General features: G+C 39.5%; 4 protein-coding genes across 4 annotated transcripts; 1 reads left to right on the forward strand and 3 right to left on the reverse strand.

Moving 5' to 3' along the window:
* The first annotated feature begins 835 nt into the window (after positions 1-835).
* LOC132955443 (histone H1.0-B) lies at positions 836-2158 on the forward strand. Its single transcript, XM_061028296.1, has one exon. The coding sequence runs from the start codon at positions 1092-1094 to the stop codon at positions 1683-1685; it is 594 nt and encodes a 197-aa protein (XP_060884279.1). The 5' UTR covers positions 836-1091; the 3' UTR covers positions 1686-2158.
* A 1378-nt stretch (positions 2159-3536) lies between these two features.
* Positions 3537-17141, reverse strand: rhot2 (ras homolog family member T2). The gene is made up of 19 exons (XM_061028279.1): positions 16960-17141; positions 15279-15337; positions 14391-14472; positions 14186-14229; positions 13753-13806; positions 13590-13642; positions 12468-12576; positions 12235-12336; positions 12002-12100; positions 11465-11573; positions 11232-11352; positions 10318-10402; positions 10033-10178; positions 9826-9926; positions 8022-8152; positions 7821-7901; positions 7609-7731; positions 6486-6688; positions 3537-4788 (listed from the first exon to the last, which is right to left on the reverse strand). The coding sequence occupies exons 1-19, from the start codon at positions 16994-16996 to the stop codon at positions 4671-4673; spliced, it is 1857 nt and encodes a 618-aa protein (XP_060884262.1). The 5' UTR covers positions 16997-17141; the 3' UTR covers positions 3537-4670.
* Positions 17142-17872: 731 nt separating this feature from the next.
* On the reverse strand, positions 17873-41885 carry wdr90 (WD repeat domain 90). The gene is made up of 43 exons (XM_061028269.1): positions 41599-41885; positions 41363-41454; positions 40959-41135; positions 40397-40535; positions 40131-40301; positions 37020-37146; positions 36774-36841; positions 36318-36430; positions 35945-36181; positions 35726-35788; positions 35122-35190; positions 34891-35001; positions 34632-34777; positions 34466-34523; positions 33790-33908; positions 33161-33313; positions 32944-33074; positions 32703-32819; positions 31923-32158; positions 31059-31195; positions 30603-30733; positions 30240-30370; positions 29372-29533; positions 29117-29245; positions 28339-28472; positions 28216-28256; positions 28012-28137; positions 27248-27412; positions 27043-27125; positions 26857-26959; positions 26334-26455; positions 24989-25145; positions 24689-24879; positions 24364-24532; positions 23693-23816; positions 22439-22610; positions 21354-21476; positions 21059-21227; positions 20693-20823; positions 19510-19653; positions 19173-19289; positions 18638-18722; positions 17873-18521 (listed from the first exon to the last, which is right to left on the reverse strand). The coding sequence occupies exons 1-43, from the start codon at positions 41609-41611 to the stop codon at positions 18343-18345; spliced, it is 5565 nt and encodes a 1854-aa protein (XP_060884252.1). The 5' UTR covers positions 41612-41885; the 3' UTR covers positions 17873-18342.
* Positions 41886-42120: 235 nt separating this feature from the next.
* Positions 42121-54834, reverse strand: LOC132955429 (glucagon-like peptide 1 receptor). Its single transcript, XM_061028281.1, has 14 exons — positions 54353-54834; positions 51019-51097; positions 50792-50894; positions 50485-50595; positions 49782-49903; positions 45566-45672; positions 44631-44787; positions 44359-44518; positions 43972-44032; positions 43807-43876; positions 43630-43721; positions 43308-43446; positions 43125-43166; positions 42121-42716 (listed from the first exon to the last, which is right to left on the reverse strand). The coding sequence occupies exons 1-14, from the start codon at positions 54523-54525 to the stop codon at positions 42645-42647; spliced, it is 1488 nt and encodes a 495-aa protein (XP_060884264.1). The 5' UTR covers positions 54526-54834; the 3' UTR covers positions 42121-42644.
* Positions 54835-58017: the final 3183 nt, after the last annotated feature.

Genomic DNA, 58017 nt, shown 5'->3' on the forward strand with positions numbered 1-58017 from the left:
ACACACACACACACACACACACACAGACACACACACACACACACACACACCCCATGCAGCTGGACTCACACCTGGACCCACATCAAACACCTAAATCCCTATCCGACCCAAGATTATCACTATTTTGACCCATAATCAGAGTCCCTGATCTTTGGAGGTGTTGGCAACTTTCCTGACAATGGAGCGCAAGTGGCGACTGCCATAGTGACACTTAGAAGCAATCCGCTCCAAAAAGAAGTAAACACAGCAAACCTAACCACCGAATTAAACATCTATAAATCCATACTGTCGTCCCGAGTGTCACCTGTGACTTATATATCTTGACATTTAATTTAAACGTGGTTTAACACTAAATAATCTCTTCCACGTCACTCAAAGTCAATGGCCGGACTGTGTTAGTTGAGAAAATGTATCGATGTATTAAAAGCAAAAACGGATATCTACATCCGCGGAACAGCTTCCATCCGTTTGAGCATAGATGAGATTTCGTTACACATGGGGTGATTTGGCCACAGGGTCCGTCTGTTTGGGTCAATTTAGTGCGAAATGTGCAAAATTGTTCACAGTATGCGCTACTTCCAGTAGGTTTTCCGGGAATAAAAGTTGTTCGGCTGCGCGGATGGAGACAAACAAGTGCGTCTCCGTGAAGAACGATGTCTCCACTATCAGCCCGGGAGGTTCTGTTCATCTGTTCTGCTTCGTAGTGTTTATATTTGTCAGAAGTTGGAGGATGAAGAAACACAAACGGGACGGCGCCAGTTCCATGGAGTCCGTTAGATCAGCTGCTGGCAGTTGGTATCCTCAATCACGTCCGCAGATAGGCTTCATAGCTTCACGAGGCGCCTGTGGAATAAGACACTTAAGAGATCCGGCAAAACTGACACGCTTTCTGTCCGGACAATTACAGCAACATTTTGTTCTACCCCAAAAGCAGAAATTGTGGTGTTGTCTTTGAGTGGAAAGCTTTATTTGCGCTTGTGCCATCTTTATATTTCTCTTTCCTGACACTCCTCTGCACCAGCTGAGTCGGGTGGCGTTACACCTCCTAGACTTTTTTTTCTCCCTGCACAACTTGTTGTTAAAAGGTGACCATGGCAGAGACATCGGCAGCTCCTGCCAAAGCTAAAAAGGCAGCCAAGCCGAAGAAACCTGCTTCACATCCCAAGTACTCGGAGATGATTGTAGCAGCGATCGTTCACGACGGGGGCCGGAGTGGAGCGTCCCGTCAGTCCATTCAGAAGTACGTGAGGAAGAACTACAAGGTGGGCGACAACGTCGACGTGCAGATCAAACTATCCCTGAAGAGGATGGTGGCAAGCGGTGTGCTTCGCCACACCAAAGGCATCGGTGCGTCCGGATCATTCAGGCTGGCCAAACCAGAGGACTCCAAGAAACCAGCAAAGGTGACAGCAGCAGCAGCAGCCAAACCAAAGAAGGCTACGAAGCCCTCCAAAGCCAAGAAGGTGGCTAAGCCTAAGAAGGTGACAAAGACGCCCGAAAAAGCCAAGAAGGTAGCTCAAAAGAAAGTAAAAAAGGTCGCAAAGAAGCCGGTACCAGCAAAAAAAACACCGAAGAAAACAAAGGCAGCCAAGCCAAAGGCAAAGCCAAAGCCAAAACAAGCAAAGGCAGCCAAGCCCAAGGCAAAGCCGACCAAGAAGGCAGCGAAACCAGCAAAAAAGAAGTAAAAGGACAATATCAGAAAGTCACTGTAAATACTTATGGAAATGTTTTCGTATATGTATTATTTTTGTAAGGTCTAATGCAAACTTGCTGATTTTACCAAGTTGTTTCTTCATTGCACTATTGCCTATAGATGCTGTAGAGATTCTTGTGGGCGTTGTATTTCGCGTTAATAATGCTATTCATTTCATTCTGATCCTTGGATACATGTTGGCTGAAAAGGAGAAAAAATATATACTGTACAACTTCTGAATAGTAATTGTTAATGCACGGGGTCATACTGAAACTACAAAGTGTGTCCTTGTGGAGCCCGTGGACTGTGGACGTCAGCAAGACTTTCTCAAAGGCTCTGTCAATCAAGCTCTATTCTGTATATTTTCTCATGTTCATACAACTCATAATATGGAGAAAAAACACCATTGTGTTTGTTCACTTTAAAAGACTGTTTATACTGATATTAATAAACCATTGTCTTCTTCTTACTGTTGCCGTGAACTTATTACGCGCATTTTACGCGTGCGTGAAATTCTTTAAGTGGACGGAATTATTTTGTCCACATCAATAAAAAAAACAAGCCTGAAGTTATCAATTATAAAGGCAATTTACCCTGTTCTCTGCAGTGTTTAATATCAGGCATGTGAATCTGTTTAGGATGCTTAAAACTGAAGCGCATGTGCACAAAGATGTTGAAACCCTCATGTAGAAGCTCTGATGAGGAGATGTTATTGTAGAGATGCTGGACATGAAGCATGGACATGCAGCATGCTCTAGGATGACTGCAAATTCATTTACCGGGAATCAGACCATTAAATGGGCACTACAAACAAAAACAAAATAAATCAGGTTGTTTGTAAGACGGCTATTATTATAATAATAAAATCCGTAGGGCTCATTGTATGAATTGTCTCATTAATTTCTTTATGGCAGACAATGAAGGCATGTAGGACTCTTCGTGTTAACGGAAAAAAAACTGAAATTGTTTTGAGATATATGGGACACAATAAAGGCAACTGCACTTGTGAGAAGAGATATTTAGAAATTTCAGAATGCAACAAAAAAAATGTCAAATCTTATCAACTGAAGGACATTTTCAGCAATGACTTCAACTCTTCGTTTTCAGTAGATATGGAACATGAAATTAAACTCCCAACACCCACTTTTCTCAGAGTGTCTTCAGCACAGCTTCGCGGACACACCCAGTGGTCATTGTCCTGGCTCTCACCTGATATACGACACTGCCATCTAGTGGTGGTTAGAAGGAACTCCTCATCCCTTACACGTGTAGAAATATGAGATGGCATCAGTCTGGAGACAAACTGGGAAAAAAAGTCAAGATTACACACAAGTTCTCCTCTACGCACTACTACTAGTTATCTTTAAAGAAAAGGGTGGAATCATTTCACTCACTGTGTTAAACAGCTTCGAGCTTGATGATAAAAGCGAAGCTCCCAGACTCGCCATCACAGGCAGTTCTTACATTTTATGATGCTGGGTACAAAAGGGTAATAAAAGTGGTGTTGCTTTAACTCAATCAAACATGAGTTTTGACAGCAGAGTTAAATGTTAACTTTGCAACCTATTACTTATGGTATCAGGTGCATAATTTATCCAACAGTAAGTGTTGCTGACGTCATTTAGAGGCATACACAACGTGCCACAAAGATTCAAACAAAATGTGAGGTCAGGTCTCTGCACTCAAAATAAGACTAGTCAGAATAAAACCATTATAACACATTATGAAACTACAAGCAAACTACATAAAAAGGACCTACAACTTGACACATACCCTTACAGCACAACATTCAAGACACACATTTCATCACAACATCCATAACATCTTTTGAGAAAAGTCCCCAAACAGTCTGGTCTGTCTTTATTTAGTAAGAAAGCCACCATGTTTTAAAAGTCACTGAAATGTATTCTGCAGAAGAAAAACAGCAGGTCCCCAGCTGAATAGAGCAAAGAAACAGACATCAACATGACAGAGTCGTGTTGGAAAACAAGAAATGGCAGATTATGTAACAAAGTCAAAGTGTGTGCACAGTGTCAGGTGTGTGTAGATAGAAAAGAAGAAAAGATTAACTGCTGATTTCAGCCTCAATCAAAATTAATTTCATTCAATTTGATAGCAGACGAACTGAACGCCATTCGGCCAGATTTCTTATTTTCTTATTTCTTAGCTTCCTTTTTAAAGTCGAGTTCTTGCAGTTTCGTCAACAAGCATATTCATGCACATTTGCTCCCCGCTGTTGCCAACACGTGCAGGCCTCCCTCCTAAACCCCTTAAAATGTTTCATTTGTAGGCGAGCATGCAACAAGAACCCCTTGCTGCTAGAGCTATTTGGCAAATCGGATATGAACTTTTTGTTTTTGTTGAGATCAAAAGGAAGAATTGTTCGGAGCTCCAGCAAGAGATTCACTGGAAGCCAGTCAGGATTTTTTGCTTTTTTATTATTTCTTTGCTTCTTTTCTTTGGTTCTTCAGTTTACTCAATTTGGCATGTCAGTAATGTTAAGCTTGGGAAATAAAACATTCATATAAAAGCTCTCCAATCTGAGCATTAACACTTGACAGATAATGGAGGGGGATAGTAATGATATCAGTATTTCCTCCCCTCTGTTAAAGCACCTGTTTGGACATGAGCAAACTCGGCTTCATGTATCTATGCACCGAGTGCAGACAGGCTACCTCCTAACAAGCCTGGTTGGACATAAGGCAGATAAAGCTGGGCACAGCAGCATGGGGATTAATATGAGCAGTAGCTTCCATTTGCCCTTGGACTATTGCGATCAACTGACTCAGAGGGTTGGACCAAGTGAAGAAGTCAGACACTGAGTAGGGAAGAGATGACAAGAGTTTCCTGGGTAAAAAAAATAAAAGGATGCAGACTAGGTTCAGTTCTGACAGCGGTGGTTCTGGGACTGGTCTTGGAGGTTTGGTCTTGATGGATGGAGCGTCAGGTTGAACAGCAGGTGGTTGCTTGTTGATGTTCATTTCACTCTGACAACAGCTCTGTAGAAAGCAAAGCCCAGAACTGCTACCACAGCTGAGCCCAATGCCACTCTCAGCCAGAATGATGTGCTACTCATGTCTGAACCCTTCAGGTGTCTGGAGATCAGAGGAGAAAAGTGGTTAAGGTTCTAATATAAAAGCAACATACACCACCACAAGTTCCTTACATCTCTATCTTTCAATCTCTCACTGTTTTAACAATACTCCCCTGTGACTAATCCTCATATTTCCTTGCAATATACCAAATCAGAGTGCATCAGCTCTTTGCTCTCCAGTTTATTTTCTGTTTTTTTATGATTCTTTGTCGAGCAGACTAAAGAGTAAAATGAGTTTAACTGAATCAATATTGGATCATGGTACAGTTTAGCCATAACAAGCAGGGCTCTATAGGGACAGAAGAAACAGCCCTGACATTTTTTGCCCCTCACCCTAAATCTTTTGATCTACCAGTACACCATCTTTGCAGCCCCTTTAAATACTGCACTATTCCCCCAAACCACCACAAGTCGTAGGCAACATGGACGAGAGCATCAGTGGTAACTCACTCTCTGGACTGACCTCCAGGTGATCAGAGGCTTCCAAACTCAAGTAGAAGCTTTTATCATTTGTATTATCTAATAACTTGGAGGTTTACTTGAAGTATTCATTCTTTAATTCACAAGCGAAGTACTCCAGCTATGTGCTGACCAACCTGCTGGGGTCTTGACACAGATCTTCAACATCTCCCTGTCGCAAACTATCATACAACACTGCTTCATGTCAGCCATCACTATCCCTTTTCCTAAAAGTCTGCCTTTAAGGACTGGGAATTTAACTACAGACCAGGGATAATGATGTGGTTCGAGAGAATACCTTCCTCATCATCCACATCAGTTTGCCTACAGAGCTAAACGGTCCACTGAGGATTAATTGACTTTGAACACCAGGAGAGCTAAGTGAGACTGAAATCTCAGGCATTTTGGTCATCAAGATTCTTAACCAAAGCATCTCCTTTGCCATCTGCACATGTATCAAATCACCCACAGTGTTAAACTTGGCCCTCACATCTCCTCCTTTATCATCTTAAAGGCTTTATATGTGATTTTCTGATCCAGCAGATGTCGCCCTTGAGCACCAGCATGAAACCAAAACAACTTGCGCTGCATTGTTGTGTTAGCATGCTAATGCTAGCTATCTTTATTATGCTCGTATCTTCACACTGCATGTAAATTTACCTGAAATGAGCGTGATCTAGAAACACAGTTAAGCAGTGAGTACAGTATGTTATTCTTCTTTTCTCTAGTCCCTCAATTAAACAACTTTTATACATGAGGGGAGGAGTCAGCCGGCTGTCCGGGCGATGTCAACAAACTGAAGATAGGACTCTGAAAACTCTGAAAACATCACAGACAGTGGGACTCGGGTGTTACACCCATTGTAGACAGTCATGACTCACAGAGTTATTTTCAGAGGATATACTTGATTTATATTAAATTTAAGTGTGAAAAAATCACATATGAAGCCTTTAAGCACTGGTGCACTGCAAGGCTGTGTGCCGAGTCCACTTCTCTACACCCTATAGATCTATGACTGCATCCCGACCGACTAGTCCAACCCAATTATTTAATCTGCAGATGCACTGAACAGCAATCATATGCAATGTTGATTTTTGATTTTAGGATGTATTTTCACTAAATGGAGTCAGACTCCAAATTCTGTTGTGTGCAGTTTATAACGACAATAAAAACATTCTGATCCTGATTCTGACTCTCTGTTTTTACTTTAGAGCAGCAGTTTGTCTGTGTGGAACGTACGGGTACATAGCTGTCCAGGCGAGCCTGTTGTAGATGGTTTTGCTGGTGGAGTCGAGGAACAAGCTGGAGAAGGGCAGCGGAGGAGGCAGTCGGTGTTTATAACAGAACTCAGCAGGAGTCATCCCGTGGAACTGCTTGGCTTCAGGAAGGTCCACTTTGGAGGCGACCAGCACACATGGGATGTTGCTCTCCATGTAGTGTTGCTGAGTAAGAGATGAGACATGGAGGGAAGTTTTTAAGCTGAAATCTCCCTGATTTGAAACGGGGTCCAAAATATCTTCTATTTTCATCAACTAAAATGATGTGCAATTTTAGTCAGTGACTAATTGACTAAATTAAATCAATAACAAATGACTAATATCTGACTAAATATAAAGGACATTTTCATCAGGAGACTATGACTAAATTAGAAAATGCCTCACCCAAGCTCTGCTTCCCCCACCTTCTTTTTAAGATCTCCACACTTCTCTCTGTCTTTCTATTTTGTCTTGACCATTAATTTTTATGTGTAACGTTTGCGCCAGGAATAGTTGCATTTTTTTGTGTGGGGGCCTCTAGGGGCAAGTTGGTAGAGTATACTATGTACTATCAAACGTTGTCACTACTCTGCATTGAGTCTGGGTCTATTGGAGGTGACAATGCTTTGTGGGCTGGGACGACCTTATGGCAGGGTAGGTAAGATATAGAATTTCTACGTGTGGCTCTGGTGTGTGCCGAGAGCTACCATGGAGGGGTGTGACTAATCGAACAAAACACCAGTGAAGGTAGGTTAACCACTTCACAACCTGGAATCCTTTTTGTGCCCAAGCTAACATGTTAATTGGATTCATCTCTAAGGATTTCTGGAATTGAAGGAAATAAACTGTTTCAGTTCAGACCCTGAACTGAGCACCATAAAATGACAGGCAATCAGAAAGAGAATAAAAAGTCTGCCCTTTTTGTGAGAAATAATTATAAAAGCAGTAGTTTGCAATTCACAATGCAAACTAGTTGTGAACTATAAACATTGTAAAGTAGATTGACAACACACAGTCTGTTACTGGCAAACCTGAAAAAGACTTAATGAACCCTTAATTATCATTTATTTTTACAATATGCTTCATGAACTTTACATGTGACTGACCTTGTAAATGCTGGCACAATAGTCAAAGGAATGAGGGTCACTGGCATCGTACATGAGACAGGCAACATCACAGGAAGCGTCAGATGCCTTCAGGAACTCCACCTCCACATCTACCTCATTGAGCTGCATGGGGAGAGGAGGAGTGTCGATCAGGACTTAGTCAGGGTCAGAGGACAAGGGTCAGTATTTAAATCAAGATGAGGGCTACTTACAATAAGGTACTTCTCCTGGTTGCTGACCTTAACAGTGTTTATGGCATAGGGAGAAAAGGCACTGCTGGAATTTTCCTTATTCTGCAGAAGACAAGAGAGAGAGAAAAAACAGTCCTCCCCTGAGCATCAACGCTCTTGATAAAATCTTATCACTGTTTAATAATGCAACATTCAGCTCCAGACGAGCAGATGGTGGCTCACCACAATGTTGCGGCCGACAAAGGCCTGGAGAAAGGCTGTCTTGCCTGTCCCCCGCGGTCCAATCACCTTGCACAGAAACACAGACCGCTGTGTCTGGCATTTCTCCAGGTCCGCCTCTTTCTCCCGTGTTACTGCACACACAGATAAGCAGAAAGACAAACTATCAAAACAATGCACAAACACACACATGGCTGCCATTCAGCTGTACCACATCAAATTGTAATCTTTAATTTTCTGTTTGAGATTTTTACATTTTTATATTGCTAGGTGAAGTTAGAAACAATCAATGAATGAGTGGACATTACATGCGAGTGTGTCATTTTACTACAGTATGAGATGTGAGGCTGACAGCAGTAAAATCCCAGAATCAACCTGTCAAACGAGCCATTGTGCCAGTTTATCTACATGTTATCAAACCAGCCTGTGCTCACCTGGTCCGTCATGCGCAGCATGCAGGCTAAAGATCCTTTCTTAGGAAACATCATTTGTACTGACATGTTTACACAGATTTGAGGCTTCTACATGATCAGGCATATAAATAAGTCGGACTAAACTATAAGATGATGGAAAATAATTGGAAAATAAGACCCTAGTTTTTTAAAACAACTAGGGACTTATAGAAATGTTACATGGAGGTTAAGGAAATAGATTTCATGTATTTCACAATACAAAAGTCAGATTTTGTACTGAGTAACTTAAGCCTGAGATGACAAAGTGACCTCTAGTGGCAGTTTAGAGAATTACAACCAAGTTTTGTAAATAATGCTAATGCACAATCACATTACAAATATAATTGCATGGAGGACATGGTCATCCAGTTTGTATCGGTCACCACTACACAACAGTTTTTAACCCAGAGAAAAAGAGTACAGCACAAAATAATACATAACAACTTTGATAAGGAAGAAACAATAAATGTGAATAAATGTGAATGTAAAAAAGATGAAGAAAAAAAAAAGGGATCCCAACTACTGACGAGAGAAAAGCTTTTGATTAGTCTTCGCGTTCTGACAATGAAAATACATTTTCACCAAATCAAGAGGTTTATTTAAGATACCAGCTTCGGGGCACAAATCTATACTGTTAGACTAATAATGGTTTTCTATGGAAATATGGTTGCAATTTTCTTGGTAAAGAATAAATGAACAACGTCAATATGAAAGGTTGATTCTGCTCCATAAATCAGTGAACATAGAAACCTAGAAAGAAGTCCCATTGTGAAACAATCTGTTGCTTTCTGCTCTCAGACATCTACAGCACAGTCAACTAAAAATTGCTCACCTCTGGCACAGAGACAGAATGTGTGATTAGCAGCAGTGAGACATATTACATCACACAATCTTTTCAAAGCTCACACTCACTAACTGTCCTCAGTCTGCCATGAGTTCACAAACAGTTCATCAGCACAGAGCAAATTCTAACATATACACAGATGTAGCAGGTCCGTTATCATAACAGAGTAATCATTATCATTCTAGTCAAAAGAGAAAAATGATGATTATGTTTGAAGAGTGAACTATATATCAAAGCGTGCATGCTTAAATGTGTTGACAGACATGCAGTCCACAGATTCACAATTCAAGTTGAACTTTCCCTTCACATCTCAAGGACAAATGCTCATGTATGTAAATCTCTAGAACAGGATTAAGACGAGTAATCCTCCTACGCTGCTCAACTATGAGACTGCTAATTAAGTTTTCAAAGAGAATGTTTATTATGCTCCTCGGGGAGATAATGTCAACCTTTCTAATTCATATGCTAGTTGTTGGGATTGCCTACAATGAAGCATTAATTAGGCTCACACCTGTGATGGCTGCAGTCTGTGACTCCTGCTCAGTGAGGATTGGGTAGCCTAGGTATCCTAGGTGCTCCAGGCAACGGTGAATGTCAAGGTATGCAGAAAGCCTGCATGCAAAGGGATTGACAAACATGTGATCTTGTGCACACAAAAGGAAAGGTAGTGTGTGTTAACAAAACCATGAAATGGTTATGAATCAAGAGAGACACTTACGTCCACTGACAAAGGAAGCCGTGATTAGAGATGTAGCCCTCGTCTGTGGTGGGGACGGTCATGTAGACCTCTGCACCCCATGGCATATAAGGACACACACAGAACAGGTTCTTTAGCTCTGTCGGTGACAGGGCACAGTCTTTGTCCTAGGACAGAAAACAGGTCACTTTTAAAAACACATAGAAACCCCTCAATTATGATGCATTACATTTAGAAAGCTGACAGATAATCAGTGCGTTCTCCTTGTATGAACAGATGATCAAATTGTTGAGGAATGGTACTTACCTCATCGTACTTGTCAAACAGTCTCTGGAGGAACTGGTGACCAAACTGATTGAGCTCTGTGGTGCAGTTGACAGGGACTCGTAGTCTGAAGAAGAATTCAACAAAGAGACATTCCTGACTAGTGTTTACAAACACAACACAGACAAAAGCCCTGTTTGAGTGGGACTAGTGTTACTTGATTAAGAGGAAAACAAACAAAGCATGCCTTTCATTCAGAACAATCTCATAGGATAAGCCATGTTTGTGCTTAACTCTGATTCCACCCAGACAGGACTAGATTATGTGGAACATTTGCCTCAAACTTAACTAAAAGTAGTCTACATGGACTAACTGTTGAACCTGGTCAGAGGAAAATAAATTTTCCTTTATAGCATGCAGCGATCTCCCATGTTATCAATGTGAGATTTCACTTTTCTGATTGATTTGAGCTCTCTTTTTGGAAATCTGTCTCTATGCTATGAAGCAAGTGGAGCCCTCCTGAGCCTGCACTCACTACACTGTAAAAAAGAAAAAGTTTTCTTGTAATGCAAGCCCACATTCCACTATTCTCAAACAGGAAAGAAGCAGAAACAAAAGAACAACAAAAGTAATATGACACCAATCACATATGGCAGGTTACATAACGTTTTTTTACATTTTGAGGATTGATGTGGCAGATATCCACAGCATTAGGATTACAGATGACCTAAGCAACGGTTCTACAGCACTAGAGGTACACCGGTAAAACAAGAACCTTGCAATGGGGCCATAAATCCAAACAGAAACACACAAGATAAAGTCCCAGTAATAAGACCATAGGGAATACAGAAATGATGTTTACTACACAAACCTTTTAAAATTCAGCCAGTTGTAATACTTTAATATTTTACACCTGGTTTGATGGATAGAGTAAAAAAAATAGTTAGACGACATACTCAGGGTAAAGGAAGTCATCAGTCAGCTCAAGGTTGTCGTCATAACCAAACTTCCTGAGGATTGTCCACGTGGTTTCATGTCTCCCCCTCTGGATAAATAATGTATTAAGAAACAAGAAACCTGCAAAAGAACACACAATGCATGTCCATTAGTCGAGAGGGTCGCCTTGCAACAACAACAACACGGTGTAAAGTTGCATGATGATGTCACTCATGACTGATTTGTCTTTTACCATTCAGGGTCAGGCCGTTATCCTGCACGCCATCACTGGTGTTCTTCCAAACTACCGTCTTCACGTCGTCTAAGGCTTGAGGTGCCAGAGGATTCCCAAAGCAAGATTTCTAAACATAAAGACAGGTGCATTTTATAGCAAACTAAATTGTTTGGCTAAAAAATAACAGAAAACATGAAGTGAAGTTGGGGCGGCAGTAGCTCAGTCTGTAGGGACTTGGGTTGGGAATCGGAGGGTCACCGATTCAAGTCCCGGCATAGACCAAGTCTGGAAGTTTGTCTGGTAGCTGGAGAGGTGCCAGTCCACTTCCTGAGCACTGCCGAGGTGCCCTTGAGCAAGGCACCTAACCCCAAAACCGCCCTGGAGCGCCCACTGTGGGCAGCCCCCTCACTCTGAGAACTCTCCATTAGTGCATGTTCACAGGATCCTGTTTGTGCATGTTTGTGTAGCATGTTCACTAGACAGCGTGTAAAAAACTGAATTTCCCCTCGCAGGATTCATAAAGGATAAATTATTATTATTATTATTAAGTGGTACCTGAAAGCAGTTGAGTTCAGCGTCACTGAGAATACGGTCATTGTCCTGGTCAGACACGTAGAATATTCTGCTGAGGGCTCGGACGCACAATGGTTTGAGCTAGTGAGGAAATAATGAAGGACAAAAATAGCATCATTAAACCAATCATTAGTAAGCATATATATTAATAAGTGTACTGGGACAGACGACAGGCTGACTCCACAGCTAGCAGCTGGTTTCCAAAAATGGCTGACCTGTTTGTCCTCAGGGTCGTAGAGAGGTGCAGTGGGGTGAAGAACTGCCTTCTGTGCATAGTAAAAGAGCTCCGAGATATTTTTCAGGTTCTTTGCAGAGCACTTAAAAAGCAAAAAGTAGAGTCAGATTAAGTGTCCATGCATAAATACTGCTGTGAAGTTTAACTGTTTATAAGCATGTGTTCACAGGCTGTAGCGATTAGCACACAGGAGAAGTCTGTGATGAAGTTCACCTCAACACACGTCTCAATCTCAGAGAACTGGTTCATGATGGGAAGAATGGTTTCCATTGAGCTCCCACAGCGCAGATCAGACTTGTTTCCCACAAGGATGATGGGAACTCTGTTGTGAAAAATGAAGACTGTCAGTCTCCAAACATCGCTAACATGATTTCTGTGTATAAACACAATAATACAAAACTGTTACAGAAGATATGAAGCAACTCAGCTGATTCAAAGAGTCTGTCCTGGAAATGTAACTGGGATATCATTTAGGGCAGCTTACTGAGAACAGGCTTGAATCAGAGGTGTGGACTCGAGTCAACAAAATCATAAGGATACAATTCGACTTGGACTTTAACATCAATGACTCGTGACTTCACTTGGACACGAGCCTTATGACTCGAAAATACTTGAGATTTCAATGAGTGTATGTTATTTTAGGGCCGCATCTCTGTGGCGCGGAAAACACGAGCGGAATCACAGAATTTGATAATGAAAATGAAATTAACTGTAAACACTCAATAGCATGGCATTTGTCCTAAATGTGTGTTTTTGTTTTTTTCAATCTGGGTTTTTTCCTACCAACCTAAGTGTTTTTATAAGGGCAGCCGGTGGTGGCCTGGGCACTACTACCTTTAAAAATGTAAAGCTGAACAAATGTATAGATTTTTTTGGCATTTCTCAATTTCCTGATCTGATTAAATGATCCGTGACTTAAATCTGTGATCTGATCCAACGGAACAAATTCTAAAACATTGAATTCAGAAAACTTGAATCTGGAAAAAAATAAAACCGAGTCAGTCACATTGTTCCTTTTTTATTTTAAGAAGTAGTCTAAACAAAATCATTACAAAAGCAATCATGATGTGTGTTAGTTTAAAAGATTATGACTCTGTTAAGATGGCACTTCATTTGGTAAAAAGTGCTAATGACTTGTTTAGGACTTGAAATTCCAAGTTTAATACTTTAACTTGAGTCCGGACTTGCCTGTCTTTACTTGGGACTTGAGACCAAAGACTTAAGAGTGACTTGCAAAACAATGACTTAGTCCCACCTCTGGCTCAACTTCCTATTTAGTCAACATTTCCCATGCAGACGGTGGGATCAGGAGGAATGTTCACAGCTGATACATACTTGTTGCCTTTCTCTGCTTCTCCGTTAACTAGAGGGATCCATTTAGTTTTGATCTGAAAACAAAATGCACAGTGTAGCATAAGTTTCATCGTTTCTTTAATGCACTGAATGCTAGATGCATGTCCAGTACAAGACAGAAAAACATCATGAAACAGGTTATTACCTTGTCTATCGTGTCCTCATTGGTGACGTCATACACTACACAGACCACATTTGCCTGTGTGGGTGGGGAGAAAGATGAGGAGAAACACACAGCACTTCATTGTTTAATACAAAACCCCTCATAGTGATTAAAGAAAAACACAAAAAGATGAACGAATCAACTGTTAAAGAAGAGATCTAGGAAAATCATTTGTAGAGAGGAAAGCAGTGAAAGATTATGGCTAGGATGTTTAGTGTGGGCTACACTGCTTTAATGCTGGGCCTCATACATATATGATTTTATCTAAACAAACTTGTTACAAACCAAAGAAAGTTACGTTGTGTTAATGCTCAATCCTTGAATTTTAAACAGGAGTGGCTTGCAAAAAGGGTCACTTATCTTTCAGAAAGGTGGATTTATTAGGCTGTTTATTGGTTGAGTGTGGTTCACTGACCTTGACAATTTCATTTCGGAGGACTTCATCACTCTGCTCTTTTTCTGTTAGGGTTAAAGACAAACATGAACAAATCTTCAAAATTAACACACAAACACACTGTCACATGTCTGACAGCTGGTGTCTTCATGTAAAACAAGTTTTCAGATCAGTTAAACGACTAAAATGATGGCGTTGCTACATGTTAGCCTTCAGGTCATGTTACCTGTGTAGTCCACTATGTGTGTGGGCACCTTCTCTGGAGTCACGTCGGCAGGGATGGTGATCTCCTCAGCTCTGGAGGGAACCTGTCAGAGATTAGAGAGAACAGACAAACTCCCAACAGTCACTTCATCAGGCCACAGCTTGCACATTTCTGAGATGAAAAGAAGCAAGGACACATTTTTTTAAACTAAGAAATTCAAATAAAGCTATACGTTTTATGTATTAGCCATTTAAAGTTTAAACATATAAATAGAACTCTTGTCCATGTAATTTCCTGTAGCATCATACAAATGTCAGTTTTTTAGGTTTAAGGCATGAGTGTGCCTCAAAACTAAAATATGTTGCAATCAGAAAAGGGGTCATATTACATACACAAAGTACAAGCAAAGATATGGATGGCAGAGCAGGTAAATTTCAACATGATGAACAAAACCCAAAAAAAAAAAAAACTAAACTTCAACAATTCTAGAGATTTCTAAACTCGAGTGATCACTTGTTGTAATCTTAACCAGATTATTATGTCTCAAAAAATCAGTTGCTAAACCTAACCCCAACAACAGAAGTAAAGAAACAACTTAAAAGTCAAATTAAAAGACACGTTAACTAATGGTAACAACTGAGGCCTTTACATCTTAAAACAATGGCTTTATCTTGTCCTGCATGAAAATGTTGGCAGTAGTAGAAGTGAAGAGTTTATCATAATGCAAAGTAAGCTGCAGAAGTGAAATGTAAATTTCAATATTCTTGCACACAGTGACTAGCACCAGCAGAGAAATGACAACAGTAGAATAACCAAAGCCATCATAAGCTTAAAGATGTTTTCATGAGTTGAGCATCCCTCAGTGAAAAATGGTGCTGAAGTAAAACCACAGAGTTTTAGAGTTGTTACCTCCTCTGGAAACTCCTCTCCAACCAAAGACATGATCAGGGATGTCTTCCCCACCTTGGCTGTAGGAGGAAAAAAAACGATGAAAGCAGATGGCAAAGACGGGCTACAATTCTGCTTTTTGTGATAAAATGATGGCACTAGATGTTAAATCTACTATTAAGCGACTACTTTATAGAAAGAAATGAAATGGTCTTCAGCAAAATGTTTCTTCACCCCTAAATTAAGGAGACATAAATTGTGATATGAAGATAGATAGATAGATAGATAGATAGATAGATAGATAGAATCTTTATTATCATTGTATACAAGGACACAATGAAACTTCGTTAGCAGCAATCCTAAACAGCAGCGTTTACAAAAACAACAACAACAAAAATATATTTGTGGTGATATGAAAGAGAAGTATGCAAAAAGTGTCCAGAGCAATTGCTGTTCAGTGAATGAATGATAATAATAATAAATAAATAGACAGTTGTGGTGACTGAAAGAGTATATACAGTTATTATTTTGCAGTGACTGATTAATTAAACAAATATAACTATAGAGATATAGTGCAGATAAGTGAAGTTATAGTGCAGTGACAGAGTATATACAGTTATTATTGTGCAGTGACTGGATGAGTAAATAAACAGTTTTAGTGCAATGAATAAATAAAGAAACAGTTAAAGTTAAAGTGCAGTGCCTGAGTAAATAGATAGACAATTGTAAAGCAGTGAATTGATATCGATATATGACAGCATGTACGGTTACTGTCATAAACCTGAACCTTAACTTTCTATAAAAATGTTAAAGTTTCGCGTTATGTTAGACGTGTTGATATGTTAAACATTACTTTCCTTTTACTCAGTCACTGCACTTTAACTGTCTATTTATTTATTTATTCATTGCACTAAAACTGTTTATTTACTCATCCAGTCACTGCACAATAATAACTGTATATACTCTTTCACTTCTCTATAACTTCACTTATTTGCACTATATCTCTATATGTATATTTGTTTGCCTAATCAGTCACTGCAGAACAATAACTGTATATATTTCAGTCACCACAACTGTCTATTTATTTATTTATTATTATTATCATTCATTCACTGAACAGCAGTTGCTCTGGCCACTTTTTACATATTTCTCTTTCATATCACCACAAATATATTTTTGTTGTTGTTTTTGTAAACGCTGCTGTTTAGGATTGCTGCTAACGAAGTTTCATTGTGTCCTTGTATACAATGATAATAAAGATTATTTTCTATTCTATAAGGTGTCAAAAGTTATCTGATGGTAAAGTTAGGTTCAGATTGTTAACTGAAGCTGGAAAACATGAACATTTAGCTAACTAAAATGACAGTTTGTACATAACGGCCTCCAGCTTGTAAAATGTTTAGTTTCCTTTAATGTCATGTTAAAGTTTTCTCAGTTATATCGTTCATAGCTTAAAAGTTACTATGGTAAGCTAAGTTAGCATAGCGGAAATCTAAAAATCTTAAAGCTGTCAATTAAAAACACAATTTTATCAAATGGAAAATAGCGATTTGATAAATGTACATTTGTTCCACGTTTCTGCACCTTGCCACCAGGAGTAACCAAAGTGAACTACAAGTTAGTAGCTAGCTAAGTTAGCTACAACAGCTAATGTTTGCTAGTTTTCTTAGCTTGTGTTGTGATGTCGGTGCGGATGACTTACGCTCCCCCAGTAACAGTATTCTGACGTCCTGTTTCATGTTTCCTCGCTGTTTGAAGAACAGTCAGACCCGCTGCTATGCTACAGGGACATTTATCTTTCATTTGACAGGCAAATTTCTAGCTAAAATAAAATGTGTACCTCAGCACAGCGTCCTGCACCCCAAGGTGAAACCATGCTTTTCCGGTTCACAGAGGAGACGGTGAAATGACGCCCTCTGCTGGCAGAGAAACACACTTCCGTCTCACTGACAATTCTCACATACCCGTGTGTTGTTTGTTAAAACCATACAAAAGCCGTAAAATAAGGTAAACAAAAAGAAGACAAAAAGGGTAATTAAATACCAACCATTTTATATACACATATTGAAAATGATCCAAATCGAACAGAATAAAATTACAGTCAAAGTACAGAATCAAGCAGGTGGATACAAAAATGTACAAAAGGCTATAGCAGCTATATGAACTCTGAAGGTGGTGGACAGGCTCCAGAAAGGTTTGAGCAGGGCAAAAACCAGAGTTATTGTATTATGTGTAGACACAGAATTCGCTAACAGTATTGTCATTAGGAGAACTCGCTGTGTCTTACATGAACAGTATGTATGCCTCTTAAGCCAACAGGTGGGTATTATGTGAACAAACAGTAACACATACACATTGTAACACTGTTATGTTACATATGTTGCCTAAGAGGATTTTGTGACCTGATCCAAAGGCTGAAAGCACCATTTGTGAAAGTACTGTATGGAATTATAAGGGCTAACAACTGATCTGAACCTTTCCTCTCCCTAACCTCAACCTGAAAAAGACTGATTTTAAAATTAGGGCTATGTTGTTTTCTCCATTGCACAGGGAAGATTCTTGAAGCTATGTGTAATATAGAACAATCACAAAGCACAAACAAGAGAAAAAAATGAGGATAATTTCCCTCCCTGAAAAATATGAATATTATGCACTTACCATAACTCCTAGGTCATGGTATGTGCATTTTACTGTGTAGGACCATTTCATGTTCTGATGGAAAGCATGTGAAAATACAAATGTCTTTGGCCACAGCAGTTTCTTATTTTGTATGTTAGCATTGTTGGTGTCATCTTACTTTATGGATGTGATTTTACATGCTGCTTTTTTATCTAAAGCCCGATCTCAGAGCAGCCCACAAACTGGTTCTATCCACCATTAAAAACAGGAGCTGTGTTCATTTATACAAGTACAAACTCACAGTAAGAAAAGCCAAATAAATACTCAAACATCAGGAGTACCATTCAATTAAATAATCCCTACATCTTTGACGGAAATTTGAGTCAGATACATTTCTTCTCTAAAAAAGATTTGATTAATAAAAAATTGAAATATAGAACAATACATTTACAGAGATTTTTGAAATCTAAAGATATGAAGTTTGCAGTCTGAGGCCCTTCACCTCCCACAGCAGGATCTCATTATAAGCTACAGTGAAGAGAAGAGACCCAGAGGGAGAGAAGTGACACGACTGCAGTGAGTCGCTGTGCTGCACAAAGTCCTGGAACCTGCCGCCGGTCGACTCGATCAACTTCAGCACTCTCTCTGAAATGATTTGAAACAGAGAGATGAAATAATTAAAACATTCTTAGTATAACACAACAAAAAAAACAATGTTTTTTTTCAATTAATCATCAAAGAAAAAGAAGATGACAGTTTACCTTTTGATCCAACAGCTATGAGTTGACTCTTACAGGAAAGGCTAAAGCATGTGGCCCAGTGAGGCAGGGCAATCTTTTTTATTATCTGTGAAAACAAACACAATGAATAAGAATACACAAACATGTTTACCAGGGACATCCACCCCATGTATATAAGACTGGTTTATGAAGCCCAAAGACAACAGTCACCATATTGGAATGGAAATGCCATCTGCATCTAACTTTTGATCAAGCTAGTAACGGGTAAATTCGGGTGTTTAGCCTCCTTGCAAACAGCTACAGAACCCACCTGTCATCAAAACAGTAGCGTTATAACCCCCCCCCCCCTCCACCTGTACAGTTGTTATGGGCTCTAATTGGGATTCCTCAGCTTTTGCAGCTAGCCTCAAGTAGACAACCAAGCCACTGCAGTTATTTGCACTTCTACATTGGGTTCATTTTTTAACACCAGAGCTTGATCCAGGTACAGAAAAAAAACACACCTCATAGTCCTAGAGTTGTGGAAAGGAGGGGTGAGGTGGGGAGGTGGTTATACCTGTTTTTTAGCCAGGCTGTAAAAGGACAGCTCTTTCTCCACTCCATAGCCCGTGTAGACCACCAGGCTGGGGTCTGTGGGGCAGAAGGCAGCCAGACTCGGAGGTGGGCTGTCATCCTATTATTAAAAAAACCCATACATTTTATAAATATCAGGTGCAATATGGTAAAGCATGGACTGAGCTTGACAGTTTTTGTCCAGACAATAAAGCTAAATCTGAAAATATTAAACGATTGCAACTAGTATATCTGCAAATCTTTAAAGAACAAGAACATTTGGAGTGAAATTCATAGTATTTACAAAGCATGACTACTTAAAAAAAACAAAAAACCATTACCCCGATGTAGGACGGAGCAGGAAATGTCAGCCAGTCCAGCAAATCACACTTGTCCTTCATCCAATCGGCAGCCCACACACTGACACGTCTGTCATCACTTGCAGCCAACCACATCTCAATTCCCTCCAGTCCAAAATCCTTACACTGAGAATTACAAGTTAACAGCTTCATGTCATTAAATGTCAAAGAAAGAACATTATTTTTCCTGCGTGTAAATAGGACCACATGAGATTTGTAACCGTGTGTGCTGCAGCACTGGAGAGCTGGTAAAAAAGAACATTTCAGACAATTCTCAAAATCGTAGGTGTTGGCAGAAAAATTGTCAAGAGTGCTTTTTACACGAGGGTGCCACTTCATTTCATTTCATAATGTGGGGACGAGATGAATGTTGCCTATTAGGGTTAAGTGAAACCTCCTTCACCGGTTTATCGTACAGCCTCTTTAAAGGGATACTTCACCAATTTGCATTAAGCTTTGTGTCATTAGAAACCTGGTAGTATTTTTGAATGGTCGTGCATCCCGCCCTCATTTCCCCTTGAGATGGGAAATCTTTGTATTTCTGAGTCTGAAAAGGAGCTTCCAGTGACGCAAAATGACGATTTCTGCGTCACTGGAAGCTGTTGTGGTTAGCGGGGTGAAACTACAACACTAGTTCCTCATATTTTACTACTGAACTACAGACCAATCACAGATCAGTGGGTGGGAACTCACTCCCAGAATCAAAACTTAACGTCCGCCATATTGCTTGGAAGCTATGCTAACAGGCTCTATGGAGAAAGCTGATAATGGCGCAAAAATATAAATATAGCGGCGAGATGGCTGCTGCCAACAGGCTGGTCTTGTGTCTTGGCTGCTGCTGGCTATATTTCTACTGCTATACTGTATATTATGGAGAAACTGTAACGATTGAATTTCCCTCTGGGATTAATAAAGAATTTCTGATTCTGAACTAGAGGACCTTAGTGGGAGTGGCTTGCGGTGCTGTGCATTCTGGGATTTGGTGTCTTTCATCCACATGAGCCAAAAAGACACTTTCTGCCTTTCAGAAGGCACCAACTTCAAAATGTATTTCACATTTCTACATATATGACCCAATGTCAATACAGATTCATGTTTCAATGGGTGAAGTATCCCTTTAAGCACTCTTTAAGCTTCTCTCCTTGATCTGATTCAGTGAGCTGACCTGTTCATTCACACACTGGATGGAGGTTATCGTTGCTCCTTTGTGGTCCCTGATGACACGAATTGTCGCTCCATTCACAGGACTGCTGACAACTACAAGACCATTCTTCCCAGCTGAAAGGATCACATGACCTATAGGGGTCAGAAGAAGATATAACATTTATTTAGCACACATAGAAGAATACATCAAATAGGATTACAAAATATAAAAGGTGTGTCAGGAGAGGTCATATAGAACATGTAACTTTGTGACAGCAAATTGGATCACTGGTCTTTGAATGTGATGGAAAGTTCTCCTTCTCACTACTTGACACTGCGCTGACCTTTGCAATAATACTCCAGATGCAGACAAACACAGATGACATACCGTTGGCAGAGTACTGGACAGCAGTTACAGCCACATTATGAGGCTGCAGCTTCATCTCCATCTCAGAGGAGGCGAGTCTGAAGATCCTCAGGGTGCCATCGCTGTACCCTGCAGCCACACACATGCTGTCCTTATTGCAAGAAGGGCTCCAGCATATACATCCACAGGCCTGACGCACACAGAAAAACATAAAGATATATATTTTTAAAGGGTGCATTTACAAAATCAATGGTTCCCTCAGTTTATAGTGAATCTACCACTGCTCATTAAGAATACTCTCTTAGTGTGTCCTCACCTGGTTGAGCACCTGGAACTGCACCACCAGCTCGTTGCTGAGAGCTGACCAAACCCTCACACTGCCGTCCTCGCTGCAGGTGGCAAAATGTCTCTCGTCAGAGCTGAACACCACGTCGTTCACCTGGAAAGCAGAGAGGAGAAGAGGCAGAGGATGAAGCCTGCTGAGACAACACTGAATGAACACAAACAGTAAGCCATCAACCCTGGATCCCCGGGTTTAATGTGAGCAGCGTGACCCTCATGTCTGGGAATATGAGCATGCTCTGAACGATGGTTAGGGGGATACAAAAAATGATATAGCAGCTATTAATCAGTGTCTCTACAAAACATTTTATACAAGGGTGAAAAAGACAACAACATACAATTAAGTAGGATAAAAAATGTAATGAAGACATAAAAAGACAAATGTATTAAATCACCAAAAATTATGAAGAAAGTGATTCATAAAAAGCATGAAGTTCTTCATTTACAAGTTGGAAATACAAAGTAATAATAAGCAAGTCTTTATTCTTTACACAGAGCTTTGTGAGTCATGCAGCCTTGATGACATAAACTGAATTATGTGATCTCAGACAGTATATATATATATTTATATATATATTATTGCTTTTTGTGCCTTTATTGTAGAGAAATTATAATGGATAGAGTCGGAAATCAGGGAAAGAAGTCATTTCGGGAAACCTTTCTGATAGAACAGGACAGCTGTCATTACTCATGTAATGGATGTGTAACCCATGAACAACAAGATTCCTTCAAGTGTTTGTGTCGGCGTCTGTCTACGAACCTCAACAGTCTGCTGCCATTTTATCATCTGAAGAATAATTTCAAAATAAGATAGCTGACACGCAGATGCAAACAGACCTGGATCGGTTTCCCAAATCTAACGATAGAAATTTTATATTTTCTTACTACATGGAAACCAGTACATGTGGACATGGATACAGTCAAACCATGCCATCAACACATGAAGACTTTTTCTGGTATATTTTAACTGTTTTCAGACTTCTAATAAAAACTGCTGTTCAATGTCTTCTAATGAACAAGGTACTAATTTGTGTATTTTTGCAGAGCCCACACTGGTACCTTGTTCTTGTGCCCGCTGACCAGCCGGGTGTTAGTGTTGTCACACCAGTTGATGTACCAGAGGGTTCCTGCTGTGGTGCCGACTACGCCCATGTCCATTGTGTTATCGAATGCTGCACTGACCACAGTCCCATCTAGCATGATCTCCTGCTTCAACACCACCATGGTCCCGCTGCAGATCAGACACAGGCAACAAAAGAAGATACCATTATCAAATGTGAACGTGACGACATGAGGCTGAGCGAGTTATAAATCCTCATTCTTAACTGTGTCACATACAAATACTATTTGTGTTCCTTGATACATGGCTGAGACTCATGTCTTGCAGAACTGAATTTTTCTAAATTATATTAATGTTTTTAATTACGCTTCGTCCTCACTCATTGCTAAAATACTTGAAAGACATTGAAACTTTTTTTGCCGATATCCCAATATGGGGTTGTTTAGACATGGTGTCATTACATAGTTTGTCCAGCAGAGCAAAATCTAACTGTAGTTTATAATTCTGTCAGCAGCACAAGAATTGGTTGAAAATGTATAAAATGTCAAACATTGTTTAATAAAAGGTTATTATTTTTATATACTTAAATAGTACTGCGTGTGCTCTATCCACATAGAAAAGGTACTTCCAGGTTAGAAATACATCATAAAGGCATGTAATAAATCTGAGATCCTTTTCCAAGTCGAGCTCAAAAATACTGGTTATTTTGCATTGTACAAATGTAAGACAATAGCTGCAGTGGATAAAAATATGGACATTTAAAAAAAAAAAAAAAAAAAAGATTAATTGTGGAGAAAAAAAGCTCAACTCCCTAACAGTGAATAACAACTGGAATCAAGAATAAATGTCTAAAACAAAAATGATAAGGACAGTGCTCCAAACTGTACTTTGTAATTGCCATGTGGACGTTTTTATGTGTATAATCAGTCCCACTTGTGTGTGATTGTGAAAATTGCCTATTACACATTGAGGAAGAGAAATTTCCACAAGGCAATTACAAAGTACAGTTTGGAGCGCTGTTCTAAAGAACAAATTGATAGAAGATACTTGACCTTGTTTACCTATCTATTATGTCCCCCCCCCCCCCCCGTCTTCAGAAATAGTCATTGACATGAACAATGTGGATGTCACTGTGTGCTACTTTGACTAAACAGACTCAGAATAGAATAATATCTAAATTAAACATATTTTAGGAAAAGAAGCTGCAGCTAAAAAAGGACTTAGAAGGAAAAACAAGAGAATGAATTTCAGACCTGTCTTCTCCATTGCAGACCTTTTCCCGAGGCTTCACACCGAGAGCAGCTCCTACCTCCCACAGTCGCAACCAGCGGGTGTTGCTGCCTGTCAACAGACGGTTCCCTCGACACAGCAGCACACCTACACCAGGAAACCAAATGAGTCCAGTTACTCACATGCCAAAAAGAGGGAAATCTAAGGCAACCTGACAAAGTGGAATAAAAAAAAAAAAGCATCTCCTCACTTCAATACAAGTAACTAGAATTGATATTTTTCTATTAATTCATTAAAAGTGTTAAGCTTTTAAGAGAGGGAGGTTGGGGTGGGATATATTGGGGGAATTATTTTCTTTGCCCCCCTCATTGCCATTATTCTTTACTTATTTGTATACTTTCTGTGTTGTGGTAATCCAGGGGAGAGAGATGATTCAATCTTTGTTTGCCCCTTTTGTCTGCTGTTTTCATCCCTTCTTTTGAAATGTATTGTATACGGAATTATGTATATGATATAATGCATATGATTCTCCTCTCCTGTATATTTGCGTTATCCTGTTTTTCCCTTATTGTAAGTGACAATATTTAACATAAATAATAAAAAATTGATCACAAAAAAAGAAAAAATGTTAAGCTTTAAAACATCATTATCCGACTAAAACTCTGACTCTAATCTACAGAGGTCCCATTTGTACCAATCTCGCCCTCATCAGCCTCCCAAGTCATGAAGCAGCGCTGTGTAGTAACGTCCCAGACACAAACATGTCCGTGATTGGTTGCAGTGAAAAGGAAGGAGTCCATGTGGTAGCACAGAGCCGTCAGCTCCACATCACCCATCTCCACTGTCGCTCTCACCCTCTGCACCTACAAAGGGAGAAGGAATGGTTCAGACTTATGACCCAAAGCAAATTCAACCAAAAGTTTGACCCAATCGATATGCAAACAGAGTTTTGTTTCGCCTACATAGAGATCAGTGACATTAGTGATACATTTCAGTAGTGTGTTTGGGATGTCATTTACCTTGAGGTTTACATCAGAGCCGTGGGTGTGGATGAGGCAGAAATAAGCCCCTTGGCTGCCCACACAGGCTAGCTGACTGGCTGTTGAGGGGCTGAAGGCCACGTCATGGATCGGTCCTGATACAGTCACGCAGGACAGCAGCTGGAAGGTCTTACTGTTCCAGAGAGCTACTTTGGGGTCGGAGAAATCTCCTATGGATCATTAGGAAGAATCAGGAGTAACAGAATCATATCGATGACCTTATCAGAGTTATTTGTCTGTGTTGTTCAAAACAGTTCTGACTGATCCACTTCTACTGACCAACAGAGATAAAGAAGCGATCATCCCTAGAGAAAGCCAGACTCTGCACTGCCCCCTTGTGGTAAGAGATGGTTTTATGACAGGTTCCATTCTGTAAATCCCAAATGCAGATGAGGCTCCTGGTACCGTTACTGCCTCCTGCTGCTGATGCCAATGTCTGGAAGAGAGGTAACACAGGCGGGTGTGGAAAACCATCATCCTAACTTCTTATTCCCAAAGGCACAGAATTTACAGCACCCACACAAATACGATGTTCATTCATCATCCAGGAGTTCTTTAACTACATGATTGTTAAATTTGACTTTTTCCTGAAGATTGAACTGACCTCCGTTTTACCCACTGGATGAGACAAAGCCATGAGTTCAAATTGAAACAGTTACTTTCAAGCACCCACACTTTGGCCATTTATAATCCAAACGTATTACACACATTGATATAGAGAGTAGACTCATCAGCCCCTCCCACACAAAGGGCTCACACAGCTCTGTCCAAAGAAGAGGTACAATCAAGTGTGGAAGTGCATCCATCACCTTCTCACACCTGAGTTTCTCTCCTGGTGAAAATGTACTTAATACTGTTCAATTCCCTGGATCACTTTTTTGTTCCCGAGGTAGCGATGTCCTGTGGTGACTAACTAGAAATAGCAGAAAGAGCTTATTACAACCCCTACTGAGAAAACCTGCTAAATCCAGTTTGTTCTATTCTGATCGAGAGTTCCTCATTATCTGCTGTGATAGTTCTCCATGAATGTGTAAGAATAAATTCTCATTGAGTTTCAGACATTTAAATCACCTTTTTACATAGTTGTACTTTTTTGGCTAGGCACAGTATTATTCAATGATAACAAAATATTTGTTACTTACAACTGAGATGGATACTTCTGTGATATAGATTTAGAAGTTGTGGTTGTTGCAGATGACATCTCTTAATGTTCCCAACAGAATGACAAAAAATGTAAGAAGTTCATTCTTGTTTGATATTTGTGCCAAATGTGAATACAGTCTTGCCTGACTGTCCTGAGATCTCATGGGCTGTGACACTAACGATCTTTGACCTTTGACTTTAGGCTGAAAAAGTTCATAATTTCCATTTTTAAATCATATGGTCATGTGTGTGAAATATTGCAGTAATACATATACACATTTTTTGAGTTAAGAGAATTTTTTGAAGAGATCACAAAGGGAAATCCAAACTGTATGTACATACAACCAGACAGACAACATGATGCACAATCGAGGACCACAAAGGATGTTTGAAGACGATAACATGAGCTCTTTTCTTTACAGCCAAATAATGCCCCTTATTCACTGTAGTATACCTGTAAAGTATGAACTATGACAAGTACCTGTGCATCATTTGTGAATGTGAGGCAAGAGATCTCCTCACTATGGCCCTGCAAGTGTCTCTGACTTCCTGTATGAAGGTACTCCACCACCACCAAACAACTGCATGAATATGCAAACAGACCTGCAACAGACATCAAGTACTGTATGAAACAAAACAAACAAGCAGAGTTTCTAGTTCTAAGTTTCTACTCTGATTTTCACTCTTCAGTTTGAAGCTACAGTATTAAGAGTATTACATGAATAAGAATTCATTTGTTAATTCAGTGTCCACTCTATGGATGAGATCTTAAACTTGACCAGAAAGAGAGTAAAGACTGAACATAAGCTGTTAAGTGAGTCCAAGATCATCATGACCTGATAAGTTGTGTTTACAGAAATGTTGCAAAGCAGTTGATGCATTTGCATATGTTTTAGGCTGGTACATGCTTTATAGATAGCTTTTTTAACGTATAAACATTTAAACTTCACCGCTACAACCACCAAGTAGTTGCATTTGAAAACATGTTGTAATTTTCTAATTACCTTGCTCAGGGCTCCACACCATGTTTCCACGTCCATTGCCGTTGTAGCCAATGACTGCCTTCAGCTGTATGCCCTCCTGTCCTTTTAGGGGAGCTACAGCAGCCTGAAGATGTGAAAACATTAAGACAAGAGAGCAAACTAACTGACGCACTCACAGAATACTCTGATCTATAAAGGGCTCTTTACCTGATCGAGAGTGGAGGTGTTAAAACGAGGGAAGAAGTGTCGGTAACAATCTGGACGTACTGGCTTCTTCTCTTTCAAGTCAACTAAATGACAATATTGGATTTAGCAGAAATAGATTTCGCCCACCCCAACCATAAAAAGGAGAAAAAAGCAACATATTTCTGAAATGTACTGTTATTGCTAAACAATGCAATAGTGGACTGACCAATATCTTTTAGACTGGTATTTAGAGGAGCTAGGTCGACCAGCTCTGTGACTTTGAGGAAGGACACAGCAGCTCTGGATTGGGAGGAAGGACCTGATCCAGTGGTTGCGACTTGAAAGTTTGGAATGTTTGGGGCTTCATCACAAATAGACACGGACCCCAAACCTGCAAGTAGAAACACCATGAGAGAAAATACAACCTCAAGTCTCTGTGCTCATTAAAGACCTTTGTTACACCCACTAGCAACAAATGTTTGTTTTTTGACACAAAGGGTTGTTGATCAATCTAGGTGAAGAGCTTGTTCCCTTTTGAGGGGGATGCTGATTCTTCTTTGTGTTCCAAAGAAAGGTTTTTAATTTATTAATGTGAACCCTGATCTGAAACAATTCAAGCATCACAAAAACGTGTGAAAATGCAAAAAAAAAAAAAAATGACAAAAGGGACTTCTCAGGTGACTGTGATCCACACTTTGTCACCAACTAAAGCACAGTATTCTTTTATTTTGATTACTGAAAGAATATTTGTCATTGTACAATATACTATATTAATCAATACTATAACTCTATCGATATGTTGCATGATCTTAAGTCTACTAACCACTGAATAGTGAAAAAAAAACAGTCTTACAAATGAATGATTAATTAAAAAAATAAAAATATCAGAAAACAAGGAAACTCAAAAGTGCTTGTTGATAATATTTTAAGGGCTTTGAGGCATTGCCGGTACACTTAAAACAACTTAATCACAACATTTCAGATGCAAACCTCCCTCGCCCGCCTGGTCTATTGTGCTGATGTCTAGTTGTGGTGGAGGCGAGGAGGGGAGAGGTGCTGTCTGTCGAGGCATCCCATTGGACATCTGAACTGTACTCTCTTTAGCTTCTGGTTGATCTGTGACATGACAAAACAAGAACATGTAAACAGAGTAACTATGACAGGATTGTGTCTATGTACTCTAAATGAAGTTACCTGATTTAGGAGCAGAGATGGAGCTCATTCTGAGAGGTGAACTGTGAGTAAAAAGAGTGTATAAGACATAATACATATTTGAAGTCTCACATCGTAAACACAGAAATAGATAGATTAAATTACCAACTGTCGGCCAAAGGGTCTGCAGGATGTGCCAGGAAGTCCCAAAGGAAGATGGCGTCTCCCACTGAGACCACCCCCAGTTGGTCAGGGGTGAAGCTCACCTGACGGATGGGCTGACTGTGGCCGATGAACATCTGGTGCAAAGAAGAAGATTTCCCCCAGAATGGAAACTCAGTTCAGAAACACTTTTCAGTTCACTGCTGTCACACAATGGACTACTGTTACTCCTACTACTACTTACATGAAGACAATGAAACACTTATATATATATATCTGTTTAACAGTTAAAAGACATGCTTGTGGAGCAGAAACAATGAATCTATAAAGTCATTCATCGATCAACAGAAATGAACAAAACTTTGATAAATGCAAATGGTTTGTAGTTTTCATGCAACATTTTAACCAATCCACTTTTTGCAGCTTCTTAGATGTTTGACATTTGTTGCTTTAATTATCTTCTATTATAGCTAACTAAGTATCGAAATCAGAAAAACTGGGTTTTGGACTCCCATGAGTCAGAACACACAGGACATTTAAATGTGTCACTTTTGCCCCTTGAGAAACCATGAGGGCATTTCTGAATGAAAGGATGTTTAAACTGTGATTTATGTTTTAATTGACCAAATTGAACACACATTAAACTGCATTCAGTGACACAAACAACTAGATACTACTTTGCCTCATACAGTATAACGTACATTGAAAGGTCATGAAGGGGCAACAAGCACTTTTGTATTCTTCGAAAGAAAACCTAAAATCCAGAAGACACAAATTCTACCTGTGAGTTTATATCCAGCAGCATGTTATAATCCCAAACTTTCACAGCATTGTGTCCAGCAGTCAGCAGGAATCGGGCGTCTTCGCTCACAGCCAGGGATGAGCATTCGTGTTTGTGCACTTTAGACACCTCTCAGGACACAAGACATTCAGTCAGAAAGCACAGGAACAAAGACACTGTGCTCTTTACAGGTACATTTGACATTTTTAATACCTTTTAAAGATCATGTAAGGTTTAGAAGTTCAGCAGTGTTACCTCCCGAAGCAGACGACCCGTCTTGGTGCTGACCCAGAGGATCTTGTTCGAAGAAATAGCGACCAGTAAGTGTTCGGTGGAGGCCGGAGAGAAGCGGACCTTCAGCGCAGAATCAACACGAGGGCTGTCTACGTCCAGAATACTCACATCCACGAGGAGCAACTACACAGAGGGGGAGTGGGTTGATATGAAGACTTCATAAAAAACAGTCAGACTTTAAGATCTAGAACAAAATGATTCTCCAAAACTAAGATGATGTCATGAATATATTTGGGCAAAATGGGAAAGTTAAAGGCTTTATATGTGATTTTTTGATCCAGCAGATGTCTCCCTTGAGCACCAGCATGAAACCAAAACAACTCGCGCTGCATTGTTGTGTTAGCATGCTAATGCTAGCGATCTTTATTATGCTCGTATCTTCACACTGCATGTAAATTTACCTGAAATGAGCGTGATCTAGAAACACAGTTAAGCAGTGAGTACAGTATGTTATTCTTCTTTTCTCTAGTCCCTCAATTAAACAACTTTTATACACGAGGGGAGGAGTCAGCCGGCCGTCCAGGCGATGTAAACAAAGTGAAGATAGGACTCTGAAAACATCACAGACAGTGGGACTCGGGTGTTACACCCATTGTAGACAGTCATGACTCACAGAGTTATTTTCAGAGGATATACTTGATTTCTATTACATTTAAGAGTGAAAAATCACATATAAAGACTTTAAAAACATATAGTTCATCTAGTGAACACCTTCACTACAGGGTAACAGTGCCTCTCCACGTCATAACTCAAGTGAAATGAGATCCTAATGTACCCCGAGCAATGTGACAAACTGTGGGTATTAAAAGGAGACAAGTGTGCAACACACCTCATCCAGAGACCGTGAGTCAGCGATGGTGATGATGTACTCAGAGGGACCCACAAAAGCCAGACAGCGGCTGTCACTGCTCACTGTAAGAGCGTCTGGAGCGCGCTCAGTGCCTCGCGCCACCACATTACCTATCCAATCAGGTACACAATCAATCCAGGGACATTCATGTTGAAAACAGCAGTCTGATATGACAGTATGTCTGCGCTTTAAAACAGTAATCAAATCGTTAATAACATTTAGGACAATATTTCATTAAGGTGTTTAACCTCCTATATCTTACAATATATAACAGACAATGAATTCATATTAACTGGAGGGGTGTTTGTGTTTTGGGTGTGTTTTTTTTTTTTTTTTACATACAAGCAACTCGGATCACATGATGTTTTTCCTCAGAGGTGTTGTAAAGTGCCAGAGACCCCTGAGAGTCAGCACTGTACATGAACTCCCCATCTGGTGAGAAGGCAAGACCCACTATTTCACCTCTGTGCTGCCTGAAACATACACACATATACTTTAATACAAACAGAGTGTCAACAGCACAAAATGCAAAAAAAAAAAACTGACACAGTAAGTGCTATTATGGTAAATTTATAGTGTACCTAAGGCTGTGTATATGTGTTTACAACGTATCAAATCCTCTCTATCCGTGCAACATAATGAGCTCAGACAGCCGGTAAACCTGAGCCTGTGTTGTGGAAACTGTCTTTTTACAGTGATATTTAAAATATTTATTTAATGTTTCCACACAAACATTTTTCTATAGAAAATATTTGCAGCCGCAGGTGGAGCTGGTCCTGGAGTTTAGTGAAGACGTACTTGTGCTCAGCCAGCAGCTTTGCACTGGAGATGTCAAAGACTCTGACGATGCCAGAGCTGAAGCCACAAATGAAGACCTGCTCACTAGGATGGAAGGCCACTGAGCAGGGACTGTCCTCTGACACAAAGTCATACAGCTAGAAACAAGAAACGACAACAGACATTCTGTGAAATGGCAAAAAGAAAATTATAATCCACATACAGTACATGGGTGTGTTAATGTCAGTAGAAGGAATCACGTCAGCATCTTAAACGATTTAATCAAATAATTTACTGGTTTAGTTTTAAGCTGTGTGGTAAGGTGCATTAAACAATTAAAAAATCTTGGTTTTGTCAGTGACAGTTATGTGTACCATTTGTTCATTTCTGACTTTGTAGACACTGAGAGCTACACATTATCATATACAAATGTTTCAAAGGGTTCTGTTTTTTTGTGAAGATTATATCATCTGAAAACTAGAAAAACTATCTACATATTAAAGAAGGAAGGATAGCTGCCAAAAACTCCAGTGCTCTAGTGAATACGAGAAATTGAGAGGACATTTTGCAACAAAATATGTCTTGAAAATCTGGAAAAATGTATCCATGACTTAATAATGTGTTGGACTACAATCTTACTGAGAAAACTCAGAGTTTGCTGTTTTCATCAACCAGAGCCTTTAGTCTGTTTAAATTTGAAACTTGTAAAGAAGCGTTTTCATCAAGTATGGGCAGGAGTGTTAGTTGTCAAGGGAGATATATCAATTCTAATCTTTCCTTCTGACATCCAGTGAATATTTAATAATACAGCATTTATATATTAGGATCTAATCATTGAGAGGTAATAACAGCTGCTGAAAACGAGGAAATGACTCGTTGTCTAACCTGCTGTAAGGAATCCATACTCCAAATGCGAACCGTGCCATCAGAAGAGGCTGTTGTCAGATGTCGACGGAGGCCATCCACACTGAAGCCGAGCACGGAGTCTGTATGTGACCTCATCAGTGTGCTATATCCTCTGCCTCTGATGTCAAGGAATCCCAGGTTACCTGAAGATGTGGCTGCCAGGACTTGAAGGCTGTCTGATGAGACTGACACTAGGCTCACAGGTCCCTCATGCTCTGGAAAAAAAAAAAGTTAGTCTGAGCGGGTATGAGTGGAAGTACACAAGTGTGAGGATAGCTGATAAAAAAAAAAAGGGGGGGGGGGGGTGATTGGTTCTACCATTTTAAACTTGTTTAACTAAAATGGAGCAAATGGAAAATGGTTCTCGTGCAGAGAATCATTCAACATTTTATTTTAGGGTTTAATAATCAAATCTGTTTTCTTTGTATGTTGAAAGATTTATAAAGATTAGATCCAAGCTACCGAGGTGAAAGCAAACTTCAAGATCAATGAGATTTTATTCTACAGGTAGAAAAGGAGAGGAGATGTGGAAGGTTATTTGAAAGCCAGCTTATGTCACATATGATAACACTGGATATATGATCTGTCTATATGTCTGTTAATATGCACCACACTAACCAGGACACATGACACTAGAGAACTGGAACATTAACATTCATGGAAAAAAAAAACATTGCACAGCTTCCTGTGGAGCGGGAACAGTCAGCTACTGTTTATGTCGCTGCAGGGAAATATTATGCTGCATCCTGCTGTCCCTACCGGCTTCCAGGAAAACAGCAGAAAAGTCAAGGGGCCAGAGACGCAGGAAGCCATCTTCAGACCCGGTGGCACAGAATGAAGAGGACACACTGATGCTGTTGATGGCGATTCCTGGACCTAGGACCCACACAGAGACATACAACTTGAAGTCCTCACCCGCTGTTTTACCCCTCATACAACCCCTGGTTTTACTTGATTCTAAAAAAATAATATTTTTCTCTACAATCGATTCCAAACACACCATTGTTAAAAGTCAATTTCTCCCTGCGGTTTGAGTGCTGCTGCTGTGCAGGGAGTAGCCTCCTCACATTTCTGGTAACAACTCTGCTGTAGTCGATCTCAAAGATGTGGCCGCTCCGACTGCTGGCAAATCTGTAGAAAGAAAATGACAGCAGGTAAAACTACTTATAAAGTTTTCAAAGCTTTTGAAGCTGAACCAGAATGTTTTATTTACTCACAGTGTTCGCTCATCAAGATTGTGGCTGCCTTCCTCAAAGGCCACATCTGTGAAGTCCATTGAGTGGTATTCACCCAGGCTGACTGGACAGGAACGCAGCGTCCCATTTCGCACTCTCCACAGGCGAATATTGTCTCGACCACATGACACCATCCTGAAACAATTACAGTCACCGATTAAACATGGTCAAAGATTTCTTTTTTTTTTTTTTTTTAAATGTAGTTTGAAGCTCATTTCATTCCTTTTTTCCTGCAGCTAAAATTATTTCACTTCCCTCACTGTCTCCCTGAGGCCTTCTACATGTATCTGCACACAGATTACCCAACAAAGCAAAGTGAAAGAGGACTGAAATGTGACAAATTTATATGATAAACAGAAATTTTCATTACATAAAGTATGTTTGTGAAAATACATTTCTATCCCATGTATGATAAAAAAAACCTCTAACATGACAAGAATCAGTAAGTGTGAAGAGTTGCTTGTGTGGATCATTTGCTTCACCATTATTCCATTCAAAGGGGCAGATCAACACTTACTCTTATCAGGTCTACAGATGGTTAGACATATGCACAAACATGAAATAATATCTGATATGATATAATACACCACGACACAGAGAGGAGAGGTTACCTTGTCTCATCGAAGAATGCAACCTTTATGGTTTTGATGTCCACATCGGTGTGAGCTTTGGCGAGGGTGGTCACCTCTCCACCTTTACTAACATTCAAAGTGCTCCACACCACCACCATCTGTGAGTATGAAACAAGAAATAGACACAGTCACAGGGTGTTTGCAGAGTGTTTTCATAATGCTTCCATGGGTTGTAATAATAATTTATACTTTATTGATCCCGCGAGGGGAAATTCAGTTTTTACACTCTGTCTGATGAACATGCTACACAAACATAGGCCAAAATACACAAACAGGATCCTATGGACATGCACTAATGGAGAAGTCTCAGAGTGAGGGGGCTGACCACAGTGGGTGCTCCTGAGCTGGTGGGGGGGTTGGGTGCCTTGCTCAGGGGCATCTCAGCAGTGCTCAGGAAGTGGACTGACACCTCTCCAGCTACCAGACCAATTTCCAGATTTGGTCAGTGCCGGGAATTGAACCGTCGACCCTCCGATTCCCAACCCAAGTCCCTACAGACTGAGCTACTGCCACCCCAATTGTCAAATCACTAAAGACATTTTCACAACTTTCTTGTCTTTCCTAAAGATGAAAATCAAGCCCTTAGGTCCACCCTAACCTAATCCAGACCTCTACTCCTGGATTCTGAAGGAAACGTTGTATTTGTGGCTCTTACATTTTTATTGTGTCTGTCCTTTCCCACTCCACAGAGAATACTGCCACTGTATGAGAAGCTTGAAATGTTAAAAAGAACAAAAAGACAAGATTAGTGCGCGTTACAAATGTTAAACCTCCATGGATTTGGAAATAATTGTGAGAACACGAGGACATGCAGTTGTTACCTAAGAGATGAAAAGGAATGAGCATGAGTCCGAAACATAGCCAGACAGTTTCCTTTGTGGTAGTTCCATACTCGGACCACACTGTGGTTGCCAGACTGTGCTGAGGCCAGAATTGTTGTGTTGCCATTAAAAGCCAGAGCAGAAACCTACAGAGAGAAAATAAAACATGTAATGTGGACACCAGAAAATGTTTTCTAGTCACTGAATGCATCTGTATAAGGTGGATGACCAAAGCGCCAACACCTCAAAGCTTATTTACCTTATCAGTGTGGCCGATAAAAAACCTCTGCTGGTTAGAGGATATCATCATAGAGACGATGATTGCATGACATGGATACACCACAGCATCTCCTGATTTGGTCCACAGGGCCTACAGTGGAATAAATTGCCCACGTTAGACTTCTAGTTTCTTTTTTCAGGCTAGATTAAAATAAATCCGGATTCCGATATGAATTAAAAATGATAGCTGATAGACTCAAAATCAGCATACACATTTAGTCGTTGCTCCTCCAAAGCCGATGATTCGATTGAGCCTGAGAATCGGGTCTGGAAGCAGCTTCTAACAAGAAGAGAAGAAAAAAGGAAATGACAAAGACATTTAATTAAACAGAGTAAACAGTCATGTATGAAGCAGTGACTGAAAACGCTTAGGCAGAAGAAAACTGCTTCTAAAAGCCTATCCTACATATATCTTTAAAGCACAATTAGGAACTAATGTTAAACATAAATAACAAATCAGTTCTGAATCACCACAAACTATCAGAAAGCAGCACAACATCATAGAAAACGGGAAAAAACGGCTCAAGTGAAGAGTGGGTTTATGAGTACATATCAGCATCTCATATTACAGAATAACTGAGGAGAACTCATTAGTTATAGTTTGACTTCCTGTTTTCCTGTCTTCATTCAAGTCTTTTTTCAATGTTCTTTCTGCATCTGTTGTTTTTGGTTGTTGTGTAGTAGACTGAAATGTCATCTTACTATCAGACATGTCAGAGTTCATTTTGCCCTTACTAAAAACTAAAAAATACTTACTAAATACTAAATACTCAGAAGCCATTTTTATTTCTCTCTGAGCTGTCATCTCTTCTTACCTGCTGTCTGGTTTCTTTGGACGATGATAGATGGACAGGATGTGGAACAGGAGTGCACTGAAACTGAGAACATAATAAGATAAACAGCCCACTAAATTGTACATGAAAGCATCATGGGTTCAAGAAAATTGCAGAGTACAAAGTATGATTTGAAAAAAAACAAGAGAGGTGTGGTTTATCCTATTTATAGTTCAATGTACAATTTAATCAAGTCATCACCTCTTCTTCACTTTCCTCCCTGTGTGCACTGCAGACATCCTCAGCATGCACGTACACATGAACGCCCTCATCACCAGCTTCACAGGACGGGCATGATGTGAGGTGGTGTGAATCTGAGCATGTGGACTCTAGCCGGTTCTCGTCACCATTATGGTAAAGCCACTCGTTCTCCTTGTGAGTGGAAACTACACCCAACTCGGGTATTTTAGTCACCATGGGGGCTTGGTTGCTTGGCAGCTGAGAAGACCGATGGAGAAAACCGGGGGAAAAAAATAGCAAAAGCCCACAAAGCCATACTTGTAATGGAAAGGCTCAATCTCTATCATCTGACACATTTACAGAGAGAAGGTTGAAGTGGATGTTATAAGCTCACTGATTTAGGAGTGGTGATCTGTTGGATAAGAGACACACGGTCCTGAACAGGTTTGCTGAGGTTGACAGAGCAGGACTCCTTTCTAGTAGGGTTTCTAGTTTTGGAGAGACATCCTAAAAAAAATAAAGGGATGTTAAAGTTGATCATATATTCACACCTTCCTGTTTTGATCACCAAGAAGTGAAAGCTTAAAGAAAACAGCTCTGACCCCTCTTATTTGTGCTTTTTAGCTATGATGGTACAGAAGTTATTTCATTCTCCAATGAATCTTATTTATTTTCATGAACAAGAGAAAAATACAAAAACATGAAGGTCAACATGAAATAAATGATACAAGAACAATCTGTTTCTAGTGTTGGAGGAAGTCAAAAGACAAAATAAGGACATTGTATGCAAGGGCAGTAAGCATGCTTTGAACATTGATCAGAGTAATGAGAACAGTGTGATATAACTTACTAGAATCAGGCCTGGAATCATCCTTTTGAATAGAGTCAAAAGGTAATTTTGTTCCCTCTGATGGAAATCTATTATAGCAGGACAAGAGAGGAGACTTAGGGCTGTACTTCACAATAAGTAGGTAAATGTAGTTTTAAAAAAAATTATTAATAATACAGGGAGCAGTTCCTAGTAAAGAGTCCACCCATTATATAATGGAGATGTGATGTTTTAGAATAAAGCAGGCTCTAGGTGAGGTTACAGTACCTGATGTAATCATAGACGTCATGCCAGGAGCCTCCCTTAGGAACAGGGAAGGACATTTCTCTGGGTATTGGACCTGTTCCATGAGAAGAAGACAGACCCATCAGCTTGGCTTCACTGAAGGACACTCCTGTTGGAAGAGAAAATTGCAGAGTGGATGTAAAAAGAAACAATGACACACACACACACACACACAGTATGCAGGGTTGTTTTTTTCTTCAGAAATGTAAGGATTGACTGTGACTGACGTAGAATTAAGAGTATTGAAATAATGCAGCATTGGACCTTCAACAGGGTTATTGTTTCCAGCGTCAGTACAAAACAGACTGAAAAAAACTAGAACGAGTCGACTTTAAACCACTTAATAACAAGTGTCCACAAACTGCACTTATCTCCATCCAAGGACATCAGGGGCCCATTTCAGTAAGCAGGTTTTGTGCAAACTCAGAGTCAGTTAACCCTGAAATGAGGGAAACTCTGGGTTATCCGTTTCAGATGGGGAGGTCACTCAAACCCGAGAAAGCGGGGTAACTCCAGCCTGTTTCAGAGGGGGAGGTTACTTTACCTCGGAGTCAGTTACTATGGTAACTGAGTCTGTGAACCTAACCTGGTCGGGAGCAGGTTTTCTTCAGTGAACCCCGAGTTTCTCTCTGACTACGCCCTCTTTCAGAGCCAGAAACGCTGTTTCATTTCCTCATTCTTTCATTCGGTCCGTATCACGCCGTGTTAGTGAAGATTCACCATTTGTTTGAATAAAAATCCAGTTTGTTTTAATATGATATGTTAGGGTGGCAATAGCCTACTCTAGCGTATAAATGAACTTTTTTGTCGAACATGGCATGTATTTTAGTCAAGGAGCCTCGAGATGAAGGGGCTGCATTACTCCTCAGGGAATTAGAACCTACATTTACTGTACGTTGGGAGATGTTCATTTAATTAATCAATTAAACAGGATAAAGGTGAGAGGACATTTAGCCTGTGTGTGAATACAGCATTATGTTGGGGATAAAGATAATGCACATTCAAATAGACACTGAATGAAGTACCCTTTGTTTAATATGTTAAAGATGATTAAAATACCACCATGAGCCTAGTTTGTTCTTATATTTCATTTTGAGCTTTTTAAAGTCACTTTTCTTCTGCTGGATTTCATCTTAATGAAAATAAATTGTATAGGTTTAATACAATTCCACCAGTTTGGACCTGCAATATTATAATTCTGATGAAATATTAAATTAATAGACTTTATGTGCTGACACGAGCAGCTGTTTTCTCTTACACCACTTTTCTCTCCTTTGCGCTGCTGCAGAGTTACTTTTTTTTTTTCTTTCTTAAAACCTGTTCATATTCGCCATAGCCTATGGCCACATGAAGATGTGGGCTATATTTCGAGATGGTTAAAGTAGGAGGAGCTCTTTTTTGTCACCTGTTGCCATGGTGAATCGTAGTATCGGGGCTCCATTAACGTTGGCTTTTTATCTGGTGAACACGCTGAACACCGAGTGAACCTACTCAGAGCTGATTTAACAAACTCAAATCTGCTGATCTGGAACCAAAAACTCACAGTTTCCTGCCTGAGGGTAAATCAACTCAGAGCTCAGGGTTAGACTGAGAGTTTGTTGAACCTTCTTTCAGAAACGGGCCCCAGTGATGAGGAGCTGACGACAAAGAACAGCAGATACAAAAAACATGGCACTGAAAACATTCGACTGCACAGAGCATAAATTGCATAATATGGAGATAATAAAAGATATAACTTTATTTGTAAAGCACTTTTTAAAAACAAGGGTTTACAAAGTGCTTTGACACTTGCAGATGAATACATAACAACAAAGCATTAGAACCCAAACAACAACAAAGCACAATGGCAACGAAGCAACCCACGGATGAGACGCGCAACAAACAACAGCAAAAAAAAACAAAAAAAACCCCTGACTAACATCAGAACCCAAACATCATCAGAATTCAGGCAGCAAGGGAACCCAGGAGACTTAGTTTGAGAAAAAAAGAGTGGACTGAGGATGAGAGAAGTAAATTATTTCAGGAGTGCATATGTGAAAACGGCTACTGTACAGTGAGGGGTCTGCACAAGAGAACCTCCTCATTACCTGAAGAGATCCAACAGGTTTATTTAAAGTTTAGAAAAAAAGAATGGAGGATCAATGTCAAAACTCAGTAAGGACCAAGGAATATCTAATAACCATTTTGTAGTATGGAATTTAAAAATGTATCCCAAAAGTTGAATAAAAGAAATAGCTTACATTTCTTCTGTAAATGTTTATCATTAGATAGCCAGGTTGTACAAAGAAAAAATATTCTTTTTTTATTTTTCTTGATGTTAGCCCTCGAAGAGTATTTTAACAAAGGGAGGCATAGTAAGCTGTAGTTAACATTCTTTTCATTTTTGTGCAGAAATATTGGAATAGTTTCATATATTAATAACTAAATGATGTTGTATGATTGATTGTATTGTAAATTGAAGAGGTGTTTAACTATAATGCATTTTATTATGTAAGGTGTTGCATACATTTGCCCCCCCCAACCTTAACATTAAAATGAATTAACATTACCCTTCTGACAGTGTCAACAAATGAAAAATGACTAATACACTAATAAAGGTAGAACTCATGTCAGAGATGTCAACATCTTATAAAGCGCAATGAGAGTATGTGTGTTTGAATAATTCTCATATATAAAAAGAGTCCTGCCTCCTTGACAGTCTGATTGATATCACATTCCACTTGAGTTGTAATGTGAAAAAAAAAGGTTTCCTCTTAAAGGGCTGAAGGCGCTCTCAGAATGCTCTCAGTAATCTGCTTTACATTTCACAAAGAGAGATGGAGGATTGAAAACGGCTTCAAGATAAACTGGACTATTGAACTACTTACACAAAGTAGGCATAAAAACTGATTTATTTTTGCCCTTAAAAGAAGAGCATTGATGTAGTTGTGTTCTTGCTCTCTTTTTTCCAAATTACATTATCTAAAACTCATAGAAAATAAGTTTCCTTCATGTGGATGTGATGTGTACATGTGATGTCTGTGAATATAAAATGAAAGAAAGAAAAAGTAACCTGTGTTTAGGGGGAATAAAACGTCATCATCAAAGTCTCACCTGGATCTAGCAGCAGGTCGCTGGTAAACATGTTTTTCACGGCCATGTTGGCGCAAAGCTTGATGCTCTTCAAGTTACTGTAGCGGCGGTCGAGGTAGACAGACAGCGTGTACTGAAGATCCAGCATCAGACAAGTCCACCGCACGGACGAGGGTGCCGGGCCAACTAAACCTGCATATTTCAAAAATACTGCCAGAACTGAAGCAAAACATTTCAGAATATTTACATATAAATAAGTAGGTATGGTTGTATAGAATGTGTTTTACCATGACTTGCTGATTTGGCTGTGCTTTCATAGACTGAATCCTTTGCAGCTCCACACAGGAAAGGAAACTGAAGCCAGGTGGCTGTGGACTTGAACTCTTTAAACATGTTGGAGAAAGAGATACGGACCACCTGATCCTCCTGTATGTTTAAGCACCGAGAGAGATGGGAAATAAATATATTCTTTTTCATTTGGTTATAATTTCAGAGGAAATAAACCTACAAACACACCATGTAAGAGATATTTATATCCAGTCTAGTTCAGTTCTAAAATGCCTAAGCACATGTACCGGTAAGTCCTGAGCCTAATTATTGTAATTTAGCTAAAAGAAAAAATGATTTGCCAAATAAAGACAAACCTAAAAACATAAATAAAGGGAATAATTGGTTGTTGTTGTTGCATGAGAGCATGTATAGTTCTCGCTCCTACATGGGAATTTAGATTTTAATTAGATTGAAATGCAGACATTAAAAAAAACATTTGTGGATTAGTCCTGTTATTTTAAAACCAACTTCAGTCACAGAAAATAAAATGATGTGGTAAATGACAGATTGTTTAAACACCTCTGCAGAAACATCCAGGTGAACCACAAAGTATTTTCCAGGTGTGGGCCTGAAGAGAAGGTAGACATAGCGTCCTGTCAGCGCCAAAGACTGGTTGCTGTTTTTTGGTATTAGGATGTAGCTGTTGGCAGGAACAGGACCCCTGATGTGGAACACTGAACATTTCAGTGCCTTGCTCTGAGGACATTCATGGAAAGAGGACAACAATGTAAAGTAGCTATGATCTGAATTGATTACAGTTAGAAATATACTAGATGTAGAATAAAATTGTTGTATTGTTGTTAAGTTGGACAGATAATCAATAATTATTAGATCACATTCAAGACTCTAGCTGTGTTTTACATTCAAAAGATAGTCTATTTAGTAAGTTTTAAAATGTCCCAATTATAGTGTATTAAAGTTACCGTGCATGACGATACATCCCCCTCTTTTGCCGACCTTTTCCAGTCTTCTATCCTGACATGTTTGAATATGTTGACATAAGGATGCTGCCAACCTGCCAAGTCAAAACAGGGTTCATGTATGTTGGTTAATGTATGTTGTTTCAAGTTATGGCGTCCATTTGTCTGTCATTATAGTTGTACAATTCCATTCATCTGCACCTAGCGAGCTTAATTTAACAATTCTAAGTCAATTCTACCTTTAGAGGCCATCGGGGAATCCACCTGTTGTTGTCTCAATCCTGCAAAAAACTTATTGAAGCTCGGAAAGCTCGTGTGCACTACAGAGATTAGCTAACAAACTGACAGCTACTTAAACGAGCAGGAAAGCTCATTCTCCGTTTCCCAGAACAAACAAAACAAAACAATAAAACATTAAGTTTCACATTGTCATGAGAGGCGAGTGTTTCTCCATTTATCCCAGAGACCGAGTAATAAGTTGACTGTGCTTGTTGTGGTAGTTGTCTCCTTCCCGCTCCAACCTCCGCCGTTGCCAACGACGCTTATGACGTCTATGCGCTGCTTCCGTAAGGGCTTCTGGGTAATGAAGTTTTCTGACTAAAAGGAAAACTTAATATTTTGATATTCTCAACCTTGTTTAACCTGTTAATTGTGTTGTGTTTTACTGTAATTTTTCACAACATAAATTAAACTGAAAAATAGATTACCAGGCTTGTCTTGTTTTACTCCTTGCATCACATATTAAAAGAGGCCATGTAATCAAATATTTTATTTTTCATACACAATTTGTAAAATGTACTTAAAGACGTCTCATGTTTGAAATAATCACAGTCATATATTAACATATTCACAATTTTACAACTGACGTAATAACAATTACTTATTCACAGTTTTACATATTCAAAACAAACCACATATAATCTTCAAATGCACATTAAATGCCAGTATGTATTCAGTCGGAATCTATATTGACAACATGTGGGAGTAATTCAACAGGGTCTTGAAGATGAATGACAAAGGACACCTGCATCGCCACAGAGGACTGTCCAGGGTCGTCATGATGCCCATGCTGTTGTGTGCTGTCTCTGTTTACCACCGATGGGCAGTGCAGCAGTGATTCATCAGGCTGTGGGGATGCTGCCTGAACTGGACGCCTAAAAATGAGTGAACTGTCAGGAGTGGGTGATCCATCAGGCATTGCCCTCATAGTTGTTGCAGAGGATCTGTTGCGCTCGGGGACTGTGGCGATGGAGAGAGTGTCTACTCGAGAATCAAGCACGGCTAGTCACTGTCCACAGCAGACAACTTCAGCCTCTATCCTCCAGCTGCGTAATTTCCTCTTCAGCTCTGTCCTCACCTGCACCCAGATTGGAGGAGAGCAAAGTCAGAAAGTTAATAACTTTTTGTACCTATTTTGTGCTTAATTCCAATTTAATGCTTGGAATTCATTTAAAAGTAAAGTAAAATCTCTTTCAGAATCCTATTGATCAGGTCATTGGAAATAAAGAGGAAAAACCATACGCCTTGACCACAATGGATGACTTGAAATAATAAAGTCTGTTATTTTAATCTAAAGCATCCTTTGATGATCTGTCCAGCTGTCTATTCCCCAACTGACAGTTGTTAAAAACATACCATTAGCAGGCTCATTAACAAGGTTTAATGTGATTTAAGACTCATTTTACACTCATGTATGATCTCTCTGAGGCACCGTCATCTATGTTGGTAAAGAAAGGAAATGAGAATATAGGGTAAAACAACGCACCTCTTTATTGGCATAGCAGTAGAGCACAGCCACCAGAAAGCCCTGCAGAGAGGGAAGATTTAAGAAAATTGCAGTTTAGTCAAAGCATATATGTTTTGTAGACGTTCATTATACTGTATGTCTAAACAGTTAGATGGTTTCACAATGTCAGAGTCATCTAAGCTAGCTGGGAGTTAAACCTACCTGAAATGAATTGAGAAACAGCGTGAAGAAGACTTTAATGTAGCGCAGAACTCCTGTTGTCTGCTCATCTGTAGCAAAGATGAATATGATCTCATGAATCCCAAACAGAGGGATGAGGGTAAGGGTTGCCTTGGCAAGCCTGACAGGACAAGTTAAAACAGCATTCATTAACATTTATTTTTCTGGCTACATCTTTTGTCCTCCTCCTACCCAAATCATTCACAGTCTCTCTGTCAGAGCCAGGGCCGTGACCTTGGCTTGAAAAAGATAGACGAAGAAGAGTTCAACAAATCCAATTATGAAAATATGCTGGGCAACTTGCCGGAGCTTGTAATCAGGATATCCACTCTGGTTGCTGGCTCTTAATTTAGAAAGAATGACCTTCAGGATCTTCATGAAAATCAGGAAGTTGATCTGTGGAACACAAAATCGAAGTATTAACTATTGTATCTGATTAAATCCTGATTCAAAGTTTACTCTTTGCATGAGTCATCCTTACTAGAGAAGCAAAAAGAATAGGGAAACGAATGATCCACCAGTAGTGCATGTTCTCATTGACAGCCCAACACCTGTGAAGACGAGGCAGATATTACTTTCTCTCCACTTGGATCAATGGGCTACAGGAGCTGAATCAGGGACATGAGAGTACTACAAACACACTTACTCTTTGTTTTCTTTCAATATCTTCATCACCACCCAGGGAACCACAAACACAATTGGAGTCCCTAAGACAATGACAGTACAGATTGTAAGATTCAGCGCTGTGAGTGCTTTCAAAAACAAGAAGAAGAAATCATTGACAGGTGGATTACGTGTTAACATTGCCATTGCATTCTTGAACAAAAGCTACACAACTGTTGTTTGGCATGCTCTTCTTTTAGCTAAGCTTGATTTGACTTCAGATAGTGAAGAGGCATTATGCAGAGGCGCAGGCGAGTGAGAGCGAGAAGTTTTCTCGGTGACAGCGTGTCTGCTTTTTAAATGTGAGCTGCTATTTATCTATGCTGTAAGATGCAATTAAATATAAAAGTTGACAAACCGTCTAACTCACCCCATCCGAGGCAGATGTAAGGTAAATACTTGTTGTTGTCAATGAACACTGAGGCAATAAGCACAGAGTATAAATAAATTGCCTCTCCGAAGAACCAGTAGTGATTGGCCAGGACGCAGTATTGCATCATCACCTGTGCTATCCTGCATCCAATAGCAGCCTGGAGGAAATGGTCATGGGAATATGTGACACAAAAAAGGTTTAAGGGTTAATGCATTTGTTTTTGGGTTTTTTTCAACAAATAAATCATTAAATCATACTTTAAGGCTTACCTGGTGACTGAGCATTTCTCTCACATCCGTCTGTTTCATGATTTCTCGTCCCCAGTGGCGTTCCAGCATGGTGTCCTTAACAATGACTGATACGGCTCGCAGTATGAGGGACAGGAAGAGGTTAGCATGGATGTAGTTCCTGGTGCAATGGAGTTTCCTGTCAGGGTAAATAAAAATAAATGTTTTGTTTTTGTGCTATTATTGATATGGTTATCAATAAAAAATGTTGCTCTTGGGGCGCTGGTGGCGCAGTGGTTAGTGTGTGCGCCCCATGTATGGAGGCTATTGTCCTCAAAGCGGGCGGCCCAGGTTGGAGTCCAGCCTGTGGCTCCTTTCCCGCATGTCATTCCCCACTCTCTCTCTCCCTGATTTCCAGCTCTATCCACTGTCCTTTATCTCCATTAAAGGCCCAAAAAGCCCAAAAATAAATCTTTAAAAAACATCTTTTGCTCTTTTTTAAACTTGTTTCATTGATTTTTCTTCATTTGCCAAATAAACCTACTTTTTTGGTACCATGTGCAATAATACATGACTAACCCTAACCCTATATAACCTTTAAAGTAGTTGACTTGCATTAATCTATGTTTTGTCTCATTTTAGAAAAAACTGTTAATAGAGTGGGAAATTGGGAGAGAGAGAGTGGAGAATGACATGCGGGAAAGGAGCCGTATGTCAGACTTGAACCCGGACCACCCGCTTGTAGGACTATATATATATATATATATGTATATATATTGTTTGCTGCCTACATCAATTCACTTTCTATGTTACATCAATGTGCACACTGAAATTGAGATATCTTTCATACCAATACATCATCACCCCATGTGACAGAACCTGCACAAATCTGGTGCATCTGTTTAGTAAAAAAATGAATGTTGAAGAGTCTAATGACAACCAAAGCCATTTCTCTCAGCACCTGATAGAAAGCTTACCTAAAGCTCAGCAGAATGATGAGAGCAGTGACAAGTGTGAAGAGGGAGAGGGAGTAGCCAACCGTGTACAGCATCCTGAAGCTCACCATCAGTTGCTTGAACCACAGCTGTAAAGACAAACTCACAACACTCACTTTTTGGAAGTCAGAGCTCATAAATCATGTCCTTAATATCAGGTTCATGACTCTAATCTGAACTGGAGCTAAGGCAGTGTGTTTATGCAAATAATTGTATACCGACTGATTGTGCACTGAAAGTCTTTGCACAGGGTAATGTTCCTTCTGCAAAAATCAGGGGCCATTTGGTACTTTTCACAGCATAAGGGCTGTGAGTTTAAAGCTTGAATGAAAGATGTGACTGTTGCATGGAACATTTTGTTCAGTGAGCTGCACGTCATAAAGCCATCAGGCCATTTCTTTGAGTACACAATGACAGGCTACATGAAACCTTAAATGTCATTTCCTGATGTCAAATGTTGATAGCGCCCAAATGATGGAGAGTTGCCCTACACTTCAGGGAACAAAGGGCTGCACAGCACAGGCCAATGACATGACATTTGACACAAAAAAGGCTGCCAACTGTGTCAAGCCTCGTCATGTGAACCAACTTGTTCTTTTCACTGAAAGTAGTCCGTCCTAACATTATACCAACAGCTTGTATCTGTGGCTCTTACTAACTACAAGCCAGCTAGCTAGCTAGCAATCCTCCATCTTATTGACTATTTTCTTGCTTGCAGCCCATGGACTCAGTAACAACCCTTTCTTTTTCTTTTCTTTTCTTGTCTTTTATTTATTTATTTTTTATCTGTAAATGAAACTTAAGTTTTTAAGTGCTTTTGAGTCTTCTCCTTGATGATACAAAACTTGATAATATGCATCTCAATAGAATTCCCCCCTCCATTTTGTGTCACTCAGCCTCTTGCCTGCTTACAGTTAGCTCTGTCTGTCTTAACAAACATAGTAGCTAACAGTTTAACTTGGCAGGTTGGGCGTTATCAGAGTTGAGTGAGGCCGCATAAACAAAAAAAGAGTTTTCATTTTCAGTTCAGTTTCAGTTTTCCTTGCCATCTAGCTTAATATGATCTATTTCCGAATATTGACCCATAATTTAATATTTGATGCTTGCAGCTAAGTGTTACGGCTGTATGTTTCCCTGTGCTGTGTGTTCCTTCTCCACTTCCTGTTGTCTCCAGCCCAGGTGAAGCCACTAATTGAACAACGAGGCACACCTGGCCTCAGTACTGGCTGCAGGAAAGGGGGCATTTGGAATTGTGTAGCCTGCCTCTCAGTCAGGGATTGTCTGTTGTGTTTTGTTAAATTACTTTCTAATTTGATCTTTGTTATCATTAAGTTTCATTAATTGTAATAAATCCCTTTGTTTTGACTTTTATTAAGGTGTTTAGTGTCTTTTAATGGGTCAATGTGTGGTTTGTTGTTAGCCCCATAGGGCGTAACATAAGTCATAATGAAATTACTGTCTAGCTTTTTGGTATCATAGGAGAAATATTGCAACAAATATAACTTCTTGGAAGTCAAAGGTTTTGTTGGCTTTTCCATCTGTTGATCGTGTGTTGTTGTTGTTTTTTAATTCAATATCACCTCTGATGGAAGTGACTACTGAGTCATGCTGAAGTGCAGCTGAAAACAAAAATCCATCACAAGATCTGCTTTGTCCTCTCTCAAAATCATCTCCAGACTCTGACAATCACGCTCAGACTCTGTGTAGCTGAAACCCTCATCTATGATACACACTTGTTGTTTACTGTCCCCCCTACCCCACCACACCACAACCCCCCCCAAAAAGTTCAATTTCACTTATTTTCCAACAACACTTACTGAAGGCTGACTTCAAAAACGTGGAGTGACAAACATGACAAGAAAAGGCTTGCCTCAACAGCCTTATTCACTCATTAAAGTTCCATGGAAAGAGTTATTTTTTTGTGGTTCATGTGGTGCTTGAATTGTTTCTGTATCTAAATATGTTTGCAGTGTTTTTGATGTGCTACACATATATTCTCAACCAAGGAAATGATGTGTATGTATATGCAATATTGCTATCATTGTCTTAACTTTTCTTGTGTCATTTGTCTCTTCAGTTGCAGTTTATTTTTCACTCCATTTGCAGAATTTCCCAGATTGAATTCTCTCTTTAGAGAGAGCAGTCTCTCTTTAGCTTGTTATTCCGCTTACAGTCTCACAGTAGACAACCTCCAGCTTGTTAAAATACTGCTGCTGGGATCAACACAGCAGCTCCCTAATTTGTGCACATTTTGGCCTTTCTGTATTGGTTACCTATGGCATTACTGTAAAATTATGTCAAATTGTCCCTTATACCTCTGCTCACACATGCTGTTACAGGCTTATACTCAGAAACAATAGTATGAAACAGGGGTGCTGGTGGCGCAGTGGTTAGTGCGTGCGCCCCATGTATGGAGGCTGTAGTCTCAAGCCGGTGGCCTGGATTCACATCCCACCTGTGGCTTCCTTCCCGCATGTCGATCCCCACTCTCTCTCCCTGATTTCCGACTCTATCCACTGTCCTATCTCTCCATTAAAGGCATAAAAAGCCCAAAATAAATCTTTAAAAAAAATAAAAAATACTATGAAACAAAGTGTGGAGGAATTTCAGACCATGATAGACCTCCAGAATACTACATCGACAACGTTTTACACACCACTAATGTTTACTGTTCCTAGGTTATGCATCAACCTGCAGACATATTCTTGTCAGGATTGCCTCTGGCATAAGCTCCTACCTCTGTTAGACACCAATTTAACACACTCAGCATCCCCTTATAATATCAGCTTAATCAAATCGATCCTGTGAGGAACCTTCATGTTGTGTTGATTTGAGCGCCCCTTGTGGACAAACTGGAAAATGTATGTCTTTCCTGGCCTTATCCTGTGCATTTGTGAGCGTTATTTTTCTTCACCAAAATAATCGTCCTTCTTTATTTCAAATGTTTAACAACAATACAATGGATCTTTTGTGTGTCGAAATTTTTAAAAGGCTGCATCTGCAGCTGAAAATCATGTTTCACCCATAAACAAAAGACAATATAGAAATAATCAATCTTCTCGTGGATGGTCTTGTTTTGTAAATTTGAATGGAGGTATCAATGTTAATTTCTGTCTGTTTTAATACCAGCTAAAACTAATTTAGGAGCTTTAAATCTAACCCTTTAATGGCATTATATAGGGTGAACAGAAAAAAAGCTGTAAACACTTTAAAGTGGATAAAGCAGCCATGTTAGTGAACAGCTGCCTACTTGGATATCAAACCAATGTCGAACAACATTATTCAATTCAGTTTGAGGTGTTTTCTTCTGGCTACCTGGCAACTGTCAGCTCAATTTTGTGTTCCTGTGTCCACCAGCCAGTCACTTATTCTTTACTCTGCTTGGTGATGTACAGGCAGTGACAAAAACTATTAATTTGAAGGGCTTTAAACCAAAACATAAAGCTGAAAGTGACAAAAAGCTCCATAGACCTGATGAATACACTATGTTGGGTCAGTGTTTTCATCACACATTGAACAGTCATCTGATCTATGTTGATACAGAATTATGATTACAGCATTTTTTTTTAAAGAACTCTTTCAAATTTCCAAATTCAATTTGACACTTCTTTGTTTAATGAATTGACTCTGCATTTTTTGCACTTACTTAGAACTTGATTCATTAATTTGTTTCATATTTCTGCAAAACACATTTTTGAAGTGTGAAAATAATGTCAATAAAAGATGAAAATGACATGAATCACACATCGTTAACCAAAGATGGATTCCTGTTTCTTTACTGCATTACTGCTTCCAAGATGAGACATGTTTTCTGGACTGTCGATTAACAACATCTGTCAGCTCTTTACCCAGTTTGTGTCCATCAGATATCTAGAGGCTAATTTTTCAAACCTGCAGTCTGGGAATAAAATGTTTGCCTTCTTAAGAGCAATACATGTTTTAGTCACAACATGCAAATCCCATCCTTTGTTTGTGTAGCTTTTCCAGAGATAACAAATGCTGCTAATTGGCCTGCAAATTAAATGTTTGCATAATGAGCTCAGCCTGTAAAGAAATAAAGAATGCTCGAGCAGTGCAGTGAATTCCAAACAAAAGAAACCATCCTCCTGAATAGAAAATAAACATCAAGTGAGAAACAAGAAGTGGTCATGACGGTAACAAAATAACCACCAAGCTGGAGACAGTGTGAAAGCCATACCTCCTGAGAAGTGACCTCTTTTTCCTCCTCACACTGGGTCATGTCTCTCCATACCTGCCCGCTGCTGTCTCTCTCCCAAATGCCGTCAGATCCACACCGCCGTCTGACCACACCCTGAGACACTTAAGAGAGGAGAGACAGTGAGTGCTTCAGGCATTATGCACTGATTGTTAATTAGGTTAATGGCCTCTACAGACAAGCATTCCTGAATTATATAGACAACAAAAATTATGTCTAACTTCTTAGATTTATATAAAAAGATTTATACCACTCTCATATCTGTATGGTCAATTTAAACTTGAGCAAGTTAACTTTGTATCTCAGCTTGTCACAAAGTACATGGTGACAGCTAGCTTCATATGCTTAATGATCTTTATTGATTAATCAGGCAGGTTACAAAAAGATTGTGAGCTTTTTCTGCAGTGCTTAAGCAGTACTGTGCAATTATGGCTTTTACAGTATCAAGAGAAGCATGCGCTATTGGTTGAGTTCAGGCACTGAACACATGGCAAGCTATTCTAGCTGACAGTTACAGCCAGTGTAGCTTGTAATGTAGCTAGTGTAACTTGTTATTGAACAGATACTTGTAAAAAATGTGAACGTTCTACCCTAGGCTGAATAGTTCAGTCAACTATTTCATTCTGAAAAGGCCCTGGGATCGAGGATTGTTTTTCAACGGTAGGCTAAATAGAAGTGTGTTTACCTTTGTTATACCAGGGCAGGTAGAAAGGACATGAGATGTTCACCACTGAGCCGGGAGGAGTATCTGGCCAGCAGGCGTATCTGTCAAATGTCCTGTTACAGAACAAGCCCCCTAAAAAGACAAGTACAAAACTGAAGAAACATCTTTCCTTAAAAAAAGCAACAAAAAACATCTTTTTACTCTTAATTAAAGGAATAAAGGAGCATTTATCTTAATCTGTACTTCATTATTTCCACCTCGTGCCATTTCCCCAGTGCAGAATGACGGAATATTACTGTAAATACTGGTATCTACAGTTTCCCCTTACCTTGAAGGAGCGGCTCATTTTCTATCATTTTGAAGCACTCTTCTTTATACTGGATCCACTTCCGATAAGTCTCCTCCAACACTTTCCCACTGGCCAACTCAAACTGTGGGTACATTCCCAAAAAAACGTTACTTAAACATAACAAATGTCATTTAAGGTTTCTGTCAAATTCAAACTCTTCTGTCGAACTCTGGACTCAAATAAAAGGAATTACGAATAAAACGAACCGTTGGCATTTTAAGAATCAGCAGGCAGATTATAACCATTATGTCTTTCGCCCTGTCCATCGCTGCAGACTTGTTCCTCCTGAAAGAATGAGAGGAAGAAGAATAGCAGAATAGTTCTGACTGCTGGCAGAGAAGGTCATAATCTTATTGCCTGCATGTTCTTCTCTCAATTCTTGGCCTTGGCCTTCAAAGCCTTGGCTATGAAAGCAAAGCTTTTAGAGAATTTCAAAATGGATGTTTGGACATGTAAAGGCTGCAGTTGTAGATCTTTTCAACACAAATTGGTGCCTGCTGCCCTGCTATCAATCAAATTAAGGTCATATGAGGTACTACAACTGCCGAGCTTCTTAAACCAAGGTCCCTGAAATGAATGGTCCAGATATTTTCCAGACAAAGATTTCAGCAGGTTTAGCTGAACTTTGGAAAGCGTAACCCCTTGCTTTCACAAAGTTCTCTAAAAGCATGCAACTTGATGAAGTGCTCACTTCCTCATCATGTCTGACTTCATTTTTCCTGTCTCATATTGTTTCCAAAGCTAAGAAACCTTTAGTTTTTTTTAAATTCTGACTGCAGGTACATCTGAAATAAGTTTACTTTATGCGGTATCCAAATACGTTTGTACAGTATGCACTGTGTGTTGAGTATTGTTACTGTTAGTTCTCTGTTAGTCTTCAGTGTTTACTCTTTTATTTTGTAGTTCTTTCACCAGTGTTTCCTGTCTAAAGTTACCCCCTGCACTTCTGTGTTCTTCCTCCATTTTGATCGCCCTCATCAGTTTCATCTGTGACTTGTCTGTCACCTGGTTTTGATTACCCCTAGTCCATTTAGTGTGTTCCTTACCTGCTGTGCCATCAAATGATTTACCTAAACATGCCCATTGTAGATAGATAGATAGATAGATGGATACTTTATTGATCCCGAGGGAAATTCAAATTGTATTATAAGTGGATTTTATTTTAGGTTCTTCTGGGGTTTTTCCCCTTGATGGACTCTGTCATTTTTTCCTTTGGATTTTGAGTTTTCTTAATGGACTCTTTTTCCTAATGGACATTTTTTTCCTTTTGGCTCCTCGGTTTTTATTTCCCTGTTAATTGGATTTTGAGTCAGATGTTGTTTGATTTGTATTTTTAGACATAAATAATTAGCTTTTATTTTTTACTTTTTGTCTTGTGTTTAAATCGATACCTTTCTTTTAGTCTGCAATCAGTTTCTCTTCCTTTGTTTCAACCTTTAACGTGACACTTTGCACAAACATCATTCTGTTAGGTGAAGCTCAAGCCTTCACATACAGTACAGGATGTACTCAGTCCAATGACGTGGTTAATCAAGCATGCTGGTCTTGCTGCCCACTTCAATTACGAGTAATGTCCAATTCTTCCTATCTAATTTTCAGTTTTTTTTAGACTGGCCTTTATGAGAAACAACAGAAATATAAACGTATAGCACTGATTGAGTGGTTGAGTAGGTAATTATTTGCAGTTCTGTGCCATCATGTGGCTGAAAGGCTTAGCTGTTGCTGTGCAGTATACACTTTTAAAGTCTTACACATTCAAAATAAGTTCCAAACCCAATCTCAGACCTCAAGAACACAACTTAACGTTTGGTTGTGTTATTTTATACAACCATGAGTTCTGACCAGGCAAGAGATATTCCATTAGTGCTTATATAGAGTACAACATCAGCAACAACAGTCCTGACTCCTGTCCCAATCAGGTGTAGGACTATAGATGTGTAGGTGAAGCAAAATAATACAAAAGTTGGTCTTATGTTTCTTTTTGCTGTTAACGTTTTGCCACTTCTAGAACTGTTGTATATGAAAGCAATATCATATACCGTTGTTTTACTGAATACTAGCATGAATACTAGCATGCAGTGATTACCTTTGGCACAAAGCCAGAAGCATGGTGCCTAAAACCAAATCGCAGCCGTGCAGTACAACATCAGTGTAAAAATTGCTTAATTCTCTTAATCCAATACACTTTTAGGAGGAAGTATATTTCACATAGTACTTGGATTAAAGTTTTTTTTCAAAGTATTGACTATTTTCTAGCTGTGCAGTGTGGACTAAAGTGGGGCTGAGTGACTCTCCACAGGCCCTGCTGTTATAGTGCAACCCAATTAAGTGCAAAACAAGTGTAGAGGGACAATGCCCCCTCCTTTGGGGGGGGGGTCTAATCTGAGGCTCAGTAAAGCCTGCTGCTGCTGTGTATTAACAGGCTGCCAAAACACAGATTAGATTTTTCTCTCCTGGTAGGTGGCATTGGACATTTTTTGCCTTTGGCAGCTCAAGGAATGAGACCCCAACAAGTTTTGTTTCCAATCAGTCCAGGATCTCCTTCCGTGTGGCTTTACGAGTTCTGTTTGTCAGGAAATACAGAACATTTTGGTGGGCCTTACACGGCTTCATTTTACACTCTGATCTATTAACCTTTAAATTTCACTGTAACACTCAATTACCTATCATGTTTATCCTCAACTGGGTTATCCCCAACTACTAAATAAATGGAAGCAGCAGCTGTAACACAAGTCACTGATATTAAAGGTGTATTTCAGTATGACCCAGACCAATTAGGTATTTTTAGCCTAATTGCGGCACCATGCAGGGGAAAATGAAACTGCACAGGAACATATTTTAAGTTGTCTCCTGAAAACTGGCAGTTTTTACTACACCTGGAGGGAAGGATATTCTTTTACTCCAGCATAATGTATTTTTAGACTACATTTTTTAATTTTTTTTTAAAGGCTCTTTAAAATCTAACAGAGTTAATTTCATGCATGGCAGCATCAAAAATTTCAGTGAAATTACAACATCCCTTATACCAGTTATAATCTCACAGCAGCATGTACATGAAACAACCTCATAAATAATTATTGTAGTTTTTCAGTTACAGGGTTCTCTACACATTTTAAAACTGTTGAATAAAAACGGCTAAGTGCATTGCCTGAACTGCACAAAGTATAACCTGCATTACAGTACCCTTTAAAAGAAAGTGATAAACATATTACTTTTCTAATCGATCTTGTAATAAACTCTCATATTCAATCCCTACATCATGGCAATTTCATAAAAAATCCAAGTAAAAACAACCGATGTTATCAATGATATCATTGATATCCTGAGGGAAATCTATACTAAGATGCATGTATAAAATAACGAACATGATTCATGAAGTCTGTTTGTCTTTCTTTGGCTACAATATGTTGACATTCTCTTCAATTGTGTAATGCGTTTTTGGATAACAAGCCCTTCATTTTGGGGCATCCTCTGCGTAAAAGTGTTGAAGTAAGCTAACACTGCATATAAAAGGATAGGATACATAAAGATATTACTCACAGATAAAGAGTCCTTCTGCTCGCTGAGACGCGCTGTGGAGACGCTCCGTCCTGACCGTAACTGCACCTGAACCTCCACACAGCAGTTTGTCCATGATGCTCAGCCCATTGATGTCCATCATTTATATCCAATGCTGGGTTAACGTTAAACAAGAAATTCCTCCTCACAGTCATTCACTCTTAGCCCAAACTGTCATCTTAAACTATTGGTAATTGGAGCCTATGGATTGAGCGATAAATAACGGGAGATATGCTACGTCGTTTCTCATTTTCTTCTCTTCATCCAGGCACAGGAATTATACAGCCGCTCCTAAAGCATCAGAGGGCAGCATTACATTTACGCTGCATACAGTTAGGCTAATGATGCGATCCGTGTGATAATTAAACCTCAGTCTCGTTTGAAGTGGATTTAGGGTTCCTGTGTAGAAATTATTTTGGAACAGAGAAAATAACACGACTTTCAAAAAGATGTAAATCAGAGGAAGACCTTTAAAACGTAAAGTAGTCAAGTACTGGAGGAGCTTAAAAAGAGGTAAAGCGCACCTTGTGATATGAACCTCAACATCCACACACTTCAGTAACTTGAGGAAATCAAAGCCTATTAAAATGCGATGATTGGAACCGCTTCAAGAAAGTGAGACAATACATTTGGGACAAATATGTGGACTTTTTCAAGTTTTAAAATGATTCATTTCCCACTTATTCAAATTTTGAATTATCAGGCTAATTGATTAATCAATGAATTGTTTAGTTTTTTTGTTCAAGTCTACGTCATGACGTGCCAGTGACGCAAGTAGTGATGACCGTTAAACTTTTCCGCGGGTTTTTCAACTGAGGTGGATTTTGGTTGAGTGTAGCTGGCATGTTTAGAAAACACGAGCAAACGTTGTCTCTTGTAGATTCTGCTGGAGGAGTTTCTACAAGAGTCAAATCGTTTGACACGCTCTATACTTAAAACACGAGGGGGAGTGGATTCATTCAACAGGTGTGCCAAGTCCAGCATGGGTGATAGGCTACTAGCAATTTTGAGGACATCATTATGCCAAACGTGGAGAAGAATGAGGACTGACTGTAGTGGAGGATGGTGAACAGCAGACCTGAACGGGCTGAATGAATACGGTAAGAGAATGTTGGCTAGGCTACTTCTGTTAGTAGCCTAAGTGTGCCTCGGTCTAACGTTAGCTACAGGTAGGCAGGGCTAACGTTAGTTACAGGTAGGCAGGGCTAACGTTAGCTACAGGTAGGCAGGGCCACCGTCAGGGCCCCGTGATAAGTGTATCCTATCATAAGATATCACATTGGGCCCCACCACCACAGCCTAAACTAACCCAGGATAATTAGCCTACTATAACCACAAATGACCTATTCAAACTTCAAACAACTACACTTTGTTTTACACCCTTAAAATGGGAGATAAATAATCACTGTCATATTTACACTTCACATCAGTGTCTTGTCACTCTTAACATGCAAGTTTTTAAAGTCAAGTTTTCCATTTTAAAGCAAAATACAATACTTGTACCGAGAACTGAATGTTAACACACAAAAGTACAATAACATTGAGCAGAGTGGTTTACAGTATCAAACAAGCCGGGCTATCATTATGTTCTCCTTGCATCATTTAAAAAAAGATCAATTTCCAATTTGAAATTGTTTTTGGCATTCACTAAAGATTAATTTACAAGGCTGCAGGTTACAGCTTTAAAACACAACATCTCTGTCATTGCAAACTGCATATTGGCACATGACAATTATGAAATCTAACAGAGTATGTAAGAGAGCATCTCTTGCAATTACTTAAACATTTGTATAATTGCAGTTCAAGGTTAAAGACACAGGTGTTAGTGCATTAATAGAGTACAGTGAGAGAGAGAATAAAGAGCTTTTTTTGTCTAGCTTCTTTTGGATTTTTAACTGGCAAGTTAATCTTTTAACTTCTCTTTTTTGCTGTTCAACTTTACTCATCTTCTACTCTAATCCCACGGTCAACTTCTTCTCCTGCTCATTCTTGTCATAAGCGCCACCACCAGTCATTAAGTGTTTATGTGGGTGAAATTGGCAGGGAAATCTGACTTGTTGAAAAGCACGTGTTGTGTGAATCAGACAAACAACAAATGGTACACGTGCGTTTATGAACTGTATCTTCAGTTTTTGGAGCGAACAGGGTGCTTGTTAACCGAGTTTGTCTAAATATATATTCGCGGATCACATGCAGACCGAACAGTGAAGGGTGAACATACCGGGTTACGGGTCAAAGGTGATCCACTTCACTACTAGCTCTATGTCACAATATTGTTTTTCCTTTGTGCTTTTGTCTTGACCAGACCTCGTATCTCAAGAGATTATCGGTCAAATTAAAAGTTTTATAAAAAAAGTTTAGGATAGAAGATGAATTTAATGTTAAGTATTGTAATGAAAGCTTTTCATAGTAAACATGTTAGAGCATTTAAATGTGGTACAGAAATAACCATTACTGCTGTTATGATTGCGGAATTCTGATTAGCCCAATAATTATGGGAAGACAGGAATTAGTTTAATTTTAATGTTATTGAAGCTCAATTAGCACTGCGGACTCCCTGAATCAGACTAATCAAATCAATACATTTTCCAAATCACTGTTCCTAAATGGTTTTGCAATTAAGCGATGTTGATATGTTAAGTTTGAAATTAATCTGAATTTAAATGATTGGCTTAGCAGACACAGACACTTCACACTTTGTCTTCTGCATCACAGAATACTGAATGAGAAATCCCCTTGAACGTCCTTTGGAGGAAATCAAATGGCATAGCATTACAAATTATAGACTTCACAGAAAAATTAAAGAGGAATGACCAATAGTTTATTGCTGCCATGGTTGTATTAAACATAGAACCAACTTCAATAAAGTCAGGCAGGGTGACAGTTTAATCCCTGGCTCTTCCGGTGTGCGTGTCAAAGTGTTCATAACAAGTAACTGAACAAATATGAATATGAATGAGATTCCATCCCTATTGGGAAGCAGTTGATTGTATAAAAGTGTGTGTGAACACAGGTGAATATTGTGATGTGGGAACACAAGGGACTCTTTAAGCAGTTAACCATTAATGATTGTCTCTTTTAATTACAGTCAATCAATGTGATATGTGAGCCTGAATGCTGGCAGATTTCTTGTGTCGAAAGGCTGTCATAACGAATATATGCACTATTATGTGTGATGTCATGAATGGGTTAAAAACTCCCTTCATATTGGATTAGTCATATTGGAGTTAAATAACAACTGCACCACTTTCATGTCTGTATGCTTAATATGAAGCTACAGCCTGGAGGCAATTAGCTGAGCTGGAAACAGAAAAGCAGCAGGTGGGCTCTGACAGAATCAGCTCTTACAGCACCTCGCCAAACTCCCTTTTAAAAAAGAACAAAAAATTGACTGATTGAATTGCAGGAGAGATAAGACAGCAAAACCAAGAGAGCAGTATCTATCAGAGAAAGAGAGAGAGAAGTTACACTGTCCGTACACCCCTCTTGTAAATGCAATGAACTGGTCCTCGTCTTTGTGCTAAGCTATGCTCACTAGTCACTGGCTGTGGCTACACTTTTCTAATAGAGACTAGCTCACAGGGGTGCAAACTTGTCACCTTTCGGCGAAATTCGCCGCTTTGGATCCCAAATAGGTCATTTGTGTG

Source organism: Labrus mixtus, chromosome 21 (assembly GCF_963584025.1).
Source record: "Labrus mixtus chromosome 21, fLabMix1.1, whole genome shotgun sequence".
In the NCBI taxonomy this organism is placed as follows: Eukaryota; Metazoa; Chordata; class Actinopteri; order Labriformes; family Labridae; genus Labrus; species Labrus mixtus.

Coding starts and splice junctions, on each gene's coding strand:
- LOC132955443 (XM_061028296.1), top strand. CDS start 1,092: ATGGCAGAGACATCGGCAGCTCCTGCCAAAGCTAAAAAGGCAGCCAAG.
- rhot2 (XM_061028279.1), bottom strand. CDS start 16,996: ATGAAACAGGACGTCAGAATACTGTTACTGGGGGAGC. Junction 12,337..12,467: donor AGATTGAGACGTGTGTTGAG/GTGAACTTCATC, acceptor TTGCTTTTTAAG/TGCTCTGCAAAGAACCTGAA. Junction 7,732..7,820: donor ACCAGGAGAAGTACCTTATT/GTAAGTAGCCCT, acceptor CTCCCCATGCAG/CTCAATGAGGTAGATGTGGA.
- wdr90 (XM_061028269.1), bottom strand. Junction 40,536..40,958: donor ACCTGGATGTTTCTGCAGAG/GTGTTTAAACAA, acceptor TTAAACATACAG/GAGGATCAGGTGGTCCGTAT. Junction 19,654..20,692: donor TCCAGTGTGTGAATGAACAG/GTCAGCTCACTG, acceptor TGTAATTCTCAG/TGTAAGGATTTTGGACTGGA.
- LOC132955429 (XM_061028281.1), bottom strand. CDS start 54,525: ATGACTGTGAGGAGGAATTTCTTGTTTAACGTTAACCCAGCATTGGAT. Junction 50,596..50,791: donor AAATGAGCCGCTCCTTCAAG/GTAAGGGGAAAC, acceptor TTGTCTTTTTAG/GGGGCTTGTTCTGTAACAGG. Junction 43,722..43,806: donor CTATTCTTTTTGCTTCTCTA/GTAAGGATGACT, acceptor TGTGTTCCACAG/ATCAACTTCCTGATTTTCAT.